Source organism: Triplophysa dalaica, chromosome 14 (assembly GCF_015846415.1).
Source record: "Triplophysa dalaica isolate WHDGS20190420 chromosome 14, ASM1584641v1, whole genome shotgun sequence".
NCBI classification, from domain to species: domain Eukaryota; kingdom Metazoa; phylum Chordata; class Actinopteri; order Cypriniformes; family Nemacheilidae; genus Triplophysa; species Triplophysa dalaica.
The window spans coordinates 16,458,746-16,530,834 of NC_079555.1; the positions used below are offsets into that span (position 1 = coordinate 16,458,746).

Below are 72,089 nucleotides of genomic sequence, written 5' to 3' on the forward strand. Positions count from 1 at the left end.
CATCCCGTTCCAACCAAAATGCTGAGCAACAGCCCCGCAGCATAACATTGAGTAAACACGCATGACATTCATTCAGCAGCTGGGAATATTGCTACCAACAACACGGACCAGAGCAAGAATCATATTTAATGGGCTAAGAAAACACTTGTTCTCATTCTCTGCCAAACTGGATGTGTGCAGTTCAAGAGAAAATAACTGTTCTTTATAGAAATATTCTGATGTGGAGATGCGTGACAAGACATTTCGTAAGACTATTAAAATATCAGCAGACTGAGACAGAAACATTATGATTGCATACAATGAATCAAAAGTATACAACTACATATATCCATAAAAATAAAAAAATGACAGATCAGATCGGTTTAATATCTCAATTATGTCTCTTATATATCAATGGAGAACAAATGAAACTTGCTTTAGTCTCTTGACTACCCAGCCCCCCCTACCCACCCCAACAACACGACCGAGGCCCATTGGGAAAGCCATTGTTTGTTTTACTACTGTTTTATGGAATACCTAGTGACAGGAAGTTCTTAAAACAGCAGCAGTTACTATTTATATAGTGGTCCTTCGGAGTAAATACTCGTTCAGATCACCGCCTCCCTCCAAACCTGAACACAGACCCCCCCAGGACCCCCCGGTGCTGAGGAATGCACCCATTCACTAGCTGGTGGCCATCTTGAAGGCTTGCCCCTCACTTCCTGTTACCATGACGACACCAACCCGCCTCAGATGGGCGTGAATGGAGCCGATAAGCGAGCGTCTGAGCAGTAATCCCTCTCATGCAGCTCATTTTCTAAATCTGTTTGGCCCATTCAGAGTCACAACCACAACAGCATTTAGCCTCGTCTGCCACCTTTATTGCTTTTATTAGTTTGCCGATCGACAGCCCGTTACCGGGTGTCACCTAATTACTTTTCTTTCTGTAGTGCACTTAAAATGCTACACTTCCCCTCAGGTAGAGTTCATACAGAGATCATGAGCAGGTGGAATGTGTTTGTGTTCGGGGGGCATTACAGGGTTCAGAAGTGTCATCATCTGATCGGCGTGCTGGGAAGAAGGCAATACTTCAGTTACGGGGGATTAGAGGTTCAATTAGAAGCAGCGGTGTATAGCGGGGTCTGAAATAGAGAGTATTAGCATATGAGTGCATGTGTGTTTGTCTATGTGATGAGTGGTATTTGTATTCAACGACTTGTTTATTGCAAATGAATGAAGGATTACAGAAGTGCTTTAAAATGACCTTATTAGCATCAGCACCGGTGTAAATTAACGTTTGAGTGTCTGTGAGTGTGTATTTGTGTGTGAGCTACCAATACATTTGGGGATGGGATCGCAAAAAAGGTCCTGCAGAATCTGTGGAATCTAAGAAAAACGTGTTCATGCATAACGTGATTTTATAGGGATTGTTAGTTGATCAAGGGTTCATGGTTCAACAAAAGTTCAGTTTAAATTACAGAAAATAATTTCAACTAATCACTTATAGCCTCTGGTTGTGTCTTAAAGGGATAGTTGACCAAAGAATGAAAAGTCTGTCATGAATTACTTAACCTCAAGTTGAAGCGTAAGACCTTAGTTCATCTTTGAAACACAAAGTAGGTTGCGGTGGGAGAGCTTTCTGACTCCCCCATAGACTGCAACGCGACTTACGCTCAAAGCTGCACACGCATGCGTTGTAAATGCTTGTTGTAGACTGATGCGGAAGGGAGGAAATTATTGTTTTCCGGTATACAAAAAGTATACTCGCCGCTTCATAAAATAAAGGTTGAACTGTATATCATATACTCTTGAAAATAAAGGTGCGTCAAAAGGTTATTTGATCCCATAGAAGAAACTTTCGGTTCCACAAAGAACCTTTAACATCGGAAGAACCTTTCCGTTTCACAAAAGGTTCTTCGTGGCGAAAAAAAATCTTTAAATAACAAACATTTGAAAGAGATGACTGAATGTTTCTTTATGGACACAAAAATGGTTCTTTTATGGCATCGCTGTGAAGAACCTTTGAAGCATCATTATTTTTTAGAGTTTATCAGACATATAGACTATTTTAATGATTTCTTTACTAAGCTTCTGTACTTTGAGTGTACATTGTGATGTTGTCTATAGGATCAGAAAGCCCTTGGACTTTATCAAAACTATCTTAACTTGTGTTCGAAAGATGAATGAATGTTCTGGAAGGTTTTTGGTCTAAATGGTTCCATAAAGAACCTATAACATCCAAAGAAACTCTCTGTTTCACAAACGGTTCTTTATGGCAAGAAAAGTCCCTTCAGGTTGTAAAATAGATAAGAAAGAGATGTTTCTTTAATGCAATTTTGACTGAATGGAACTTTGTGGAACAAAAATGGTTTTTTTATGGCATCGATTTGAAGAACCTTTTATGCACCTCTAATTTTAAGAGTGTAATTCATAGCAGAATTTTCATTCTTTGGAAAACTCTCTTTAACAAGGCCGACTTTTTGTAAAGATATTAATCATGGATAGTCTTTTCCTGGTATCGATCAAGAAGTTACCCGTTTCATGACAGAAGTTAAAACATGAACTTTTTACTGTTTAATAAATTATTTTATGACACCACTGCTGGGATTCAGTGCTCTCGACGCAGTGTGTATTCTAATATTTAATATTTATGCAACACCTCGCCCCACAGACATGTCACAGTCACACTAGCCTTTTTAATTCGTTGACTTCAGTTCATACGCATGCAAATCCAGTAGACCCTGTAAGCTCCTGTGAATTTTTTAACATTTTGTACTTTGCTGTGCTCCAAAGATAAATTTTTGTGAACTCTGACCTGCAAATTCGCATGCTGTGATGATGTGTGACCAAAAGAAGATTCATGACCTTTTCAGTTGAGGGAAATATTAAGAATAATATCACACACTCCAGTATTGTACAAAACAGCGTAATAATAATTAAAAAAAACATGCAAACCAGTGCAAATATGTTGGAATCCTTACTGTGTTAATAAAAAATATGTATTAGTCTTGTATACTGTACACAGGGCTCTATGCATGGAAATTACACGTTATAAAAGTCCAATGTGGCCATTGCACTACACATTTGGCAGACGCTTTGGTCCAAATCGATTTACAGTGCATTCAAGCTATGCATTTCACTGAAAATCATTTCAATTCATGACCATTGCGCTAACACAATACGATGAACTAAAGGCTTTACTGCCATCTTATAAAAAGAAAAAAACATTCAACATTTTCATGGCAACCAACAGCAGTTGCTGTAACTTCTATGAGACCCACAACATTTCTTTCATATAAGATCAACAGTAGAGCTTGTGCAAGAGTGTGTGTACTCTTTCCTGTCCCCCTGGAGTGTGTGTGTGTGCATCCTCGTGTTCTCACAAATATGCAGCCGTGCGATTTAGTTTGCAGCGATGTTCTCAGCCCGTCCTGCTCTATAAATCAGCAGCGCAGCTGAAACTGCAACGGGACTAACGGAGACATTACAGCACCCTGTGACTGATCACTCTCTTTACCTGCTTCCTTCCCTCCTATTCCCTCGCCCCGCATTGGCTAGCTCCATCACAGATGAGCCGCCTGTCATCATTTTCCAGCTTATCTTTAATGATTCCCCGTTTACAGTATCCATGAAATGTCCCCAAGAGAGGAGAGATCCAGAGCTTCCTTATGGCTGCGAGTTACACAGTTGCATTCTGGGAAACAAACTGATAAGGCAGAATACCTCTGTGGTTAAAGTTCAGATGGACTTGCATGCTTTTTTTACAGAGTGGAGCGTCTCTGAAGTTAAAAACAGGATGAGGGAGTAAATAGAGACGGAGAACACTGTGACGGTTCTCAGGGGAAACGTGAGGTTATGCGTCTGTGAATGACTTATGCTGGAGACTGAAAGAATGAACGCAAATGTAAGTGTGTGTGTGTATGTGTGTGGGAGAGAGAGAGAGAGAGAGAGAGAGAGAGAGAGAGAGAGAGAGAGAGAGAGAGAGAGAGAAAGAACAGACTGCATAGAGACAAGTGAATAAGTGAGATGTAACATACTGATGAAATTCCCAGAGAGGCCAGAATGGATAATACAATCTCGGTACAGTGATGCATAAACCAGATGGGTGGGGGATGGAGGGATGCTGGGGGGATAGTGGTGTTCAGCTCACTCTCTCTCACTCACTCTCTCACACACACCTGTCTGTGCTTAAAGATATATGGTCTTAGGGTAGATTGGTTACGTGTGTTGTGCAAGAGTAAATGGAGTTTCTTCATGTAGTATGTACTACAACTTCACCTTCCTGCTTGTATTTAAAATACTAATATAGAAGTCATCATATTGAAATCATGACATTATATGCAGTACTGTATATACTAGCATGAATTCATTATAATGATAAAGAGTAGTGACGTAATAATAACTAAAAGAAAATTGCTTTTTCTTTGGAACACTTAATAAAAGGTATTTTGAGAAATGTCTTAGTGGTTTTGTGTCCATAAACCGGAAATTCAATGGGGATCGATGTTGTTAGGTTACCAACATTTTTTTTAATATCCTCTTTTGTTTTTTTCTAGCAGACGGAAAGTCATAAATGTTTGAAATGTCACAAGGATGATTAAATAATGAAGGAATTGTCATTTTTTTGGTAAACTATTTCTTCAGAACAATGAGGTTTTTCTATACCACTTGGAAACATTTTACTTTACATTAAAGGGATAATTCCCCATAAAAATGAAAATTCTGTCATGGATTACTCATCGTCAAGTTCAAGTATCAATTTCAGTTGCTAACATTCTTCCAAATATCTTTCTTTTTGTTCAACAGAACAAACACATTTACAAAGGTTTGGGACAATTTAACATAATCAAAAAATAAGTTGTAAATGCTCTAACAAGTTGACTTAGAGTGCAACAGCAAACTGAGATAAAAATGTTTACTCTACTTTATTATAAAAGTATATTACAAATAACTACCTTTATATTTAAGTACAAATTCATAAACACAGAATTCCAATCCAGTACAGCAGGACAGGTTGTGTTTGACAGTATTCAATAAGCTAACCTTTTGGCATTTAAACACACATTCCAGTGCGAGGTTAAGGATTCTCCCGGGTTTGATTTAGCTGTGTACTCTGACCTCTGACCCCTGATGGCACTCTTGCTATCTGTAATGACCTTTTGATAGCGGACGAGAGGAGGAGAGAGTCAGCATAACGGCCCCCGCTGAAAAAGTCAACAGTGGCCTGTCTTGCTTTGCAGCTCGTAAACACTCTGTTGACAGTGATCAGGTCCTGATTATATCCCCCCCCCACACACAGCAAACAGTAAACAGGCTTAAGCACCTGACAGGAGGAGGTGTGAGGGCTCTGCTGGGGGATACAGGAGCTAATTTAAGGTGCGTGTGGCTTTAGAAGTGGAATGTGGACGATCTTTTTTAGCATTTTATTTTGGGGTCTGTGTTTTACTGTGGCTGTTTTACTTTAAAAGAATGTGTGTATCTCACAAAAACAGATGTTCATATTCATGATTTAAATAGTTGATGTTCACCATTTTCCCCAAATCAAAAGAAAGAAATTTGAACTTTTACTTGACATAACAAAAAGCATTTATTATATTTCCTATTACTATCATATTTTTGGGGGGTGTTTTTTAATCTCATTCCCAACTATAATTGCGAGGGAAATACTACTTATTATTATGAAACATTTGTCTTGAGAATACCATAACCTAAACATTCTTGACAAACCTGAGCTACAGTTTCTTCAAGCAAATATAACATATGATTTGAACTTTTAGGATGAATTATGACCCAGACATGACCTGGGGATTTCTGAAGATTCACTCAAATGTACTTATACACATATTCATGTTCTTATCTTTTGCACCTTCTCAGGTTAAGAACAATAACAAATAAACAGTTGAAATGATTGCACTCAAAAAAGTTTTTTCATTTTATGGCGAACTGACACGCTGGTATGAGACAAGTAGACTTGAGTCTACAGTTCCCAGCATGCCTCTGGCCTCGAGCTCGCTCTGTGCTGTGCCTGACCCCCTCCAAAGCTCTTTTGTATGAAGACCGCTGCTCCCCACGGACTGCCCGCTTTCTGGCCTTTCACATGCGACTGTGTCAAATCATTCTCCCTCTCTAACCCCAGCCCTTCCCCATCCTCTCCCTCTGAGCCTCACAACACAGTAGCTTTCGTCTTCTCACGTGCACACATTGCCTCCCACCAGCCCAAAATACAAAAACGGTGAGCGATGCAGAGACCATGAACAGGTGGTTGGGGGGTACATTTCTGATTAGGACTGAAAGGTAAAGTTTGTTAGTAACATGCATGATTCGATAGTGGAAAGGTCTACACCTTTTCTCACAGAGTGTGGGTCATGGAAACACATTTGATTTCAAACCAGGACCTGTTGAATCCAATCAGTCCCATATAGAGTCTTTAGAGCCGGTGTAGAGCTCACAGACAGCCTGCTGCTCTATGCTTTTTTCCTCTGACTAAATCCCATTCAATAAGACAAAAAGCTCAGTGTGCTGAGGTATAGCGAGGTGAGAGGAATGGGAACTGTGGGGGCAAAGGCCATTAACATGGGAAATTGGTCCAAATGGGTCCAAAACCACATTGTGTGAGAATCATAAGTAGTACTTTTGTTACAATTTCAGATGAAAATGTAAGTGCTTATCTGATGCTATAGTGTGTTTATTGCTATATGGTTGCTAGGGTTTCTGAGAAGTCTTGGATGTTTTCTGGGGTCTTACTGGTTTACTATAAAAGCCCCCGAAATATTTCAAATTTTATTCTGTCTCCCTCAGTAGTTGCAATTCTATGGTTTCACAATTTCAGTCATTAGTGATGTTCGTAGTACTAACATATTGAAGTTCAATACTTTTATTTCTGTCTGAAACAATAAATTGCAGGTTACTTTAAGTACTTCTTTTTAAGTGATTTGAAGTCAAATTTTGTCAAATGACATATCCTGCAAATTGTCCAAGATAACTCAAATTATGAATAATTAGTCTTTAACGCTTATTTTTTGGATTTGCTTTTCAATTAAATTCATGTTTATTTGTATTGCGCTTTTCACAACTTTTCATTAATGCAAAGCATTTCTATATTAAATGAATGTAGTAGTGACAAAATAAAAAATATAATACTGAAATGTACAAGTTGTACAATGATGAATCTTACTCAACCATTGTCTGTTTGTTTTTAATCAGTATAAACTTATAGTTGGTATAAACATATTTTTGTTCATTTTCAATCTTTTTAAAATGAAAGAGTATAAAATGAGCAATAAGCGAACTTAAAAATCTAAAGGAAATGTTGCCGTGGGGCATGTTGGCACGTCCAGATCCTCTCAAGCAGAAAAGAAAGCAACAGTTGTCAGATAAGAAACATTTCCACTCCAGTGACTCTCTCTCCATCTCTGCTCTCTCTCTCCTCAGACCTTGGAGGAATTGGATCACACCTTCCACTGGAACGGGCTGTCAGATGGCAGGCAGCACCTGCTGTACTTCGGCCCGGGTGGGCCGCCCCATCACAGCCCATTCCAATGACTACAGGCGAAAAGATGATTATGCTATTTACACATGCTGTACGCAGAACAGATGACTGCTTCACAAAGTCAGGGCGTCCAGTGCGCTCGGACCGTTCCACAGGTTGAACACACACGGTCACTCTCACGCACACGTTAAGCAGCCAGCAATTCCCCCACACACCTGAGCTTCCCTACATACACAAACACGCATCTCACAAAGTGCTGAGGAAATATTCCCGGCCAAACAACATAAGCCATGTCCAACCAACAATCCTGAGGCCAAAATTGACCCACGGACTGTAGCTACACAAACAAGGACACAAACACTCATTTAAATCAGTGTTACAAAAGCAAATTGCATGTAACAGTATGTACATATTGTATGCCTTACTTACATTTTTAATCTATTTATGGTATGTTAGAACCTCAGTCTTTTTTTGTGTCTGGCCTTGTCAATGAATGACTGAGGAATGTGCTCTGTGCAAATATACCACATACTTCCTGAAAACTCTTGCATTGCTGGGGATTATGGAGGTGGACACACACGGACGCCACCTGCCAATCACACCAAGGGCTGACAGGTTCTGAATAATGTGAAAATATGAATAATAACCAAAACTGTAATGGAAGAATATTGATATGTGGCAGCGTGATAAAGTACGGTATGTTTCCTGGCTAACTGATAGAAATTATTTGTCTGTTTTTTTCTACATTTTTCCTTATTTTAATGGTTATAATGAGAATTGTATTAGTTTTAATAGAAACTGTAATAGGAATTGGATGAGAACAGCATTATATATTACAGGAACAAGGCCCTAGACACTCTACAGATAGAAAATATAGACTTTCCGACAGATAGATAGAGATACTTTAGAATAGACTTTTAAAAATAAATAAATAGACTTATAAAAACGTATTTAAACATAATATTTAGAAATTATACTTTATCATGATAAAACATTTATATTAATATATAAACAAATAAAATCAAAGACAAATCCAGGCTGATTTGTTCAGGGGGCGGTACATGATGTACATGGTAGAGTGCACACACAGGTTTAGTACTAAATCAGGACATTCGTGGACTTCTATAAATACTTTAAAGTTATAAACACTATAACCTGACACTATCCCTAAAAGAAACTTCATTTTTACAATTTGAAAAGAACTTTATTTACTACAGTTTTTACAACTCAGGACGTCCCAAGCTGGAGTTTCTGCTCAGATTTTTTATGGTTCGCACACTTTACTAACAAATTGGTCCCCAAAATTATAGTAACTGTATAAGCAGAAGGGGTAACCATCTATACTCCAGCAGTGCTGCTGCTGTGGGGCTGGAACATTCCTGTTCTGACGATCTGCTGAGCAATCTGATCCCCCCTCTCTGCCTCTGTGTGTGTGTGTGTGTGTGTGAGAGAGAGAGAGAGAGAGAGAGAGAGAGAGAGAGAGAGAGTAAGTAGGGAAAAGAGAAGACAGAGGGACACAGTTAGACGAGTAGGGTTCACTTACTACAAACTTCTCCGGATCTGAAGTTTGGACTCGCGCGTTCTTTCCTTCAACGCAGTGAAGGGCACGAGATCTTCAGCTCGGGACAGCGCGCGAGCGAGACGCGGTGCGTCGTTACTCTTTCCCCCGGTATCGTGCACTTTGCGCCCGTGTCTAATGGAGGGCCCCGTGCGGATTTGCCATCGGGAGAATGTGTTTTACTTCTAGCGCGTCCGGCTGGTCGCAGCTTTTGCCCTCCTGTACGAGGTAAGAAGAGACTGCGTTGAAAGGATTTCTTCACGCACCGCCATGCATTACGATCCTCTTTACATAAATAAGCGTCAAAGTATTGCGTATTGACACATTTATATCGCAACAAACCCCGGAACGTCCCGTTAGACTCGAGTCTATACGTTGCGCAAATAAGTTAGTCGTCGGGAAACTGTCACAAATCTTTTTTTCGGATGTCTCCTCTTTTTGTTTAGGAATGCGGGAGGATCTCGCGTCCCTGAGAGTAAACAGTGTTTACGCGTTTAAAAGGTTTTTAAAACAAAATCTTCTTTTACGCTACTTTAAACAGTCTATAGCTACGTGAAAGTGTTATGTTGAAGTTAAAAGTGCCAAGTGAAAAAACGATGTTTTGGCATACATAAACACCTATTACTTTCAAGTGAAGAACGTGTAAAAGTATACATTGTTTGAAACATTTAAGTATACAAAGATGAAATGTTGAATTGTTAAAGATTAAAAACACGCTTTTTGTAAATGAGAAACTGTGTGTTAAAACAAAATGTTTTTCTTCATATTTTGAAATGTATGAACACCTCTTAAGTGTGTTAAAACTCTTTCTCAAGTATATAGTGTAAGTGTTAAGCATATAAACTATGTGCATCTCATTAGGGTTGTTTTCTCAGGAAATAATTTTTATTATAACTCTAACTGTATACAAAACATGAGTACTTGTGTTTTTGTGTGTCCCAGAAAGTGATTCGATTGGGAAGTTATCTTACAACACAACATGAAAAACATTTTCGATGTGACAAGTGTTTTGTTTGTATAGATAGTGTGGTAATAGGATTGTGTGCGTCTTAATAGGAAAGGTTGTCTGCTCAACGTGAAGAGCCCGTTTTGTATGTTAATACACTGAACTTGTGCACATCAATTATTTTGTGGTGTTTTGTTTGATTTTCATTAATAACTCTGATATTATGTGATATATTAATGATAATTTGCTAATCGTGCATCTTATTGACATGAAAAGAGGGTTATTCATGCGCAGCAGGGTTCCTTCACCACACCACCAGAGTAGCTTGGTTATATTTCTTGATGAAAATGGACCACAATATGTATTGGTCAGACCCCAAACACACAGCTCTTTGAAATGAGATACCTGTGAGACAAAAACCTACTTTTTGCTCCAGAAAATGAACGGCCTGAGTGATAGACAATGAAATGTGGTTGAACCTTTCAAAGAGTAGGTTGTCATCAAAATGAGTTATTGTACGAAAGCATTTAAGTTATAAAAATAAATACTTGACCTAATGTCCTTTATATATAATACTTTATGGCAGTATTTACTGCTTTAACTAGTACACACGTTATGACAACGTTTTTTTAAGTGAGCAATTATTTGTTTGGTATTAAATGTAAAGATAAATATATATATTTTTAAGAGATTCATTTTTAATTTGCATTAAACTGCATCAAAATTTATTCTAAAATTTAAGCTCTGTAAAGTTTTTAAACTTTTTTATTACAGACCATAAGTAAACAGTTCCAGCTACAGAATAAGTGTGACTTCTACAGTAGATTTTCTTGCGTCTCTATTTGAAATAATTTTTAACTGACGATTTTTCTGTAGATTATTAAAAAATGATGTTTATTTGCCAAGCGATGTTGATTATTCCGAGAGCAGATATTGGGGTGTATCTCTCTATTGTTCCTCCCGTGGGGCGTAATGACTCTTTTGATGTTGTTTTTCTAAAGAGGCGTAAATGGATGCCTACATGTGGCATGTGAGTGTCTTTTGTCTGATCAGAGAGGTTAGGACAACATGACTGCTGGATAACAAAGCCCTCATGCTTTCTGCTCGGGAGCAAAAGAGACCCAGAGATCGTCTCAAGATACCAACACAATAAAAGTTTGAAAAAGCGCCAGTGAGGAAAAGGCAAGTGTAATGAATGGGTGTCTGAATAATGATCTAGCGAAGGAATTTTTGTTACATTTGCATTTACCATCCGGTACAGCTAGCTGAAAACTATGAAGCGGATGGGAGTGTTGGACAGCAGGTCAACATTTATCATCTTTATTTTAGTTCAGGCAGGAATATTTAGCGGTCACGTATAATTCTGCTTGTTTGCTGTCACCTGTTGGATATTTGGTTTGTTCAAATTTATTTTCAGAATAAGATATAGTGAAAAAGACAACTGTACTGATGTGTAAAACATGGTCAACAATTTTTCACACAAACCGCATTGCAGATGGACACTGCAGGATTTGTGTTGATGTAATTATAGACAAAATTGTTGGGGATATTTATGCATCGTTGGCTGTTTTTATAAGTATATTTATTTTGGTTTTCGGTTTTTCCTAGTTTTGGATTGTCACAGTTTAGTTTAAGTTGTCGTTTTTTAATCTAATTCTGAGTTATTGGTTTTGACCTATACTGAAGTAACTTTATACGAGGCAATGCTAAAAACTTTTTCAGCATTTAGTTTCTATCTCATTTGTAGCATAGGAAGTCTGATTTATTCTAGTAGATTCGATCTTTCATATAGATTTTAAGTCTTTTTGCAACACCATTTTTATGGTTGTATACAATTAGATGCATTCTGGTTTGCTAAGGTAGGTGTTTAGTTATTTAGTGTGAATTTAGGTAATTTATGTTTTTGTACCATAAAATAGAGCTTGAATTAAATTCTAACTTAAATCTGTAGTCATGCATTGAATAGGATGTTTCACCCTTAAGTAGCATTGGTGTGTTCGGCCACTTTACAATTTTTTTAATTTCCATTCATGATAATATAAAATACTATCCGTATAATTTAAATCTGTTTAAATTAAGAGGCGCTAAAAGCGACACATCTTGTCTCTGAATCTTTGATCCTTTACTGATTCTGTTTATTAAACTCCCTCATCTCAGATGAGATCCTTATTTATTTTCTTTCTGCTACTGCAGGGATACCCGGATGCCTTTGCTGTTTCAAACGCTCTTTTCTTACATAGGGGCTGCACTTAAAACCTGGACAAAGTAACATTGCACAGTCTTGTACATTTTCACTTAAAAAAATGACTTAGACTCTAAGCCACAGGTGGGCACGCTCAAAGTCTGTGTTTTGACCTCGGGGGAAACTATTTCCTGTTAATTTATGCCCTTAGAATTTAGTCTAAGGATTACCTATAGCTTTTGAGGTCACTCTGTTCATACAGCCTAGTTTCCTCCTTTATTTATTCCTTACCTTTACTTTTTGCCCTTGCGATCAAGCCGTTTTAGTTCACCAATCAATTGGCTTAATGCTATCTTCTGATTTTAAAGTCATGACCCATCCGTGTTCCCTCGCTAATTACCAGCATTTCTAAACCATTAGCAGGGCATCGGTTATCCAGTACAGGCCGGAGCTAAACACTGTAGTGCTATTTAGAGAGCAAGAATAATGTTTGGCCGTTTAGAGAGTTCTGGGTAATGATAAACACATGGGGCTGTTGAAAAGGTATGCTAAGTGGCCAATTCGAATGTAAGCATGTGTAATGATTCGGACCAGTGATGGCCTTTCCAGTCATTCTGGTGGTCTGTCGTTAGTTTGCGAATTAGAAGCTCTGCTTTGATCAATACGTGGGAACATATAAACCTTTCTGTAGTTTAGATATCAGTCTTTACTGTGGCGATTCAGTCGTCCTAGTGGGACAGCAGGTGGGTTTTTAGAGCCCTACACATAGGTTAAAAGTGAATAATAGATAGGTTTGAGGACCAATGTCACATTGTAGGCAAATAAAAAAGTTTGAAAGTCAGAGGGATGGCATAGGTTTAAGGAGTCATCCTTTGCCCCACAAATGTCAGGCGACTTTTTACCCCCACCTGGGTAGGGGACATGAAATGAATTTGTGTGACTATGTGGTTTGAAGGTTTATTTGGGTTAGGGCTGTGGTTTTGCTCTCAGTACCATCACTTCTGGATCAACTTTTGACCGTATAAACAAAGAAATTAAATGGTATTGTGTAAAAAGCTTTTACACTTTGCTATGCATTATATTTTCTATGTGTTGCATATTATATTTTGACAGTATATAATAAATGTGATATTTATGTATTCAATGTAAAATGTCTATGACTATTTTGTTTTAGTTTTTAAGAATCAGTCCATTCAAATAACATGTTTGGCAATTAATGACATTAAAAACTCTTAAGTGGGAGAAATATAGTAGGCCTGGAAAAAACACCTATTGACATAATAATAATGCCGTTTCATTAATATCACATAAAGTACTAATGCAAATAATAATTTCTATTACATTTAAAGAAATGAAAGTGACACTCTCAAGAAAATATTTAGTGAGAACATCAGTCTTTTAATAAGAGTTTTAAACTCACTCTAATAGCAGCTTTATCAGCTTTGCTCATTACAAAAGGATTACAAAGTTTAGGAAACTTCAAGGTATTATTTACCATAAATGTAAGTACTGTCATCATTTAACCATCATGTCTTTCCATTGATTTAAAACTTGCTTTCCATACATTGAGGTGGCTGAGGCTGTCAGTTCTGCCTAACATCTCTTTTGTGTTTTTTCTTTCATGAAACTACATAAGAGGAGTTAATGATTTTCCATATTTTTGGGCGAACGGTCCTTTTGAAGTATATTCACAATATTTTTAGTATCAAAACAAATTCCTTTTGAATATTCAGTATCCCAGCCACCCATAGTACCATGCAGAACAAGCAGGGAGGATGAGCTCATGTATTATGGCAAGCTTACATCACATTACATACTCATTCTGCCTCATGATTACAAAACCACCAAACCACATTTTTAGGTCTTTTATAATGAGTATGGTAAAGTCCTTTTTGTGATTGTACATTACAAGCACATAACTGTTGTGATCGAAAGTTAGTACACCACCCAGAATAAATGCCTGTAACCCCTCTAGTCTAGATCTCATTAGTTCGAGTTAGCTGACAGCCGCTGTCTTTCTGGAGAATCGCAGGAACAGGAGAGGGATTACGGGTTGGGTGCCGGAGCTTTGCTGTGATTTAGGGCCTGGTAGTGTTGATGGACAGTTAAGCACAAGAAGTGAAAAGTAAATTCAACCAAAAATATATATTTCTATTAACGCTACTATATGAAACGCAACAGATTTTGCTCCTCATACTAACAAATTTTGCTCTTAATAGATGATCTGCACACAATGGAATTTGATAGATGCCACGGTATCTCCCAATGCTCTGAGACAACAATAAGAATTTGTTTCTTGTAATTCATAGCCTGCCATCAACCCATGGAGAAAAACAGAAAATGTAGACTCATCCCTTAAAATCTACTCCCTAGTTTTTGGACGTAATTTATTGACATATGAACTATGCAGAAAATCTCTACCCTTGGCTCACCTTCGAGACATTTATCAAAATATTTTTCTCTCTGGCTTTGTCTTCACACCTTTGCGCAATGACAGAGAGAGAATTACAGCCTTAATCAGGAACATAGAAAGAAAGCGAGGGCTCAGATTTATTCACAGTGCATCATTTAGCGCATCAAAGATGAACTTTAAGTAAGTGTGTCTGACACAAACCCTACTTCACATCAATACAAGAAGTTGAACTGTGCTTCCCAGCCCCCCGAGGAACCGTAGTAGCATTAAAATGTAAAACCTAATTGTCAAAACAAACAAACAGCAAGTAGTTGATGTTGATGAAAACAGATGTTGAAAGTGCCTCTAAATAAAAAATCGGGGTAAATCTTTCATCAACCTTTAAATCAATTGCCCGGTTTAATGTGTCTAACACTTTATTTGAGTTGCACCACCCTCTTTGGTGTTATCTCATAGACTTGGGTAGAAGTTGCAATTTGGAATTACGTACATTTATCGTTGTTTTCTATAAAGGTATAATGTAGAACATTTCTGGATTCTCATCACCTTCCTGTCTTCAGACATTCTTTTCCTTCGCTTCCTGAGATTCACCCTCTGTCTTCACCAGATCCTGTTCTTGTAGTCGAGCCCTGAAAGCATTGAGAAGTCCTCCTCACATCCTTTTATTTGACATCTTTAGTACAAACCCACTTACACCACAGCTTTCTATTTCAAAAGCGGCAGTCCATAAGCAACATCTGACATGGGTTTTCCCTGCAACCCGGCGCCCAAGCCGGGCAACGGATCAGCAAGACTATATTAAGGCAAAAGTGGCCACGGCTGCCCCCCCTCCGCTCCTGACAAACAGACAGTTTGTTTGGAACGACTGCGTAACTTGCAGATTGGAGCCTTAGGGATTGTGGGTACTACTACTGTGAGGCCTGTGGTCGCGAGTGCCGTTTTGAGCTCCACGTTGCGGGAAGAGGCAGCCTCTCTGGGGAACCGAGTTAAATGGGCATTTATAGAGTCTATTTCAACTCCTTGAGGAAACAGGAATCAATTACAGGGTTAGACTGAAGAAGGCCGTACATTGTTACTCCTCTGACCTATCTCTTAGACGGCCAGGATTAGTTTGAGATACAGGATGGGAGATTCATAATATTTATGATTTGAGGACGGGTTGGCTTCCCGATCAATGTCTAAAAACCTCATCTATTGCTGTTCTGAATCAGGCTTTTCATAAGATTTCGCCATCTGTTCAGACCAGTTTAGACTGTTCTCCCAGTAGCCTTGTAGGTGTGCAGTATGAAGACTGTATACAAGTGATGTTGTTTTAATTTAGTTTCGTGGAGCTTTTTGGCACCATCTAATACAATACATCGTTATTCAGTGTCAGCTGAATCCAGAACATGACGAAGTGTTTAATGATCTGACGCATAGCCAACGTTAGAAATTCAGACAAGCGCGTTTGTTCAACTCAAACCACAAAATTTGTTTTGTTATTTTGGAGGCGCTGGAAAACATGAACTCTTGGCTTGTTAGAGGACTACGAGACAAGACAGATAAACATTTAGACAACCTAAATAGATTCAGTCAGAGACAGTGTTTGGAGTGGATATTTATTTCAGAGTCCTCAAGCTTGTACATACAAGGCAGAGATCTGGCCTTATGTTTTTTTGGGTGTTTTCAACACACTTTGAGAGAGTCATTCGGTCTTCTTCGCCTCTTACATCTTGTTTGTTTTTGTTCTGTGAGGCTAATATTTCATGCTGGAAGAAAGCGATGAATAAAGCAGCACAGTGCTGAAATTCGTTTCTTTTGCTTAATTACTTATTACTGGGACTCGAAAATTAAAATTGTCTGCTTTTACTCACCCTCAGGTTGATCCAAACCTGCATAAATTTAATTGAAAGAATGTTTGTATCCGAACTGTTGAACATAATTGACTACCATAGAAAAAAATCTAGTCAATTGTGGCCCAGAACTGTTCAGTTTCCCACATTCTTTAAAATATCTTCTTTTGTGTTCAACAAGGTTTGAAACAACTTGACGGTAAGTAAATGACGTGATTTTCATTTTTGGGTGTACTGTCACTTTAACCATTTTATTCATGATGAATTTACCTTCTAAAATTCTCCATAAGTTAGTTTGTGGTACATTGGTAGTAATGCATTGTATGTCTCCCCTCCTTACTACAGATTACTCCATTTTAGCATGGTTTGCTCATTTTCATTAGTTGTGAGCAATGATTCCGAGTCCCTTTGTCAACCTAATTTTGCTTCGCTCAAGTTGAGAATCACAGCTTTTTCAACATGTAACTGCCCTTTAAGAGCTTTTGGTCCGAGGCCAAAGACCTATCGATGGGATACTGAGCAGAACCTGTTGTGTAGCTGTATGTCTGGCTTAGTTGTCATGGTGATGGTGGAGGTGATGGAACCCAGGAGGGCCAGGGAGGACTGCCTCTGGACTGAAGGAGATAGAGTGAGCTTTAGAGCAGAGACTGAAGACATGCATAGATCGGATGGAAAACTTGCTGGCTTCGACTTCTGTTCAGCCTCTGATGTTATTTCCTGTTACAGTCTTCAGTGATACACTATAGTAGAGCAATCTCAGCTGCAGCTTAGTTCAACATTTACCAAGAAAAAGTATTTGAAAAGCAAGAGAGAAATACCGATCGTGATACAGACCGGATTTAAACCTGTCTGGAGTCTAGATCTCTAGGTCCAGATTTCCAATGTGTTGCTCTTAGTAAATGAAAATTTGAGGGCTCAAAATTGACAAGAAATTATTTTTAACCACAACAATACAACTCGCATCCTCCGCAACTTGTCTTATGATTCATACACTCTTGGCACAGCCCGCCTATCAACCTTGTCTCTCAGCACACCCTCTGGGCAGACAGAACCACTGTCTCTCCTGTCTCTAGCATTCCTCCTCTCAATTAAAATTACCCTTCCTGTGTGCAAACGTCCCCTCGAGGGTTTAGAGTAGCTGTGAACTCAACTGGAAGGATATTCTGGTGTACCCGCAATGCTGTGTGTGTCGTTAGTAATGTGCAGTTTTGGCTGCGCTGGTGATACCCAGAGATCCGTTTCCAGTATCCGAGACAAGCCTATTGAGTTTCAGCCCTCTGCTTAATCCCTGTTGTTGAAATCCTTGGGAAACGGCCCCTTTACCTCTGTACCCCTCCTTTCTCTCACCACCTCCCTTTCCACACCACCTCCTCCCACCATTCCCAGGCAAATAAGACACCAAAGAACAAACTCCAATTAAGAGGGTTCTTCTGTACTGTACCGGGGCTAAGGGTCTCGCTCCAACCCACTCTCACCAGGCGATCTGTGTGTGGAGTGTTTGTGACCGAGGCCAACACGCCTAGGGCAGGAATTAGCACTGTCTCCCTCGTCTCCCTGGCCTGGCACTCTTGGGAAATAGGCGGAGGTAGACTGGCTTGCTGCTGAGAAACCTTAAAGAGGGGAGAGGAGGGTGTGTGTTCTTGGTAAACAGTGCTTTGTTAGAGGTGACTGTCTGATCCCAGAGGCCTCTGTTTTCATTTCTTTCTGTCTCCTCCCTTTTTTCTTTCACCGTCAACTGCACTACGTCCGCCCGGGCTGTGCCATGTCACCCTGCTAGCGTCTTACCCCAAGGGCCGCCTGCCCTTCGCAGACGCTGATGTTATTTCCTGTCAACAGAGACAGGCTGTGTTTTATGGCTGGGGAGGCCAGTCTTGGGAAGTAGTATCAAAGTCTTAATGTAATGCATCTTGGTACACATGCGCGCCCACTCCTTTTCATAGCAATAAGAGAGGAGTTGAAGGTTAACCACTGTTTGCCTTCTCTTTGGAACTTTGAATGCAGATAGGCAGTGGCGTGGCGTATAGTTCCACCTCTGTTGTTTCCATTTCCTTTCTTTCACTTGTAATAATGTCTGCCCCCTTCAACTAAAGAAAGACTGCTCAGTTTAATGGACCAGCAAGGTATTTTTATTTCCAGTCAGTGATGCCGCTTGGACCAGAAGTACCCTGTGATAGCCACCCATACTGCCACCCCTTCACACACACCTTCTATTCTCCTTCCTTTTGTTTTATGTTCTTTTTCTCATTCCCTCCCTGGGTCTCGTATTGCACATCAAGTCAATATGTTGTATCATTATTTGACTGAGAGGATTACAAGCAAGGTTCACACAGTATGAGTTTGTCTGTCAGGCATTAGCTGGGGAAATGAGCTGAGGTTTGGCAAGTATTCACCTCCCGATGAATCCCTTCTTTTTTCTCCTCTCTGGCTCTCCCTTTCTCGCTTGTTCCCACCTCCTGTTGTTCCTTCCTGACTTTTTTCATTCTCTCTCACTTTTGAGAGGAGTCATGTACAACTCTGTGTCTTGGTCATATTTTTCTTGATCTTTTATTTTTGTAACCTTTGTACTGCCTTATTTCTTTCTCCTTCACCTCTCCCTCCCTCTCTCTCTCTCTCTCTCTCTCTGTGTGTGGAATTTGTGGAGAGAAGCTCCTCTGTCAGTGTTTGTGGGGGCGAGTGTGGACAGGTTCAGGATACAGAAGTATCAGGCTCAACACATGGGTCAGATCAGACTATTGGGAGAGATATTTATTCATGCTTGCACTTTTCAAGTGCTTTCACACTCTTACTATGTCTACTATTCACTAGTCTTACTTCTGTTTCTCTTCGCGGTGCACCTCATGTTTTCATTCTTGCCTTTTGTGGTTGTTTCCTGTATTTTCTAATGACCATAGCCGTGCCACTTATTTCTATTTAAAGTGGTTTCCTTAGACAAGCTTTTGTATTCAGGCAGCATTGTAGGTGGATTTTGAATGTGCCAGTTAAAAGTTTCTTCTCTTTGTTCCCTGTATGCGGATCTCAGGCCTTCGATTTTGTACCAGTTGTGACCTGTTCTGCCAGAGCGCTGTGGGGGTCTTGTGTCCTGTCTACTGAATATGACCGATCTGAGAGGAGGGCAGATGACACTTCAAGCACTGCCTGCAGTAGTAGTCTCATCTTTTCTCACTTGCACCTTTTTTTATAGCACTGCAGGTGCCACCTCCCGCCCCTTTACACACAGGGGCTTGTCAGAATGTTTATTTTTTTCTGATGTCATTCCTATAGATCCATGCTCCGCTTACATTGCATCCAAGTATTCTCATTACTCCAGAGGCCATGCATTACATACAGGCATGAGGGTATAAGCAACATTTATATCCAGCAATTTGGGCAACATGTGAAATTTTAGCAAGGAATGCTTTGGTTAAACTGCAGAGGATGTATTTTGAAGGTCATATGCTTTCTGACATCCCAAGAGAACGAGTCTGTCCTCCTTCCCTGCATTTTGGCAAGATCTCAGGTATGACCCCTGAGTAACTCCCTCTTTCAGAAAGGAAACAGAAAGGAACAATAACTTCTGCTCTGACAGCTGATAATGTTGTATTTATGATCCTTAAATGCTTGTGGATTTGCTGTTGGATCAAGCTGTCTGGGAGCCTCAGAAAAACACTCAGAATGTGTGTGGTTCCTCTGGCTTTAAAACACAAACTTATAAGTGCAAAAACAGAGCGGAGACACAGAGGAAGCGTACTTGTCCAAAATGTCAGGAGACTGTAATGTAGCACACTGGTTGAAGATTTGTCCTTGGAAGAAAAAAAAATCCTGAAAGGACCAGGACATGTGTTATGGATGCTCCCTTCAAGCTTCTGAACTAGCTTTACCAGAAAAAAATAAGTTCTGTAACTTCGGCTAACATCTGTAGCTTTAGATGAAATTCTTGGGGTCACCAGAAGTGTAGTGCTGTTACCTAAATAGAGGTAATGTGAGTTTTATGTCACAATTCTTTCTCTGATTGTCAGCTACTTGTTTCCCTCTAGACTTTTCCCTCAGTCGTTTCTTTTGATGTGGTCTGCATGATGGAGATCTTCAGCTGGTATAAGGGACTTCCCTTTTTTCTGCTGTTAGACATGTCTCTGCACTACACTACCCGCTCTGTCTCTCTCTCTCGACATCTATCTCTCTTATTGAAGACTCCAGAATGCTTCAATTCCCTACTGTCTCTCTAGCCTGCATCTAGTAGGTTGGTGCCTGTCTCTCCTTCTCTCTGATGGAGGACAGCAGATATCCTGTAAAGTGTCTCTCTGCCCTGAACCTGCCACATACAGGCGGATGTCAAAAGAAAGACAGAGAGATAAAACCCATGAATGATGCTTGAGTTTCCTCGTCATGCCAGATCTGTTGCAGAGATTGTGAGTGGCACAGCGTCATACCTTACACCAGATATCTCTAACCGGGTTATACTCACCCCTCCGTGGGTACTTGCATCACTTTTTCGGAATACACATGGTGCAGTGTTGGCCATCTTTGGCTTTATGTTTTTTCAAGGCTGTTGTTATTGTTGTAATTATATATTATTATTCCCGGAGTGAGAAAGAGATTGTTTCCACTGATGGTATAGGGGCACTGAATAGGGCTTGTTTGGACTTGTGGACAAAGAAACGCTACCCTTACAATCCCAGGACTGACAGACCATGCACATATACATGCACACACACACATACTCAAAGTCATGTCACACAAACACTTCCACATTTCCTTACGATGGTAATCTTTGTAAAGTTTCTTTAAGATTGTTTTTTTTCAACAATAATTTTTATAGGTACATTTGTGCCACACTCTCACTGTCTTGCTGTCATTTGTGCTGTTGAGACACAGTTCCCATTTTCTCATTCTGGTTTTCAGGGTGACCCCAAGGGGTGGGGCCATGTCTGGCAGACACCCGCTGACTCTCTTCTCTCCAGTGACCCTTGACCTCTAGGGTTAGAGGGGGCGTGAGCAGAACGTGGAGAGAGTTTATTATTTCCTGTGTTTCCTACTTCGTCTTCCTCTGAGAGGTCCCGCGGGGGGCGGGGAAGATGTGTATGTATGTGGGTGCGTTTGAAGCTCTTGTAAATTGTTTTGGGCCTTGTTGTGGTTAAAATGTAAGCTTGATTTATTTTATGCAATATTAAACTGGATCTTTACATTTGCTGAAGAAAAGTGAGTCATTCTTGATCATACAAAACACACCACGGCGATGCTAGGGTGTTTTGGGTGGTTGTCATAGAATTTCTTTGCAGTTACTAAGATGCTCTGAATGGTTGCCATAAGGTAGTGGGCACTTCTGTGTTGTTGCTAGGGCATTACTAGGTGTTTGATTATTAGTCTTTATAGCCCCGTCCCTATGCATTGAGTCTGTCCTTCAATGTTAATCAATTGTACTAGTTTTATTCAAAAAGGACTATAATTTGAGGCACATTTATGTTTGATGCACAAGCAGTGCATATTGCTCAGCTCTAGTGGTCCCACCCAGACATCACCCCTTTAATTTGACCCATCCGAGTGGCCTGTCCTTTAGACTGATGTTGGGCCGGGCACAGAGCCCCATGGCACCCACTTCTCGAATATCACAGCTGGACAGCCATTGTCCCTCAGACCCCGGCCCAAACTCTGCTCATGGACTAGGACCCTGTGATCAAAGACCCTCCGGATTAACACAGCCCAGATACAGAGGACAAGCGCTAGGGGAGGAACAGGTTCAAAAGCAAAGAGGAATGCTCCTAATTACGTTCTTTTACTCCTTTTTGTGTCTCACCCTTTGGGAGCTCCCCTTGTCTTTATATTTGAGTGTGTGAACGCCGTGTGGCGGCTCTTCAGGCTACAGTGAGTCTGTTAGAAAGCAGTGCACTGTAACAGGAGAGTGATATTAAGAGTGGACTGAGGCAGACCTTACGACTGCGGTCCATCAGAGATGGGCAGGAGTGAAGGGGCCAGAAAAGAGGGTGGGTGAGTGGGCGTAGAGGCTCAGAAATTCCTGTTTCACTGGTGAGGCTCTCTGTGGGAATCGTAGGATCATAGATCAACAGAAAGAAGTTTCTCATCGGGAATCGGGCTGTGTGAGATCAAAGCATATAGAAATGAGGAATGTCGTATAGGTAATTGTTTAAGATTAATGGTGGAATGTTATGTGTTATAATTCCTACACGCTGAACACCTCGAAATCTGTTGTTAAAATGTCTGTGAAGATGGTAAAGATTGTCGTAATAAAACTACCCAGTGTTGCATTTTCATAAGAGCAAACCTGTGGTACAAATATCAGATTCATCCAGTGGTTTCTAGTGGTTTACGTATTAAAGCTTGGGTATTTTAACTAAGGTGTTGGCAGGGTGTTGGTATGTGTGTACTAAGATTTTTTAAATTGTTGTGTGTCCATTGATATGTAGTTTTTGGTGCTTGGATGGTTGCCAGGGTGTTCTGAATGATTGATTTTTGGTTGCTTACTGGTTAAAAAAGTTCAGGCCAAGAGTCTTATTTCAATATTTAGTTATCATTTTCTTTCTGAATCATTCTTTTTTCATTTTCAATAGCAAAAGTTACCTAAAAAGTATTTAGTCACCTTAGTTACTGCTGTAATTCATGTTATATGAATCATATTGAGCTGTTCATGAATCATGTTTGACTTTTGGAATGATTTAATTTGCAATTCTTTTAACATGTCTTTCGTGTGTGTGTGTTTCAGGTGTGGAGTGTGTGTAAAGGGGGTGTGTCTGAGGCCCCTGGTTAGTGCACCGAGGTGAAATATCGTCATGGAGGACAGCGGCCTGAGATTACTGTCTGCTGTGCTGTGTGTTTGTCATACCCTGCTCTTTAACTGCCCATGTGAGTAACACGCAGACACACACAGGTTTAATGTCCTTCTGGCCCATTAAATGTTCATTAAACATCATGGCCATTGATGAGCCACCAGGGGCTAAAAGAACAACATGGATTGTTGTGTTGGGTCTGTATATTTATGTTTGACTCCTCTCTCTCTTTCTTCTTCAGCTGTTCTGTGTCTCTCTTTTCGCGTGGAGCCTCTATCTGTCGTACAGAAGCAGGGAGGTGCAGTCCAACTGCGCTGCACGGCACGTCCCGCCACCGCCAGACTAAGCTGGCTGTTCCAGGGCCTTCCCTTAGACCCCATCCTCCAAAACAGTGTGGAAATCACTCCAGGCTCCCTCTCGCTGCCCTCCCTCCAACCGGCCCTCACGGGCTCCTACCAGTGCATCGCTCAATCTGAGACGGGCTCTATCGTCAGCCGGCATGCACGGGTCCTTATTGCAGGTAAGCACATATGAACACATGCTACATGCTGATACACACACTCTCACTACAGCTGTTAGACCGCTCCTATAAGACTGTGCTTCAAAGAGACTGCTGGAGAAGAAAGACAGGAAGTATCTCAAGGCGGATTTCTCGAGCCATTAACACTGTGAGAATAGGCGACCGTTGAAAGTGTTGGAAGGGAAGGAAACGGTTCTTGATTTTCAGTCTGGCACTCATCCAGACACCTTCACCAGTATCCTTAATGAGCTCAGGGGCTTCCTGCGCCGTACCGAGGCCTGATGCCGGGAAGGACGCCTTATCGAATCAAACCCCAAGCGGACTGCCCGGGACCTGATCGGGGTTTAAGATAAGGCTGCATTATTCAGCAGAAAGCGCATGTTCACTGCCAGCCACAATCCAATATAAACACCTCTTTGACAGAAGGTCTTTGTGTGAAGTGTTGATGTTATGGATGAATATACTAGTGTATAACACAGCTTTCTGTTTTTTATTGCCTATTCTGTGGCCTATAATGACAACTAAACTGAATAATTTACATTTGTCTCATGTAACCAGTTTAAATTTAATGTTTAAATGGTGGTTAACTCAACTGGCATTTGTGAAATTTGCAACATTATAACAGACACAATTTGTATTTTTTAATAATCATTTTAGTATTTTTCATTTATGTATTTATCCATTTGGTAGGTGCTTTTATCTAAAGCATCAGCATTTGTATTCCAGGGGTTCAAACCCACAACCTTTCCGTTGCTAATAATTTATGTAAAAAAATATATATATATTACTAACTAAAATCTTCACTAAATGTTCATTCCGATTAATAAAAGTTGGTTAATCATGGTCAAATTGGTTCTTGCAGGTATCGAAGAATTCCCAGAGACCCATCGGCGGTTAGTAACGGTCAAGAAAGGAGACACTGCTGTCATTGGATGCACCCTTCCTCACAGCAACCCGCCCGCTCTCCCACGCTACCGGATACGTGGAAAATGGCTTGAACAGTCTTCAGGTACAGACAAGATACACATGCCAAACCTTCAAGTAATACACGAAGATACAATCGAAGGTTCAGAGAGTTAATTTTCATTTGCTTGTTTTCAGATGAGTATTTAATTCTGCCCTCCGGGAACCTTCAAATCAACTCTGTGTCTTTGGAGCATCAGGGCATGTACAAGTGCGGCACTTATAATCCTCTTAGCAGAGAGACTCAAGCAGAGGCCCATGGCACTAAACTTGTAGTCAAAGGTGGGTGGAGCACACCTGAACTTTTATTCTGCTTATCACACTTCCCAAAAATTTCATACAACCTGTGAATTAGTTTTAACGTGAAGCACAGAAAGTGCATTAATTAATTGAATCTTTCCTCCATGTAGATTCTGAAGGCCCTTCCCCTGTAGGGATTGTTTATCCCATCGCATCTCAAAATCTGACGGTGGGACAGTCTGAATCTGTGACTCTGGAGTGTGTCATATCAGGAAGTCCTTCTTCAAAGGTCAAATGGACTAAAGATGGGTCGGAGCTTATGCTGAGCTCCAAGCAAATGTTGTTGCATAACAACCTGGTGTTGAATGACATTCACCTAAGTGATAGAGGTCATTATTGCTGCTCTGTTCTGACTGACAATGGGGATGTGGTTAGTGTCAACTACACTGTGAATGTGCTAGGTATGCAAAGATTTGACACCTAATCTTCTTTTACAGTGTTTTTATGTACACTGCATTTCCGTTTTTTTTTTTCATGTTTTTCAAAAGGTTATCCAGAAATGAGTGTTAGGCTATAATTCAGTGTGATTAATCTTCTTCACAGAGAATGTGAGCATCCTGCGAGGTCTATCCGACCAGGCTGTAACAGAGGGCTCCTCTGTGAGATTTACCTGCACCTCCAGCGGTTACCCCTCCCCTAACATCATATGGCTTCTTAACACCACCCCTCTCACTTCTTCACCACGCCTCCGAATCTCTGGCTCCTCTCTGCGTATATCTTCTGTAACTGCTCAAGATCTGGGAATCTTCCAGTGTCTCCTTGACAATGGGATTAGCTCCGCCCAATCTGCAGGCAGACTCAGTTTACAATTAGGTAAAACAACATTGATATTAAGCAGCAAATGAACAGTTGCCACTTTTTTACACATGCAAACACTTTTTTTTGTAAGATTTGTTGGACATTTTGCCAATATTTTGGTTGACTGTGGTATGTTTAGTAAAAAAATACACTTTAGCAACTGTATATAACACCCCAATAACCACATAACAAACGCCTTTAATAGTTTGGTATAGTCAAGCTAACATTTATTTAAACAAAAAATAAAAAAATCAAATATTCAATATTATAAATTTAAATATTATATTATAAATACGATTTAATAAATAAGTAAATTAAAATATAAATTATTGTTGAAGTAAATCATTAGTATTTATTACAACCACAATAATAATAGTAATTATTATTATTTCCACTAATAGTATTTGGTATATACATATTATTAATTATATGCCACAGGTGGTATTAGTGTTAGGTATTATATTTTGGGGAGCTCTTGATTGGTCAAAAAACTTTACACGCCCCTGGAAACAGTATGAGTCATAGACATAGAGAAAGACTGTCGCTGCGTCCGAAATCGCATACTTTGACGTACCGCATCCGCCGTTTGACCTGTGACCTATTAACATCAACCTGTACCTAGGCGTCGATACAAACATCATTTTAAATGAGAAATTCATTAATCTGTACTTGCATTTAAAAACCGGACACCTGCTTTGAAGTTTTCCCCTATTTTTGCTTTATTCAATTTTGAAATTTGAACTTTGCACAGCTCCCGTTGCATCATGGGATAGAGAAGTGTCCATCCGATGCACACTCACAATTCTTGGTGGAAGCAGTAGACCATCCGGGTATTTCTAGCTTAATGTTTTGTGCATACTGAGGTTTTGGACATACTACTCTACTACTCATACTACTACTATATAGTATGAAATAAGCGATTTCGGTTGCAAGGTTTGAGTTTTAACTCGCAGGGTTAGGACAGCATATCCATCTAGCAGGGCAAAGAGTTTAGAAGTTTGGCTGAAGAAGGGGGTGGCGGGGTGGGGGGGGTGTTCTTGGCTGGCATTGAGAAGGCTGTGAGTGTGAGCTTTGTGCGTGCTGTTGGGGATCAGCTCTTGGACAGCGGAATGTAAGGAGTAGCTACACAAGGTTATGACGAGAACCAGACCACCCAGCTGTCAACATCACACACAACTAGCTCCATATTTATTAATACACATCACACACAGAGACACACAGCCTCCCGCTCTCCTCCGAGGCTATCCCTCAACCCTGCTTCGTGTCTTCCAACATGATTGATAAGCCTAGAGATATGCAAACTTCATAATAGATAAAACATGACGGAGGTCTTTTCCAAATGTTGGCTAGCATCACTTTTTTCCTGGCTCGGTTTCAAGGGTGATTTATTTTACGCTGATAAAATGCAGGTCTGTTTAAAAGCAGTGTTGTTTATGTTTAGCGCTAAGATTCAAGTTAGATATGTGATCTGTTGGCCGTTGAAAAAAGACAACAACATGATGTGATCTGCTCTGGGCCTGAGAAAACACCCCGTGGATTTTATCCTTATGTTTTTGGAGAATTTAGGACATGGGTTGATGTGCACAGTTTTCTTGCCTGTGTTAACCTACTTCCTGTTGAAACAGGAAGTTTGGGGTGGGACATATTGAAAGGCTTCAGTTTACAGCCATTACCTATGATATGTCACTTGCTATTGCTAGTCAACAACATTTTATTGGAAAAATGATTACGTCTGTGTCTGCAACATAAATCATCAGTATTTTAAATATGTGCAGGAGAATTTAAATGCTAAAACAATATCTACTAAATAAATGTAACGGTGCACCAATAAACATGACCTAAAAGCTATCAATTTTTTATTTCATTGTCATCTTTATTTAGATGAGAACTCCAAGCCAAGTATCCTATCCCCTCCTGAGAGTGGCGTCTACACTGAGGGCGACTCAGTAACTCTCACTTGTAATGCTAGTGGACACCCACTTCCTGTTATTCGCTGGTACAACTCTGCCGGTCCCATCGCCACCCATCCTGCTCTTCTGCTACAACCCCCTCAGTCCGCGGGTGACAACCCCACCCACCTCGCCATGTCCCGACCAGGCAGCAGCACCCTGTACATCCAGTCGGTGACCGCGGCCCACGCCGGACGGTACATCTGTGAGGCCTCCAATGAGGCTGGCTCTGTTCAGACTGAGGCGTTCCTTACAGTGGGTGAGTTTAGATGATAAAGAGCTAGACTGTTCCTCTCTTACTCACTCTCTGTGTCTCTACCTCTCCTGTGTAATGTTTATATAATACTCACCGTTCATTAATAGTTAATCGGGCACATGTGAGTCACAAAGGCAAAATTGAGAAAGCTACTGAAGCAAAAATATTGAGTTGTGCTTTCATTAGCTGTGTTTGTAAAGGCAAGCATCACTATAATTATTGCTCATACGGAGGTTTAACAAACTGCAACAAAAACTGCTACAGACATAACTGACACTTTATGGTAATTTTTCAGATTGGGTATTATTACTTATGTGAGCTGTGTAAACTATCAAATGAGTGAAAAACCTGAAAATGATCTAAGAATGACAACAATTTATGTTGAGACCAATGGGCACCTCGGACTTTAGTATGCAACCCTTTGCACTGCGCAACCTTTTGTCCCTAGCACTTTCAAAACATTGTAGGTATTACAACCTAAGCAACCACTCAATCAATGTGCTGAACCACTCAGAACACCCTAGCAACTGGACAGCAACACCTTAGCAACCACATACCCATTGTTACCAAGTTGCTTGGTTTCTAAGTAACCTGTACCACCCTAGAACAATGGTGTGAGATTCACACTGGCATAAATCGAGTGCTACATGTAATTCAGTGTAGGTTCATGGCTTACGCTTACTCATAAGGCTGCTAGAGTTCACACTGAAACTCAAAGAGTAGAGACAGACACACAAAGAGAAGCTGGGGAGGCACAGGACTGTGAGGCTGGTATCTGAGCTGGTGTAGGGCCCTGATTCTCTCTGGTATTTTAATGGCCGATGGGTGGAATGTGTGGTGGCTGGCAGAGGGCCCAGTTTGAGCTCTAGTGTTACTGGCTCTGGGGCTGTTTGTTTTGTAAGGTAAACCATTGCCACATACACAGAAACAGAATCGGAGACCCCAGGAACCAGCAACAAACCTCACCTCTCAAACAACTGACTTTCAGCTGTTTTTTTTGGCTAAAGTCAGTTACTTTACTTTGTTGTGGCTATTGTACAGCACACACAGTTTCTTACACAAATGCACCCACTTGTAAAGACATTTATTGTTGTAATTTGAATCTGAAGTTCTGTCAAACCAATGTCAGATACAATTTTTCTGCTGACTTAAACTGTTATCTAGATCGACCGTTCTGAATGTGCTGTAGCTAAAAGAAATTGATAATACACAAAGCTATAGGCAGTATTGTAAAAATGCTCCACCTTGCATATTACGAGTACTAATCACTGTTTTTACAGTATCCAGGTCATTTTTTTTAAGAAACAGAAAATCTTTTTGTCAATCTACTTTGAATACAATGTACGCTATAATAAATATAAAAAAGACTGTGTACATGTATATAATATGTTAATATTTAAATACATATTTTTACACTTCATCATTCCTTGCAGATAAAAACTCACCGCAGCAGTATTAGGATGTTGTGGGTGGTTTCCAGGGTGTTACGTGGTTGCTAGGTTGCTACTCAAAATTACTTCAGCCCCAATTTTCTGTGAAATACTGCTCCTAATATAAATAAAGTTGGAATAACGGATTTGGCAACATGAGTTGCATCCAAAAGTAAAAAAACAAGTTGCTAGATAGCTGTAATTGTTAAGCAATTATGAATAAGTAGTAAAAGTGGAAGTTTTATTACCAAACCTCTTTTTATTTGATAGCCCCCAAGTCTAGTCCCATGTCAGAAGTAGCCGTGGAGACGCAGCCGTCCATCCACCCTATCCAGAGTGATGAGGGTGATGAACTTTTCCTTAAGGGGCTTGGAGACACAGTAGGATCTCCTTCTGAGAGAATCAGTGACAAACCCACACCTGAAGCACCCATCATCATCAGCCAACCTCAAACACACAAACCCAACATGTATGATCTCGAATGGCGAGCTGGTCGAGACTGGGGGATTCCCATTAATGCCTACTTCGTCAAATACCGCAAGGTAAGAAATCGTAAAAAACATGTATTTTTTGTAAATGCTTAAGTGTACTGATGTCTTCTTAAAATTACAAAAACTCTGCTCAAAAGTGAATGGAGCTTATTATAGTTATGTTTTCAGTTTTATTTATATCCTATTCAGTTAAATTTTCATATTAATTTTTTATACATTTTAACTATTTTTGTTTTTGTTTTATTCTTTTTTTTAATTTAATTTTTATTTTAAAATATTAACATAACTTTTTAAACTAATATTTAGGCCAATATTTTATTTGATTACAACTAACAGAAATTTTTAATTTGATTTTTACAAATACCTTCATTTGGAGTACTCTATATAGTCAGCCTCCACATGATAGTAATAATTTAAATCTTCATTTGCATTAGTAGTGTGCCTATGATGCCTAAACATGCTCCATTTGTAGACTGCTCACTTGGTTTTGCTGTTACTTTGTCAAGTAAAACTCTTGGAGTCTCTTTTTTCCCCCTGGCGCGAGTTATCAGATCAGATTTACAGTTATTAGATTTGAGAATGAGCACATACTCATAACAACACCCAGTGCCGTTTACTGTAAACTCACACAGTTCAGCAGTCTCTGCCAACTGAGAGCATTTCGGTAAGAAGTCGGTCATTTCATTCTTTAAAAGCCCATGTTTTGTTCAGTAATAAGCTCCCTTGGCTTATAAAACCTCTTGGTTCGTTTCAAACTTGCATTTGCAGCGTTTGTCACATTGGCTCAGGAAAAAGTGACACAGCTCGTGCTGTCAGGAATGGTTGAGTAGGTTGATCTTTTGTCATGATTCAAAGTAGGACACAGAAAGAAAGTCACTGTTCTTCGACGGACTGTGCACAAAGTGCGGGTGAAATTTTCCATCCCAGAAGTTGAATATGATTCATGACATTTATGGATACGTTAGATGTCGCCTCAATGTGTCTTAACTTTTTTTTCCCCGTAGGTGGACGACATGGGAAACGTGGTGGGAAGTTGGCACACGGTGCGAGTGCCCGGCAGTGAAAAGTCTCTACCCTTGTCCGATCTGGAGGCGTCCAGCTTGTATGAGGTTCTGATGGTGGCCCGAAGCTCTGCAGGAGAGGGTCAGCCCGCCATGCTCACCTTCCGCACTGGAAAAGGTGAGAATTTTCTCAAATCTCATAAACCTTCTAATAGCGGGTTCACACCAAACGCGAATAAAGCAGTTTGGGCGAGTACATTACATACAATGTCAATGCAAAGACACTAATGCCCAAACTCGGGTTAATCTCATCTTCCGCAAAGGCTTGACATATTTGTCAGATCTCATCACTCACGTGAAAATATTGAACTTTTCCTGCGATCGTTTGCGTTTGGTGTGAACCCAGCATTACTCCCCTATGTCTGTCACTAAAGCACTTTTTTCTTTGCCACATGTTGCGTAAGACATGCACTCATGGTTTGATATCCGTGAACGGCAAGAAACCATCTGATCATAATGTTTTCCATTTCAGTACTTTGGCTTCAGAACGTGAGCCAAAACACAAGTCACGGTGGCTACATAAACTCAACTGTCATCATCATTATCATAACCTCTCTCTCTCTCTCTCTCTCTCGCACACAGAGAGGAGCTCCCCCAACAAGAACCCATCCAACCCTCCATCTGTGTCCCTTCCAGAGAAAGTGCTGGAAACCACTAACACCTATTACGGAGTTGTGATACACGAAAGAGGTATGAGGAGATCGTGCAAGGGCCTGTGTTGTGGTTACTAATAATTTAAGCATTTTGAAAACTTCTCTTGCACTTAAAATTGTGCAGTGTGACTGTAATTGGATTAGAATGACTAAATATAAAAAAAGGTTATTGTTTACTGTATCTGACACGCACAGGTCACAGTTGACATTACATGACATGTTCTGTGATAAGTTCATGGATATCAGCTGTGAGCATGCGTTAAGATTCTAAAGGGCTTGTGCCCGTATTCATATGCCACATCAATTTAGCTCTGTCTCTTTCTGTCTTCCTCTGCTTGCGTCTGTGTATTTATGGCTCAGAGCCCATTCAGTAAGTACTCAATTGACCCTGGCATGCAGTTGGGTTTGTGGGTGTGTGTTTGTTTACATTTTTTATCTTTGCTGGTTTTAAATGTTGAGGTTTAAGTTTGCACTTGACATGAAAGCGGTTGTGTATTTGAGGAAAAAATGAGTTTAATTTTCAGTTGCTTTATTGTACGTCGTGCTATATTTATGCATTTAGCAGACGCTTTTATCCAAAGCGACCTACATTGCATTGTCCTATACACTTATACATAGGTATGTGCAATCCCCTGGGATTGAACCCACAACCTTGTGTTGTAAACACAACGCTCTTACCACTGAGCCACAGGAAAACAGCAATGCCAAAGTCGTTGGTTCGATCCGCAGGCAACTTGCATACTCGTGCGCTATAGTATAAAGCTCAAGTGCACTGTTTGTCACTTTTTGTTTAATAATTTAGTTTTGTATTGTGCAAAATAAAGAAATGCATATGTTTTATCCGTAAGAGTAAATAAACATTTTTAGGGCCTGACAACGATTAGTCGCGACTTATCGTTTGCAGAATAAAAGTTTGTGTTAACATAATATAGTGTGTGTACTGTGTATAATATTTACGTACAGTTTATATTAATACACACACACAAATACTTTTAAGGGAAATATTGATTTAAAAATGAAATATTTATATAATATAAATTGTATATATATATAAAAATTTAAATACTCATGTAAATATTTCTTAAATATATTCATGCAGGTGTGTGTATTTATATATACACAATTATTAAAACACAAACTTTTATTTAGCAAACGATTAGTCGCGACTATTCCCTAGTCATTTTTCATTTTTGGGGGAACTATACCTTTAAGCCATGTAAGTTGGATTTGACAACCTCTGATTTGTTGGCATTCCCCCTAAAAGTTCCTGAGGCCCCGGACCGTCCAACTATCTCAACAGCAACAGACAGCTCAGTCTACGTCACGTGGATCCCGCGAGCAAACGGTGGCTCTCCAATCACAGCCTTCCGCGTGGAGTACAGGAAGCAGGGTCGCAGCGGTGACTGGATTGTGGCGGCTGATAAGATCTCCCCCCTGAAACTGTCAGTGGAAGTGCGAAACCTGGAACCAGGTACCATGAGACACACACTTTTTCCCTTTCAAAATAGTCCTTAATCTTACATCAAAATCTCTTACACTGTCGATCTAATGCCATGTTTAATTTCAGGTTCCACATACCGCTTCCGTGTCATTGCCGTGAATAACTACGGCGAAAGTCCCGCTAGCACCACCTCCAGACCATACCAGGTGTCCCTGTCAAATCCTCCCGTTTTAAACCGCCCGGTCTCCGGCCCTCACATCTCTTCCACCGATGCTATCAGCGACACTCAGATCATGCTCCGCTGGACTGTGAGTACACCTGGGAACTTACTAGGGAATCTAAAGCTACTAAAATACATATTCTAGCACTGTTCCAAAACCTGCAATCCCTGAATGTATTACAATAAGCACAGTTGACCAAGTAATATATTCACTCTCACGTCTTCCAAAATCTTGACTCTTTCATCTGTTGAACACAGAAGTAGATATTTTGAGTAATGTCTCTGTGGTTTTGTGTTCATACAGTGGACCTCAATGGGGTTCAGTGTTGTTAGGTTACCAACATTCTTTAAAATCTTTTGTGTTCCGCAGAAAAATGAAAGTCATACAGGTTTGAAATGACATGAGGGTGAATAAATGATGAAAGAATTTTCCTTTTTAAGTGAACTATCCCTTTAAGATTCTGCCTTAGCAAGCAACTGGCTATAGGCGGCAGTCAGGCCGCTAGGTTTTGGAACCGAGCCTCTCTCAAGCACTCTATAACTCATCACTGGATAAACTGTGAGTTTTTCTATCCTCGCGCGCTTCTGTATGTGTATTATTAGCACATTCGTCTTAAAAAGGCTCTGGCCACTTGTACAAACAAATGTTGTTTCTGGCACGTCGAAGGAATTACACCGAAGCTCACATTAACAGCTCGGGGTCTGTAGAGTATAAACCAGTGTGTGTTAATGTTTTAAACATATGCCTTTTATATCTAATGGCCGATTTAATTATACTCGCATTTCATGCTTAATTCGAAAATGAGAGCAGAACTAACCACAAAACAAGCTCTTGCGACGCGCCTCTTCTGTTCTCCTCTGGCGTGCCCGTTGTGCCAAGGTTTAGTGTTCAGTATTACGCAAAAGAAAATGTGCATATGCAGTTTTTCCAGGCACTGTATAGTGTAAGTGTAATGTGGGAGTGACTCTTATTCCCATCAAACCCTGAGATCCACCTCAGAACGCTCAACCGGACCTCTAACAGGCAGACGTTAAGAGAAGCTAGTGTGTGTTTTCAATGTAGACTAAAGAGGCCTCATGCTGAGTGGAATGAATTGAGTTGAGGTATTTTTAAAGTCACGCATAGGATAAAAACCGGTTTGATGTTTCTTAAAGGGTTAAATCTGTACAAATGTTTTTGTTCTTATGAACACAGAGAAAGATATTTGGAAGAATGATTGTTATAACCAAGCAGATTTTGCCGCCCATTGACTATCATAGTAGGAAAAAATACAAAGGTAGTCAAAACTGCCCCAGAACTGTTTGCTGTCCTACATGCTTCAAACTATGTTCTTTTGAGAACAAACGGAAGAAAAGAAATAAAAAGTCATTTTTCCTACTAGGGTAGTCAATGGTGGCCATGAACCGTTTGATAACAAGCATTCTTCCAAATATCTTTCTTTGTGTTCATCAGAACAAAGAATTGTATACAGATTTGGATCAACTCAAAGGTGAGTAAATGATTTCCATTTTTGGGTGACGTGTCCCTAAGGTAAAGGCAGTTTTGTATCAGTGAGTCTCGAACCATGAGTTATTTTTAAGGGGCTATATAATGGAAAACAATGGAATAGTTCACCCAAAAAAGAAATTTTGTCATCTCTTGTCGTGACTTTTTCCTGCATAACAGAAAAGGAGATATTAAAATATTCAGCCGAATTTGTTTACTTTGAAAGTATATTGGCAGTTTACAAATGTCTTTTTCTTTTTCACAGTACACCCCTTCAAGTAACAACAACACCCCCATCCAGGGCTTCTACATCTACTACCGGCCCACAGACAGCGACAATGACAGCGATTACAAGAGAGATGTGGTGGAAGGTGAGCTCATGATGTCTGTCTTTGTTTTGTTATTGAAAACCTGGCTTTACATCTTGATTGATGTGAAATATTCATCAAAAAAATGATTGTGTGAGAAAAGTGTTGACGAGTGATATGCAATGTATGAAATATGATGCTTGGGACAATAGTTATATAGAAATGCTGTGATTGACCAATTAAACTGGAGAATTCCAAAGAGCCGCGTAATGAGCATGGGGCGGGGTAAGAGAAGCATGATCTGGTGATTGATTTGTCGCGAGTCCTTCGCTCAAAGTAATGAGCCGGTCTAAAATGTGTTTTTAATAAATGGCTGGCGCACTAATGGGCTCAAGCTGAAACTCTACACTGACCGCTCGGAGAGAAACTCAACTTTCTGAGAGGAATGTTAACTGCCGTCCCCTTAACACCGCCTTCCTTCCCTTTTTACCCCCTCTCTTTATGTCTGGCATGACCCTCAAACGTCTCCACAGCCGTACAAACGGCAAGCTGTCAGAAACCAGCCGGGCTAAGATGACCTCATAAGTTTTGAGGTTTACAAGCTATTCATCTCGAAGCAGTGTGTCAGAAATTAAAAAAGACACGGGCCACTTTTGAATGTGTTTAAAGTATCACTTATAATAACAAAAGAATCGTGGATGTGTATCTTTCTTCAGAGGTGTATTAAGACATTACGTTATAAAGTGTTGTGTTTTTATTAACTTAGAATGACCTATTTCTACCTCTATCCATTTACATGGAATTCGGCATGTCGTTTCTAAAGTAGCCCTAAACGGACAAAGTACTCTAAAGAGTTTTTATAAATACGTTATGTCCTTCCGCAAAAGAGCGAAAACGTGATGACAGCTTAGTCCTGTGTCAGCCGCCGCAGTGCTTCGAAAGGGAGGTGTGGAGTTAGCCGTTGGTTGCAATTCACAACTTCACCACTAGATGCTGCTAAATTTCATACACTGAACCCTTTAAGACAATTTTCTCTTATTTGTATCTTAAAATAATATTTTTCTCTTAAAATCATACATTTTTCTTCAGATTTATAGTCTAGCATGTGATGTACATGATACTATTTATCTTAAATGATTTCCGTCTTTGTAGTGCAATGTCCAATGGCAAATGAGGAGAATGTTGAAAAGAACCCTGTTGACTCTAAACTCATTATTTATTAATAACAACAATATTCATTTTTATGAATATTTTTTATTTCCTGGCAACCCCCAGCAGAACAGAAATGACACAGGGTCATTGGCCCAGACTGAAATGACACTCATTTTTAACTACAAAATGTCACTAACATCCTGTGAGCCGCTAGTAAACACAACACAATATGAAGGCTTGTTTATCTGTTGTATTTGTGTTATTTCACATTGCCCATTGATGTCTTTTTAGTACGTCACTATTCATTTAGACTGCAAATTTGCAACACGTTTGAAAGGTGACTTCATTTGCCATGTCACTCTTAAGTAACAATGGTATATTGTGTAAATACAGCACATAGAAATCTGTAATGCATTAGAGATGTTTTAAATCTGTGTTAGCCTGTAAGTGTGTGTGTGTATTCTATTTTTTTTCCCTCATTATGCAGTATAGCAGCTGGTTGTTTAGAGGACGTCATGCCTTCACTGTATAAGAGGAGAAACCAGCTACACAGATCAAATATTGTGCCACAAACTGTAATTACAGAGCTGGCCGGTGTGTGTGTGAGTGTGTGTGTGTGTGTGTGTATGTGTATACAGGGTCGTCAGTGTTTTCAGTGGGAACTCTGGAGCTGGGCCAGAACAAACCTTAAGCTGCCTTATAAGGATCCTGTCTGGAGTAAAGCAACTGTCTGAATCCTTCTGGGACTGTGAGAATGAGAGCGAGAGCATGTGTGCGCGAGCGAGAAAACCGAGATCCAGCAAATGAATTGTGGTCTGGAGAGAACAACACGCGCTTTGAGAAAGACCCATCTCATTCAATAATGTCACTCTCGTTGTCCCCTTTCCCTCCCCCAGGCTTCAGATTCTGGCATATGATTGGTCACCTTCAGCCCGAGACATCCTACGACATCAAGATGCAGTGTTTTAACGATGGCGGCCAGAGCGAGTATAGTAACGTCATGATCTGCGAGACCAGAGGTGAGAGAGCTGGGAACGACAGAGTTAAGGGGTGGACAGGAACCTGTAGAGCATTGCGGTAATGACAGCGTGGTTTTATTACTGGAAAGACAAAGAGACGTTGTGTCGTGTCTCCTTGACATCATTTACTGATAAGTGCTCTTAATGCAACACTGTTGCAATCAAACCAGAACGTCAGTCACTGCCAGAGCAAATAAAAATCATGAAGTGCAAACAGACCGAGTTTATAACCAACAACGGACACATTGTTAGAAGCAAATACGGGCGAAAGCAAGCATCGCTCATACTTTGGGTTCGGGATTTTCGGGGGGTTGGGACCTTTTAATATTTACTGTAAGTTATGCATGTACTGTACATCTTACACGGTTTGTGCTACTGAACCAAATATTGATGTAGATAGAGATATATAGATCTAGAAAACAAATGCTCCCAACACCCTACCAAGACCTGGTGGAGAGGAGATTCATTCTGGCACTTTTCCTCTGAAAATCTAAAAAAGACACAAATGTATGAGTTGTTGCACATTCTTGTGAAGGGCTATTAAATGTTTCATCCTCTCAGACTCATTTTGTTGTCGGCCTTTCTCATCAGCCCGTCAAGCTCCAGGCGTGCCCAGTCAGCGGCCCATCACTCCTCCGGGATTGTACCCTCCAGAAACACCCAGCCAGCCCGGCGGACTGCTCTATCTGATCGTGGGTTGCGTTCTGGGCGTCATGGTGCTCATTCTGCTGGCCTTTATTGTCATGTGCCTGCTGAGGAACCGTCAGCAGAACAGTCTGCATAGTAAGTGGTGGACATTCTGTTAACTTCCTAAAAGTTGACTTGTTGCTTATCTATTTCTATACTACTTGGGACTAAATTGGCTCACATTTTAGTTTTCATGAGTACAATTTTAAGTAAACTTTAGGTGTAACTCTATTTAATAAGTATCCTAATATTCGTCTAGTAGCATACTTGTAAGTGTACTATTTCAATACAGCTTGGGATTAAATTGGCACACTTATTTTTGTTTTTGTTTTAAAGAATACAATTTTAAGTGTACTCTATTCAGTACGTATACTAATATCAGTCTAGTGGTATACTTGTAAGTGTACTATTTTAATACTACTTGGAACTAAACTGACCCAGTTTTAGTATATAAAAGTACACATCTAAGGAAACTTTGGGTGTAACTGGCTCATTTTTAAGTCGCATTGGATAAATGTCTGCTAAATTACTAGATGTATGTATGTTATGTAACAAGTATACTAATCTTGGTCTAGTAATATCCACACAGTCCACTCCATTGTACTTTTTCAATATGCTTGGGACTAAATTGGCCCACACTTTTTAGCATAGACATATATAAAACAAGACGCCGCATTGGCCGCTTTGCTTCGCTGCTGCAAATTCGTCAATAGCGATATTAGTGAGGGCAACAGTGCACTAATAGATTGTTTCTGGGATTTATTTGAATCATCAACAAAACACATTAGGTAATATAGTTTAATGTACCTGTTATATAAAAACGAATGTTTTTCACTGTGGAAATGGGTTTTTCTGTAGTAATTTTAGACGATAAAAGGTAAAAGAGGTTATTTTATTTATCCGGTAAACCTGTTACAGCAGTAGAGGTATGTGATATAGTAAAAAAAAAAACACTGCCGTGCATTGTAAGTTTGAAATAGCAGTATATATAACTGATAACTGGAGCTCCACCATTCACTTGTATGTCTTCGTAGTCGGCTTTTGCCCTCACCAATATGGTGGTGGCGTGGACGTACCATCCAGCGGACAATGCTGCATCTATTTATATATATATGTTTTTTAGCTTATAAAAGTACACTTTCACCTGCGATGGGTTGGCACTTCATCCAGGGTGTATCCTGCCTTGATGCCTGTTGACTCCTGAGATAGGCGCAGGCTCCCCGTGACCCGAGGTAGTTCGGATAAGCGGTAGAAAATGGAATGGAATGGAAAGTACACTTTCAAGTATACTAGACTGATAATAGTATACTTACTTAATAGAGTAAACCTAAGAATCTATTTGAACTTTACCTCAGCATACTTGCTAAAATGAACTTCTCCCCTAGTGTTTTAATGCTTTGTTTATTGAAATGAAAGTCATTTTCTTAATTATAAATATTTAAACAATATTTATATATAATATAATTAATAATTATATTTATAGTATTTTACATTTTATAAATGTAAGTTATTTGGTTATATATAAATAATTGTTGACACATCTATTTATTTTAAATGAACACCATTTGTAAGCATTGGTTTATTATTGCTTCTACTATTATTATTGTATTGTATTATGTAGTAGTAAGAGCGACAGCAGTGTATTGTTTTAGTTTATGTAGCATGTCTGTAAAGGTTAGGAGAGGTTAAGCTAATAAAAGCCGTATGAAATTGAGTTGAAGTCCGGGTCCTGAAGAGGCCAGGCCGTGTTTTCTCTTCTGCTCCACAGTCGGCCCTTTGAAGTTTTCTTTCAATGAGATTGAGTAACAGAGTAAACAGTGCTGGCCACCGGCGGGTGTATAAGTAGTAACACAGACACTCCTTTCCCTGAAATAGGAGCATAAACGGGGCGGCGTGTTAACTTTGATCAGATGTGTTCTGCTTCCCTTTATAGATTCATATTCAGATTTTATGTATTGGTGATGTTTAATTGTAGTATAGCTCTATATCGTTTTAATACTTTGTCAATATTATTTGCTAATATAAGGTTAATGTATTAACACAAAAATATTTTTTGCAGAATACGACCCTCCAAGTTACCTGTACCAGTCTGCTGAGATGAACGGTCATGTTCTGGATTATTCCACCCTGCCTGGCTCCAGTCATGTGAATGGCAGCGTACACACAGGCTGTGGGCACAGCGCACCCATGATGGCCCAGTCCTGCCATCACCTCCATCACAAACTGACCAATGGACTGGCCCTGCTGAACGGATCGGGAGGTCTTTACCCCTCAGGACATCCTCACACGCATGACACCTCTCTACCCCACAACACCATGGAGTATGATCACCCGCACCCTCACCACCATCATAACGTAAGGAGACCTTTGTTTGTTTGAGGTTGGACATAGTTTCTGGTAACTGAGTACTTGCATTAAAAAGTTAGTGAAACTGAAAGCAATGCTTTTGTGATATTAGTGCACTTGTTAGATGCTTTTATCCGAAGTGACTTAAAGTGCATTCAAGCTATTCATTTTATTAGTAGATGTGGTCCTTGGGAATCTTTGGGCTGCTAACGGCAACAAAAATTTCAAGTCATTTTAACTAATTTGAATTCAACCTTTGTGTGGTGTTTAAATATCCAGCCATATTAAAAATTTTGTGCGATTGTTTTTCAACTGGAGACATGTACAATCATTATAATGATTATTACAAGATAAACATGTTTAATTCACCTTTATTACACGGTTCGTGGGAATGCTTGATTCTGATTGGCCAGTCGCAACATTTGCAGGTTCGTTGTTCCCAGATAACAACCTCTCAAAACTAATAACACACGGTAACTCGGATTTTAACATGTTTATGAGATATGTTATTAAATTAAATATTTATATTTAATTTATGACATTATATTTACAAATGATTTAACCAAATTGCCTGTTTGTGACATTTGAACGTAATTTCTTACCTTAAAACTGAAAGTAAACAGATTTTCCTCGCTGAAGGTCTGCATTCAGTAAAAATTAGCTAATAAAATATAACAAATTCACATTTCATGTCCAATATTTTCTCATGCGACAAGCAGCCGTATGTTCGAAATGTACAAAACTTAAACGCCTTCCAGGGGTTAACTCACAATATGATATTTTATTAATATGTAAACATAGTGTGGTATAGTGATTATCAATATAGTTGTTTTGCACACACTGTATAAAGGCATACGTGTAGTATTACGCATCATGTGGGATGTGTGAATCTTAAATGTTGTGTGTCATTTGGGCAGGGAGGAGGGATGTACACAGCTCTGCCTCAGAACGACTCGCCCGACTGTATGAGCTGTCAAAACTTCTGCAACAACAACAGGTGAGACACTGAGAAATCCAACACTGCAAGCCCAGTAGCTTTGTTAATGTTTGGTGTTTACATGCCTGCAGAATTATGTTTTGCTCAGCACGCCTCCAATCAGCAAACCAATCGGCCGCTCCATCTGGCTCTCATTTCACCCCTGACCTGAGCTTATTCTGTTCTCTTCTAAACACACACACACACACACAGTGCAGTTCTGCTCCGTGAGGCTTGTTTGTGTACTCTAGCGTGTCCGGCAGTAACAGTTTACACTGAACGCACTCTCTCTACAGTCTTAATGAGCGCTGTGTTTATTTAGTTTCGGCCAGCGGGAGAGTGGAGAGAAAAGCAGGCCGATGGAGCGGATATCAGAGTTTTCTAGCTACTGTGTGTGTATCTGTGTACACTTTATATCCTTCATTAGTTCCTGTATGTATGTAACGTTATCTGGGTGTGTATTTGTTCTCAAAGGTTTTGTTTATTTGCGTGTTTATGCGTGTGTGTCGGAACCTGTGTGTCTTATCGGCGTGTACAAACACACAGAGACACAGGCTGTTGAGTCTGGTCAGGCATCATAGAGGCTCGCGGAAATAAATCTGCAATTTCAGATGCAATCAGACTTTGAACATTGCAGAGATGCTCGGTCTTGTTTTAGCCGGTTCACAGGCTCCGTCTGAAGATTTAAAGGAAAACCTCAGAAATCACAATTCTGTCTTTTTTATATTTACCTTCATGTCACGCTAAATCTGTGTAATATTTTTCTTTGTGGAACACAAATGGAGAACTTTTAAAATATGTATTTTTTTGCATATAACAACAGCTTATTTGTGTGATGCTCTCAATATGACAGAATAACCTGTGATACTTTACAATGAGGTTGTGTTTGTTAATCGTATATAATGTGTATACGCCAACATGAAATAACAATGCGCATTATTGTATAAATAATTTATTTGTTTTTCTTTATGTTAGTCAATTGCTTTTTGTTTTAATAATATTTTGAATTAGCTTGTAATGTTGATTTCTTTTAATATTTAGTGTTATGTTTATATTTTTTTATAATATATATACATTTATTGCTATATTATTTTACTTGTATTAATTTGGTTTAGTTTTTATTTCCAGTTTATATTTTTTGTATAATAACTGATATTTTTAATAACTTGTTTATTAACATTCGTTAATTCTTCATATAATTTAATATTTTAGATAATATTCAGGCCTATATTTGATTTGATTCTAATAAACAGAATTTTCGTTTTTTGTTTTATATGTTAGGTATTACTAAACAAATGTTGATTGATATTTAACTAAAGTTAATATACGGCTTGATGTTAAATGTATTTGTAAATATTTGAATCATAAAAATATTCTACACAACACTTGTCTTTTGAAACCATTCAATAGACTTGTGTGGAAAGGACTGAAATTGAAGTTAAATAAAAGTCTTAAAATAGGGTTCTTTACACAAAGGTATTGGATCTATTTCAGTGTAACTATTCATTCACAGCAGGGCAATGTTGGCTTGCTCACCTGGAGACTGCATTTATTTATATAATTATTAATTCGATATTATTTTTTAGAATGGTCTTGCTTGTCCTATAAATACCATGTACTGTGCTGTGTTTTACCTTTCTGTGTTTTTCTTATTTTCTCCTCTAAAGCTGCTTTGGAACAATGCACATTGTGAAAATTGCTATATGAATAGATTGAATCTGTGCTCGAGTGAAAAAAAACCCATTAATGTAGCCTAAATGTTAAGAGGAGGACATGAGTTTATACCCGTCAACAATATATAACACACATGAGAATATTTGGACATCACTGAGAATGTTTGTTTAAGATCACCTATGGTTAGATTCGGGAATGTCTTGGGCTTAAGCCGATTACTGAGAAAACTGCATGTTGAAGTTCTGTCTCCATCTCTAAGCTGTTCGTCTGTTTTTCACGACCAGGTGTTACACGAAAACCAACGGCACTTTTTCGGGCGGCACTCTCCCTCTAATGCACCGCGTGGCAGCGTGCCAACCCGACGACCTCGAAATGATGCCGCTCAACCCCGTCCTGTCTCGCTGCCAGGGACGTGACAGTCCACAGCTCAGCGGCACCCAGCAGAGAGATACAGTCCAAGAGGTGGAGGGCAAGACTCCACCCCTTTCCCAGAATTCCCCTTGTCAGCCTGTGGAAACAAAGTCCAGCGTAGAGTTGCAGAGAGGTAAGAGAAGTTGAGCATAAAGGGCTCTCTGATTCACTCTGAATGAAGAGAGTCAGTTCAGGAAATTACTACACTGGCCTGCCATAAATTACCCGTCATGCAATATTATTTTACCTGACTAGACTGCCGAATGCTTGTACCGGTGCATTAATTCTTTCTATCTGTTTGTGTGCGTAACAGGAAGTCAACGTGAAGACCCCGAGGGTCCCGTGGTGTGTTGGCAACAGCTGGGACTGTCCGACCTGGACTGTAAAGATAAAACAGCCTGGATCTCTACTGGAAACCTGACTGGAGATTTCATCCAGCCTACAGTGCAGGAGATCTGAACGCACGTCTATTATCACACAGAGAGCATATGGAAGAGAGCGAGAGATTGTGGAAACGAGAACACAGATGAGTTTTTATTAAGAAATGGCCAGTGATGGGATGGTCTGGGACATTGTGTGACGTGAAATGGGCTGAACACTTAACCGACTGCCTATGGAGCTGGAAAAGACAGATGAGGGAAAAAAGGATGGAACAAACATAAAGAATGAAGGGACTTTTAAAAAGCAGGATTGAGGTTGAAATGGACTCATTTGTGGACGGACTCAGAAAAGCAAAAACTCTTTAGATGACTTATTTATTTTTTGTAGTAGTAAAATATTATTTCATATGAATGTATCTGTTGTAAGAAAAAAGTTTGTCTTTTATATTATTTATGCCTTTTTTTGTTGATGAGATACTTTTTATTTTTTTGTCGCTTATATTTTTTGTTTCCGTTCCACAAAGTGTGGAGTTTAGCCATTGTATGTGTAGAGTTTTGTAATAATATAAAGAGAAGATAAAGTATTAAGCCTTTCTTTTCTTCATCTGAAGTCATTCTGCTACAATAATATGTAAAAATTAGGGCTGCCAAACGATTCATCTTAATTGAGCACATCCAGAATAAAAGTTTGTGTTTACGTAATATACGTATGTACTGTGTACTGTGCATAGTCATTTTGTATTTTTTAAAACATAATATACATTCGTATATTTAAGAAAAATATAAAAATGAATAAACGCTTCTATATACTTGAAATCATTGGTAAATGTAAATCAATAGATCTCAATATTTCATATATATATATACATACACACACACACACACACACGTATGTTTTTCTAATGTTTATAAATACAAAATTAATATGCCCAGTACACAGACATATATTATGAAAAATCTAACTTTTATTCTGAATGTGATTAATCCTGATTAATCTTAGACAGCCCTAGTAAAAATGTCACTTTTTAAAGCTGATCGAAAGTGAATCTTGCTTACATTTATCCTTTTTTAACATTATGGTGGTTTAATACTTTTGATATAAATAACATAAGATGGACTGAAAGAGCATTATTTACAAGCTTATAGGTTCTTATTTTAACATCAAAGGAAATCTAGCATCTTTATGCTATCCTAAACTGTCCCTGCAATGTTATAAATGAATATATCACAAATATCAATAACACATTCACACAAAAGATTTTTTATAGAGAAGCATTAGACGAACAAAAAATATTTAGAGTGGCTGGTGAAGCTTTAAAAGACGGCCTCGTGACCTGTGCACATCAAGGATGATGTCTATCATTTGGCATATGCTTTCAACATTGCATTATAACACACAGTTGTTTCTATTCAAGCCCTGGGATCGAACCCATGACCTTGGCATTGTTAACACCCTGCTCTTATCCACTGAGCCACAAGAATTACTCTTTATGAGCATCCACACAGCAATATATAAATGTCAGAACGTTAATCCTAAACTTTTAAATGTGTGAGCCCGACAAATTCAATTGGAGTTATCATTCATTAGCTGAAAAAAGATTGTTCTTGTAGCGATTTCAACGATGTTGTTCCTCTATATTGTTTTTGTAATAGTGAGGTGTGGATGCTTCTATTCTTCTTCATTTTGAACAATTATAGTTATATTATATTTATCATTTTTGTTGCACACAGGCCTTTAGAATCCATGTCAGTGTATCTGGTATCAGGTCTTTGAAGTTGACCCACTGGTGGCTGAGGGTCCCTCATAAACCTCTTTATCTTCCAGCCATGCCTCCTCACATCTCTGCACTTCTCTATGTTAACCATAAACAAACATGAGAGTGCTTAGATGACCTTCGACCCTCCTGCTCTGTGTTAAAACGAGCTTGTTGTGTTGACATCACATGAAGTGTTTATGTTTGGTTGCTTAGTGGAGCTCATAACTGTGGTCTCTTCAGATGTGGTTTGTACTCGGGTCGACTGTCTATACAAGCAGTCGGGCACGGGGTGGATGGTGCATCGTCGTGTTTGTGGTCTTTTAGCAGATGATTTCAGGCAGGCACTGTTTTGTGGATGTGTAGAGACCCTAACAGAAAACATGTTTCTTGGTCAATTAAGAAGAAATCCTGGTTAATTATTTATAAATTAAACTCAGATGGGACGTTGAACGCAAAGTTTGTATGAGAATATTGGGTCATGGTTTCTCAATAAGTGACATGAGAGGAGTGCTGTCATTTATAGATTTTTATGAACATGTCAGATTACATTTATGAAGACGAAGTATGAGGAAAGTTGTTTTATTAAGATTGAATTATTGCACATTCTGAGCATGTTGATACATGTACCTCAAATTTAGAATTGGTTGTTTGTTTGAGATGAGTAAAGAATACCGTTACATGAATTAACACTATGAAAATGATAAATTTAGTAATTAAATGAATTACAGAGTTGCCATATCTGTGTAGGGAAAACAGCCCAACGTCCAGTAAAAACTAGATCAAAACTAGTCCAGCAACCCTATTTAGAATACTAAAACTCACAAAATACCTAAATAAATGAAACTACTTTCATAATTGGAAGAATCCTACCTTAAAAGGATAAACAAAATAATTCTGCCTTTAAAAATTTAATTACTGTGGCAACAGTTTAAAAGTAGACCAGGTTTGTAGGAAAACCTAAAACATGGCAACACTGATAATCAGTTTCAATTCTTTTTTTAAAGGAAGTGAATTCTTAAATAGTTTACCCATTATTCGTCAGGTTTGTACATATAAAATATGCGTAGAATAAAGCTTTGAAATTGTATTCTTATGGAAAATTGTTGTGGTTGGATTATTTAAGATAACCTAATTTATATTCATGAGCTAAACCTTCCCAGGTCTGCGTATTTTGGCCTGCATTTTTAAGTGGAAAAAAGTGTTTGGTTGCTAACAAAGCTGGCAGGTTTGCAATGAGTTTATAGATGAGATTATCTTCTCATTATAAGCTTACACTGGCACACTCTGGTCTGTGGGATGTTCACTGTAAACCCTTCAGCATTATGATAGTGACTTTCATCTGTCATTCTTGATTGGAGAGATAATGAAGTAGCAGGCTGGACTTTTCTTTCGATAGACTGTGGCAAAGTGTTTTGCTTATGATCTAGGCCACTCGTTCAAGGTGATTTCTTAAATTCTGGCTGGGTTTAACAAGTCTGAAATTTCCCTTCTGCTCCACTGAGCATCATCGGCCGATTTATCAGCTAAAATCCATATAACAGACACTGCTTCATTCAAGAGCATTGCAAATTATCATTCTGGAATGGCGAATTTGAGAGCTTCTAGTTATTTATTGTACTGCTGACAACATTCGGTGTTATTTGACAGTTAACATTATAAAAATGTAAAAAAAAAAATCTTTAGATTAAATGTTTTGTTGGGGTCTGTTTTCTGCACAAACGATATTGTGTCAAGTTAAGAGTAGTTGTCAAAAGACTTTGGTATCTTGTTCATTTGTGATCCATCTAATAAGCAACTCAGGGTGATGTGAACCCAATAATAGCAAATAGACCTGTATAGACCGATGAGCTGTAAAGTTTGTCACATCCCTAAGGGAACGTTCACCCCCAAAGTAATCTATTTATTCACCCTCATGTCAAATGTGTATGATATCATCTGCGTTAGACAACATATATTTTAAAGAATGTTGGTAACCAAATAACATTGACTTACATTGTTTGAACACAAAATCGCAGAGACATTTCTCAAAATATCTGTCACATACCGGTATGGAACCACATCAGAGTTAATGACAGATTTTGTTTTTTTATTGAGTGAGCTATCCCTTTAACTCCGATATTCAACTGAGTCAAGAAACAAAGGAGAAGAGTACGCTGACAGCAAGTGAGAGAATATAAAAGCCGAAGGGGATGTTGAAGGAGATCTTCGATCATGAGATGAAGATAAGCTTGAGAATGTTCAGATTCAGATCTGCCTCTGTCAGAAGTCATTCTCTCCTTACCCTCCCTCAACACTGCCCTGTTGCCTCCTACACGTCACTCAGAGCTCTTATTAAGGGCGCCATGGGAACAAATGTGTTCATTGTCCATCCCAAAATTCTTCCCCCAATCTCAGGGTCGACCTGTTAGCGCCCTCTCCCACCTCCTCCTCCTCCACCCACCATTCTTCGGCCTTCTCTTTGGCACATGTGAATTAGCTTGCATTTCTTTCTCCTTTTCTCTTCACTTGTTCTGAGAGTGGCACGATTTGACTCGGCTTTAGATTCGTTTATCAGTCTGAGATACAAAGATCAAGGGGGACGGTCCTTCCTCATACTGCTATTATTTTAAGCACATTTTCAGTACAAATAAACAGTTTTCCTCAACGGTGAAATCCACAACTGACAGGAAATGAATGAACGGTCTGCCAGATCCGAGGGATGTTTGGATACATTTTTATAGCTTGGCTTGTTGTTCCATACACGGTTTGATTTATGAACAGTTTGGCCTTCACTATATTTCTATTGTGTGGTGCTCTCGCAGGACTAACTCAGGGTCTCCTGAAATTTACGGGACAAGGTTCCCATCTTTTGTGAGAACCATTATTCTTTTCCATTTGGAGGGGCTACCATTTTTAAGACAGATGATAAGTCAGTTAGACAAGCGTTACCTCAGTCAACCAATCTTGACTTTTGATTTGTATGCAATGTTTTGTAATGAAACCATTTAAGTCAGTTCTGGCTTTTTAAAGTTGATCTGGAACATTACTATTAACCAATCTTATTAAAGGCGTAACATGGGGTTGGGAATTTACTTTATAATTTGCAGATTTTTTACTAAACCGCCTTCAAATTGAGAAATCAACATGAAAAACGAATTTTGAAATCAAACACTTAGTATGCAATCGGTGCGAATGTTCCAGTCATGGTTTGATTCCAAAACAAATTGCAACCCAAAGTTAACGTTCTTAGAATGTTGCATGGAAGTTGTTTTGATTTTTTTGTCTGAAATTGTTTTGGCAAACATAATTTTTCAGAACATGGCAGGATGATTTTTATTTAAAAAAATCTAAATGAGCCTGCACAGAACATTCCTTGATGGTCAGTTAGAAACCATTTCATGCATTATTTTACATTGCAGTTTCACAGACAACATGGATAAACAGAATAATCTTAACTTTGCAGGTTTTGAAGAGATCAAGGTAACTGATTACACTTCATTGAGCATGCACACACCTCAGTTGCTATTGTAGATGGGGATCCAGGTACATAGACGAATATCAACAGGCTGTTCCACAAGAGAACATTTGAAGAGATCTGCAAAGACTCGAGACAACGACTAGGACCAATGACGGTACAGTTAGCAGCCATTCATTCCATCAGCCTCAATAACCCATACGACACTAAACAACAAGTGTGATTGACTTTTGTTCTTATATAGTGGAGTTGATAGCTGTGTTGATTGTAAACAGGTGTGAGTAATAAGATTCTTATTGTAAGGGCGACCAAAAGGCGACACGTTTCCTGAAAACGGTGTGCAACATGAGATACGTTTTCTCTTGTTTGGTGGGTGTGTCAAGAATTTCAGCCCAATCAGTAGAAACGTAATAGAACCCCCACATAGTATTAAGGAGACACCACGCAAAATGGGTCCAACTAAAGTCGTTTATAAAATATGTCCGCTTCAGCTCCGTATATACACAACAATTGAAGATATTACAAGAAATGTATTTTTTAGTATTCAACACGTATTCATACCGATTTTATCAGGCTCCGAAAATTCTTAAAAAAAAACACAAAGAATGGTCCTTGCAGCTGCCATAGTTCAATACTTGTGTTATCTAACCGTTTTTGTTTAAAAAAATGTTTTGAAGCGTTTTATCGGGGCTGAACGCAGCCCTGGTGTCTGTGACACACAGATGATTGTCTGTCATATCTGAAGGCGCAAATAGGAGTGTTAACTATGATTAATGTATAATTTGAGACGTATTCTGATTTGAGACATTGTTGTTATGCAATCACATGGTCATAGTTTAAAATCCGGTCTGATCACCCGTTGTAATATTAAAACGTTTGTTACCAATATTTGTTAAGATATGTCATTACTTCTGCTTTTTTCTATCTATTGAAGCTTTATTGGCCTTGACACAGTTTATCCTGTTTATTTCACATCTGTTTATTTCCCAAACTAAGAGGAAACTGTGTTTCAGTGTTAAGCTCCATAGATTTGGTGAACAGCATGACTGGTACTAGTGCTTTGGAGGAAAACATGGAAACTTGGCTGTGTTGAGTCAGTTGGACATGGGGCAAAGCCATCAAAATTAGATTAGATGAAAAACGTTTTTGGTTTTTCAAAATGTCAAAGAAATTACAGTGTACGATTCATGTGCATTTCCTAAAGGAAATACCAGTGCGTGCAGCTTCTCAGGGCAGCAAAAGAACAGAGTTGGAGTTTTATGTAAGCTTCAGTTGAAGCATTTTTTACTTTGATGTTTGTTTTCCATTGTGTATCAAGACATCATGACATCATGTCGTATTTCTGACATCTTTACAGCGATGCCATCGAAGAACCATTTTGGTTCCACAAAGAACCGTTCAGCCATAGGTTCTTTAAATAACCATCTCTTTCTTTACTTTTTATAATCTGAAGAACCTTCTGTCATGATTCCACTATCATGTCATGGTTATTCTTGTCTTGCAGTGGAGTCATGGCATAGGTTCTTGGGTTTTGTGTGAGATGGACATGTCTTTGCTTACATATTGGCTAACATGCGCCTTCTCATGTCTTGTCTCCGTTTTCCCTACCCTCCTGTTTCCTAGTTTGTGTTGATCACCTTCCCATTAGTGTTTCATTACCCACACCTGTCCCTTGCCAATTATCCTATGTTCGTTTCCCTTTAAAACACCCTCTTGTCTATTGTCTTGTGCTCTTGGATTGTTTGATGTACCTGTACGTGTACGTTGTACCTTGCTGTAGCTCTTGTTAATGTTTAGCTGTGTGCGCTTATGCCTTGTTCCTGTTTCCTGTCTTCCCCTGTCAAGTAAGTCTAGTTTAGTTAGTGTGTTTATGTTCAAGTGTTTGTTTGGTAGTTTAGTCAGTCAGTGTTGCTTTTGTTCATAGTAACTCCAGTCCTGTTTTCCCCCTCGTGGGTTTTTGTTTTGTCCTTTTGTCTTGTTATATATTTAAATAAACCCCAACCTTCATCCCGTGTTGCCTGCACTTGGGTTCTCCGCTTTGAAAATCATAACACCTTCTTCCCGACAAAGAACCTTTTGTCAAACAGAAAGGTTCTTCAGATGTTAAAGGTTCTTTATGGAACCAAAGGGTTCTACTTTGGCATCGAATAACCTTTTAAGCACCTTTTTGAGAGTGTAGGGGCAGGAAAGAAAGACTGATCACAATTTTTAGACATTCTATTGAAGTCAATTGAGATTTTCAAACTTTAATCTAAAATGTACAAATCCAAACATTCATACAACACACAAATATTATAAAGTACAACATAAATCAATTTATCAATCTCCAGGAGTTTGTTTGTGATTGTATATTGTTTAATGTTCATTTGACTTCTATACATTTTTTGTACTTCACACCAATTTGACTGTATCCCACAGACCCACAAATGATCAAATCACAAAATACTGACCCAGCTATTACAGACCACACTCAACTGTGTCTATATGTGATCAGCTACATTCTGTTGTTCTTGCTCTGTAACTGTCTCTTGATCAGTGTCGGTGGGGTGAGACCCTGACCCCCTGACTCTCTCCTCATCGTCCTGCACATTCAGCTGGTTGTAGTAAAACGTAACCCTGGGGGTGTCATCCATGTTGTGAAGGGCCTGGCATGTATAGACCCCCTCAGCCTCATTCGAGACCCCCTCGATGACCAGGGTGGAAGTGTTGGAGAGCAGGGAAACCTCTCCCATGGTGTTGGCCAGGGGCAGGAGTTTGGAGCCGTGCCCGTAGTTGTAGGCCAGAGGCTCATTTTTCTCTGTGCCGGGTTTGGAGAAGACCCAGATGAAGAGCGTCGGCATGTCGGATCCACAGTGAAGGTACGCCGTGCCGTTTACTGTTGCCTCCACCTCCTGTCTGATGTACTCGATTTCATCTGGGTCAGGAATATCTAGACCTAAACATACATGAGAGGAAAGGTCTTAAAATACCTGTACAATGAAGTATGAAGTATGCATAATGTGTATTATTTCAGTACTTGGAGCTAAATGGGCTCACTTTTTAGTTTATAGAAACATACTTTGAAGTATTAATGTACTTTAAGTGTAAGAGTAAACTAAGTACACAACTGGTTTACAGATATGTTTTCTTTTACTTGCACTTTTCTTTAGTTTACAAGAGTAGTCTCAGTAAACTACTAGTTTAGTAGTTTTATATTGTATAGAACAATGTATAGGCTAAATATACTTATTTATCTGCGCATGTCCACAAGTGTACACTGTAAAAACAACTATGTATAGAATTTACTTATGTTTTGTCTAAATTTTGGCACGCAGTTGCATGCAGCTTTTTTTACAAAATTTTCAAGTGACGTTGACTTAATTTTGTGTGTCAAGTTTTGGCACATCGTTTTTTAATGTAAAAATTTCTTTAAAAAAACTGTGTGCGAAATCTTATTGGGTGTTATTTTGAGTATACCGTATGTCTAAAAAGTACATTTAAACACGTAATATATATTTATGTGAAGTACACTTCATGTAAAAAGTACAATAATAGCACACTTGAACTTTTTTCCCTATGTAGGGGTGTCCACACAAACATTAAGCAAGGTGCACTAAGGAATTCTTTCCTGTAAAAAAACATGTTTAGACCGACCTAAAGTAGTTTTGGAAAATGTTTCGTTTCACATGATATCACATTTTATCTAAACCAATTCAAAATTTTTTAAAAAAATCTGAATAATCGAAATATTTTGTTATTCATGTTCACAATGGCATAATATGTTTGAATCAAACATTGATTCAGTATCGCAACGAAGTTCTCGACTTTTGTTTAAATACTTGAACAGATCATCTTCTGCATATGTCTTAAGATCGGTATCCTTTTTAACTTCATATCGCAAATGTTCTTGACACACTTTTGTTCAGAACCCATAATCGGACACCGTCCTCCATCATCACTCTTTCTTACCTTGTACAAAAACCAAAAGGAAGCATAAGAGCAGGGGGGAGAAGCGTGTAATCCCCATAGTGCCACAAACGTTGCTGAAAATGCTGAAAGCAGACCTTCAGACAACAGGCATTCGGACAGTTTCACTCCTGTCCCATCTAAACCAGAACCCTCTATTGAAAGACTACCGGGACTCGATAACTGGTAGAGAACTTTGTCTCAGTTACTTTAAATTATTTATTATTGACTTACATTGTCCTGGTGTGCCTCATTGGGTTTCTCATGTTCTCTGAGAGAGCTATAGTGTGTCTGAATGGAGTCACTGCATTGCTTATAGATGAGGGGGCTGAACGGGCAGGACCTTCGGAAATTCTGCTTTCATGTGATTATTATAGATGAAAGAATTCTCATGGTTGGTTTAGTGGCGAGGCACGTATGCTGACACATCAAACTGTGGTGCACATGTGGGAGAACTAAGTTCAAGTTCGGTTCACAATAGCAATCTTGCGTTCATCATCCACTCCCTTGTTTACTGCGGTTTTACCAAGTAGGACATATTTGTAATCCAGATGCATACAACAATGCTTTGTCAACCAATCAGAGTATATTGAAGAGTATATTGAATATTGGTACAGGACTAAGTTGTTGATCTTGGAATACGTCCCACTTGACAAAATGGTATCTTCCTCTCTCTCTCAGTCATTTCCCTACCCTTGCTGTCAGAAATAAGGCTGCTCTGTCCCTCCTCCAATGAATCGTCCGTCTACCAAAGGTCCCTCATTCACTTCATAAAGCTCCTTGTTTAGTATAAATATTTTCTTGGCCTGTGGGAAGCTCTTCTCCATCGCTCTTCTAAAACTCTGAGCTGGAGGCCTTCGGTCAGACCAACGCTCTAATTAACAGGGCTTGGTGCGGCACTTCTTCAGGAGGAGGCGGTTATATTTGGAAAAGCTGTGGGTCGCAAACACACACATGCAAAAACAACAGACTTTAAGGCCAGAGTTTAAGTGAAGCGGGTCAACAGAGCTGTAAATAACAGATCTGTAGATTGTCTTGATGGCGATGCTTCATGTGGGATAAATGAGCAAATGCAAATTTGTTGAGCGTTTAAGGCATTTTCTTTATCTGTTGTGTTGCTTCTTTCTGTTTATTCCACAGTGCCTAGTGCCGTTTTTTTCAGATAATGCTGGTGTCAGGTACTGGTTGGATCGTCATACATCTAATCCGTGAGATGTTTACAGCATTTTTGCTGAGAGAAGGTACATTTCAACATCAAGCAGACACGCACATATTGAACTGAACGTTCTTTGGCAGGAACGTCAAAGTTCACGTCCAAAAGACAAAGATGCTGCATCAGATGATGACGCTGATGAAAAGCAGATAAAAGACGAGGATTCCAGCGAGCACTTGATTTGTGATGAGCTTCAGTTGGGGCGGCCGGCTGACCAAATTCCTTACCGGTGAAATACATCCCTTATTAAAGCAGTCTGAGACTGCGGAGGCCAGACACATCTGCTCCGGCAAACCTACAGGCCTGGGAGGGATAGAGGGAGGACTGGAAAATGTGAGCAGTAGAAAAACAAAATGTTTTGGGGGTGGCTTTTTTTCAGGAGGGGGTAACTGCGGCAGGAAGAGATAGGATTGGAGAGAGCAGGAGGGGAAGGTATTACAAGTCTTAGAATCTTATCTGAGGCCTGTGCGCTGGGTAAAAGCTTTCAGGTGTGGTGCCCTTTCAACACAGATCTGGCTGGGCCTGGCAGGGGGGTTGGCAGCACATTAGAGAGAGGCCCTTGATCCCTCGGAGGAGAACACATCTACCAGACCTGATTCCTGGATGACTGGGTCGGAGAGTAACTAACTTCAGTTTACACTGCTAATATGTTTTCAGTAGAACGAGAGAATTTGGTGTCGCAGTAACATATGACTTTGATGTTTAGTCTTTGAAAAAATATTACAAGCTTACAAAACTAGGACTGTCACAATATGAGGTTTTCATTTCACGGATATCGTTGGCTAAATAGCCGTCTGTGGCATTATCACGGTATCTGTAATGCCACTAGCACTCAAATTGATCTTTGATTTAATGTATTTTGTGTTTTTGTATTTTTTTACCTTACACACCACACTTAATGTGTAAGGATGAGAGGAGCTTGTAACCATTGTGGCTCTTAAGGCAATACTTGAAACGCGCGCTGAAATATTTACGATGTTATCATGAATGTAGACTCAACACGTTATACAGAACACATGGTTCACGGTTATTGACAATATTGGCACCCCTATACAAGACTATACCGCATTTATTAGATATATTTTACTAGAATGATCTTACACATCATGCAATGTGCTGTGTTTTACCTTTTCTGTGTTTTTCACTTTTTCTCCTGTAATGCTGCTTTGGAACAACGCACATTGTGAAAAGCGCTGTATAAATAGAATTGAATTGAAAAATTTAATTGAAAATTACAAAAAGATACAGATAAAGATACAGTAGCCTACCAGCCAAAACTGAAGTATTCACACTTTTTTCAAACATATTATTAAAGATTTATTCAACTTTTTATATGTATTTTGAGTAGTTGTGCTTGGAGTGTAAACTGAACCACAGCTTTGACAGGAGGTTTGGAAAAAATGACTTAAATACATGAGGAAAAGCTTATTGAGTCCAGACATACAGTATGTAGTCTAAAATGAGACAGAATATAGAATACATTAATAGCAGATACTGTTACACTGTAGTAAATATATTTCTTATGCTCTTTTTGTTTTTCTATATTAAAAAATACTCTTTATTCATTTGTAAGCTTTAGAATAATTTTTTGCCGTTTTTCCATACACCTCATATTGTGATGCTGTAGGATCATTAAAAGTTAACGTTTTGCAAAAATCCCATCTAGAAATCACTTTTGGTCATTACTGTATTATCAGTTGAAATAGTAGCAGTTTATATATGGAAATTTTCCATTCTTCGACAGTAAAAATGAAGTGAAATTAAGTGGGCCAACCCATCTGTCGCATGACGCTTTTACATATTAAAATATCACTTAGTATTATAGTTAATGGCAAGGAATGTTTAGAAATCTTTTTATTTTTTATATTTTTTTATTGACACTCCAAAAGTGAAATCAAAAAACATCTTGAAAATGTTTGTTTTGGTGAAGCATCTATTTCATGACTTATGCACAGTGCTGTATTTTGTATATTCATTTAAAGAATACCATGCTACGCATACAAAAAACAACCTAATACCATGTGAACAAAATTGTCATTTGTAACAGCTGAAAATAGCAACAGGAGAGATTATCCCAATTGATTTCCTTCTCAATGATCACATGGCCCTTTAATGATTCCTGCATCTGTCTGCTGAATGAAAGACAACGATTACATCATAGTCTGGTCACTATCTTCTGTTCCACTCCCTCAGGAATGTCATATCCAGATCAGATGGTGTTTTATAGTAACTGTTGAGTTTGTGCAGAGATACCATGTGTGCTTACCATGTGATCTGAATAGTGTGTCACCGTAAGCTCTTTGTATAGTTAATGTGCAGTACTGTACAACATCTCTGTGTTCTTCAGTATTAAGCATGGCGTTTCCTCTCATAACCATATGCGTGTTTGTGTTTTCTGCTTTGGTGCATCCCACGGTACTTAGAGTAGGTAATGCAGAAAGAACACACACACATGCACACATAGCTGACACTTTTTCTTTAAGCTAACAGTTGTGCTAGAGATGGAAGAGGTGAGGTCTATGTTTTCTATCATCATTCATATGGCACATGCTGGGAGGCTCTGCCGTGCCCCAAACTTCCTCTCCTCTCGTTCCATCTCATCTCACGCTCCATAAGAGAATAGTAGTTTGAGCTCTCCACTGGATCTTGCCGTTGTGTTTTGTGGTTTTGAGATGCATGACTGTAAAAAGTGGACGCGGCAAAAAAGAGCGACCTAATGGTGGGGTAAAAAATAGCACAAAACGTTCATAACTGTCAGCCAGAGAGGGATTAGAGTGGAGCCTGATGGGACATTCCAGCTGTATCAGACTTATCCGGACAAGCTTGAGGGCCAGCGGCGAACAGAGCCGGCGTATTCATTCTAATTCTGTCATTCCTCGAACTGCTGACAGTTTTGTGTTTCGCTCCTACTGTACACACAAACCACATTTTCCCAGGCTCCATCATTTTTGCAATTCTCAGAGTTACTGTATATTGCCTTCCATCCATAAACGTTGGCCATCACACTGAGGGCTCCACTGTAATGGCTTCACACAGGCCCACTCTCGCTTCTAATGATGGACAGGGCCTTGTGTCCTGTCAACAGAGTGTGTCAGGTTCTGAATGGATGAGCTTAACTGCTTCTTAAAGTGCCGTGGATGTATTTGTGGCTCTGCCAAGAAGCGGCCACACTAGAATGAGTTTTACAACTCAGCTGACCTGTCGGCGAGAGCCCGGGAGACCAGTGACATAGCGAGACCGGCCTGCATACAAGTGCGAACCGCAAAACCCGGGAGAGGTTTGCTTGCGTTTCGCTAGAGCGGCTTTGAAGCAGAATGTAGGTTCACTTCAGGGAACCTCACGCGTGGGTGTGTGAAAGAGGGAACGCGGTGAGCGAGATGACCTGGTAAGAGCCAGATGGGGAAAAGTCCTTTTAAGCACCACAGAGGCCTTCTGCAAACAACATGTGGAAAGGCTTTGGCCTCTAATGTAGCGTGGAGCGTTTATGTACTGCATGCAGACTCCCCTACTGTCCATCAGAATGAAGAAGCCCCGTCGCCGCGTCCACGTCCTCTCGCAGCCCTGTGACGCCCGGTTCACTCACAAACGTGCTACCTCATCTTTCCGTTTCCTCTTAATCTCACCCAACCCCTGTCCGAGAAAATGACTCCCTGAGGGCCGTTCTCGCCCCAGTTTTGCTTCAGCTGTTTGGTGTGCGGAAGTGCTTACCCACAATCCTCCCTGAGCAGGTGGCCCCAAACAGGCCCCTTTGTTTTCCTGTGTCTTGCCAAGAAGCCGAAGCAGAGGAAGCTTGTGAAAATTAATTCTTTTTTTTGTTTCACATCTTGGCACTGTGTTCTTGGCACCTAACAGCCAATACGTACATGAGGTCCAAAACTGGATTTCCTGCACTTGTATGATGTCATATTCCTCAGGGTCCAAGGAAAAATGAGAATCTCAATTTGGGCACTGCGGCACAACCCAAAACTGCGTGATCTTACGGGAATTCGTAACTATTGTACGAGGTGGGTAATTTGTGAATAAAAACATACGATCTGAGTTAGATTAATAGAAAGAGCAAATCCCTCCACTTGGGAAAACACAAAGAAAACTGATCTATGGGAATTCGTAACTACTTTACAAGATGGATCATTCGTAAAAAAAAAACGTATAATGTGAATTGTACAAAAATTTCAGATTATTAGAAAAACACAAAACTGAACCCCCTCCCTTAGGAAAAATATTTTACGAGGTGGGTAATTCATTGTAAAACTTACATCGTACATCGTACAAATCATGCGATTCTTAGAAAAAAGCAATACTGAAGCCCCGCCCATAAACCCAACCCCTAAAACTAGCGTAATTGTCGCGAAAGCAAATCGTTCTAAAACTCACAAATAATATTGTACAAATTCATACAAATTCATAAAATGGAAACAAATGTTTGTGAGTTTGTGTTGGGAAAGCGTCGACATCTTTAAAATTTATGACACAGTTTTCTTTGAATTGTTCTTTTTGTAGTTTGTATCCATGAGATTCCTCTTTCGTTCCATAGGAAAAGATAGGATATCTTGATGCGAATGACTTCCTAAATGCTCTCTGATGTCTATCTCCTATCTCCTAAACTCAGTGCAACCAGGCTTGTTTTTCTCTGCGTGTTTTGGTCTCAGGGCTAGCGAGCAATTATGTACAATTAGCCGTTACAATCCAGCACTGCTTATGATGATCTCATGGATAAACGGCATGGGGATAAAAAGAGCGCATTACGCTTCGCCCTGAAGTTTGAAGGACATCTGGACAGAGGGACCTTCAAAGAGATCAGGTTGGTCCTGTCCTATCAACACCCGGCCTGAAATACTGATGAAGGACACCATAAGGAGACCTCAAGGACGCCTCTGAAGCAACTGGCACAGGACTGCATCAGCTAGCCTTGAACCACCGGCCAACGCGCATTCTTCTGAAGACACAAACAAAATTCCTTAAAGGAATATTTCAACTTAAGCTCTTATGACAGCATCTATGGCTTGCTGCCGATTATCACACACTTTTGACGTCAGTTTGAAAAAAGAAAAAGAGTAATGCACTAGTAATGGAAGTCTATAGGGCAAGACATTCTGGAGGGTTATAATGAAGTTTTTTGAAATTTCTTTGTTTTAAATGTTTGATATTTGACATGTTAAATTGTCTGACCTGTTCTTCCAAAATGGGATTATTTTTCTTAGTGGATGAATGTAATTCCTATGGATGTTATATAGGTTATGCACTCAACTCTGATGACTATCATGGTTACATTTACACGATGTGCAAAAATTACAGAGAAAAAAAGTGATATCCATTTACATAGAGCCAACTGGGAATTATGTCAGTATGTCACGTACGAAATTAGTCCTACCTAAAAATGGATCATTTAGAGATAACTTTACAGCTCAGATATCACACATTTCTATTCAAGAATTCATGTAAATGTTTAATCCCAGGGATTTTAAACTTTTAGATGGGACAGACCCCCAAGTATCATCCTTGTGTGAGGGATCCCAACCCAAAAATGTTAAAAGGCATCTTTTATAAACACTCGATTTATACATGAAAAAAAATCTAAATTGGTTACTATTAAATTGCATTATTGTATATTTTTGCCTGATTGTAATGTAAATTAAGTTTAACTTCACTTAATCTAATTTAACTTTTATTAAAATCATTTTTATTTTATTTTATTGACTTTAAATGTAATCTATTTAATATATGAATAACTCACTTTTTTGTTATTTTCATCACAAAATAAGATGTTTGTTATTTTTGTTATTTTAGGCATATTTTTTATTATTTTTAGCAGTTCTCTAGTCTTCAACACTCCTACACTAAAGGACGTTAAAAGGCGATGCCATAGAAGAATAATTTTCGGCTCCACAAAGAACTATTCAGTCAAAGGTTCTTTAAAGAACCATATCTTTCTTACCTTGCAATAATCTGATGAATTTTTTTTTCGCCACAGAGAACCTTTTGTGAAACAGAAAGTTTCTTCAAACGTTAATGATTCTTATTGGAACCACCAGACCAAAAAAGGTTGTTCTATGGCATTGCAAAGCACCTTTATTTTTAAGACACATGGATCCCGAGTTCATCCCTTGCGGCCACTTGAAAACTTGAAAACCGCTGGCTTGAACCCACAGGTAAATGTAGTAATTTAGAGTTAAATTGTAAGCACACAGTTTCTTCTTTAACTAGGGGATTATTTGAACCGCATGTATTTAATTCAATATTATTTATAGCGCTTTTTACAATGCTACATTGTTTCAAAGCAGCATTACAGGAAGAAAAACTAATCTTACAGTTTACAGAATCTTAAAATAATCTTAAATGCTTAAATCACACTTCAAATATTAATGTAATTGAATACAGTATATTCTCTACTTCAAATCTGTTTGAATTTCTATTCGATTTTGCATCGTAAAGCTGAAAGGGAATTCATGTTATTGCTATTCAAGACCACAATGTGACAGAGATTCAAATTTTTTCATTTCTTCATTTGAATTAGACTTTTGGAATAGTTTCTTGAGCTGGATATTCATTTTGCCTGGCCACTAAACACTCAATGGTTAACCGTTTTCACCATTTACAGTGAGATTTTCACATCGACGTCACGGCCCTAATACATTTAATCATACACTTACTGCACATCAGCACCAGCTTGAAAATCCACCATCATAGAGTTTTCTCTCTCAATGAAAACCAGACCACAGCGCAAACCATGGCAGTGTTTAAAATATAAAAGGATAATGTGCTTTCTTAACACTTAGGAGTGCAAACAAACATTGGTCTATATACAAACAGACGCGTAAACAAATTATACTCTGGAATCCGCTAAAAAAGGAGCCACGAACGAGGAGATGACTCACATTTTTTCCATGTATCTTAGCTTGGCTCGAGGCTCTACGTAGTTTACAGGCCTGTAGCTTTTTTGAGGGGGGAGTCAAAAGACATTATAGCATTACATTTCTCAAAAACAAACTTGAACCCTGTTGTGCCTGCTCCATCTGGAAACGGTAGAGGGCTTGTCTGAAAGATAAAAACGATATGAATCGCTCCTGGCAACGCGAAACAGACAATCTGGGATCAATTACAGGGACAGCGTTTTGAAAGCAAAAAGAGGAGAAAGAACTAAGAACAGACTTAGTGCCTCAATCCGGTCCAGACGTGCACACGAAAACGTTAACTGGTACGGCTATCTGTGACCTGTAGCTGAAATAGTGTTTTCTGCAGAGTTTGGTTGTTCTGCAGGTGATCGAGGTCCGTCTCAGTAAATGAGGTTCTTCTGGGAGTTCTGGTAATGAGGCACCTCTGGATGTTTAAGCTCGGGGAGAAACATCACAGGCCAGCTGCATTAGTGCGTTCAGATAAAATCAAAACATCTTGAGTCATTTACCATGTCTCCTTCTGCGTCCCTCGTCATTCACTTTTCACATACTTCCAGTCAACAAATGTGTCCACGGCTGCAGAAGTCGACATGTGCCATTGAAAATCATTAATACTTCATTCAAGAGGCCTTGAGTCTAGGCAAACGTATTCTCAACTAAACACACAGATCTGGAGCCCCAGACTGTGAAACATCTGCAAGGCAGCCCAGAAGCAGTGCATTGTGGGAGCGGTGGGTTTAATGAAAGGAATATGAAAAGCGCAGAGTAAAAGGAGGAAAGGAAGAGAGAGAAGAATCTAATCCAGTCCAGATTGTTGGAACTGTCGTCGGTCCAAATGAGGCATACTGCGACGATTGTGTTTGTAAGCATGTTGTGAAACCTGGAAATTTAGAGACAATGTTAGTCTGTGGCCCAGTGCTCCTAAATTGATCATAACAAAGATGCTATTGACATTTTACAAGCACATTCGCACCTTGAAGAAGCAGTGGTTCTCATTTTAAAAATAAAACTCTTTTTGTCTATTTCTGTCTCTATTTTTGTGTAGTAGTGGAGAATACCATGGAAGTCAATGCTCCCCAAAAATCGCAGTTGCTAACATTTCTAAATATCTTTCTTTGTGTTTAACCGAATAACATTTATAACTGAATAAAATTTATACAGGTTACAAAAAACTTGAGGTTGAATAATTTTTGGGTGAACTATCCCTTTAATATAGTAGTTAAAATATAGTCTTTTGTAATCATGGTGTCTTAAATTTCTCTTAAAAAGCACTAAAGACTCATTTTTATATATTAGGTACAAAAATAAATGAAAGTGAAAATACATTTAAAATACAAAACATATTAAGATTAACAATAAATACTATTATATTTATATTATACGTATTTTAGTGAACCTTTTCACCTGTAGCAAACCTAGTTTATTCTCTTAAAACAGAAATTAATTTCTGAGATTAAAACAGTAAAAGGATATTTGATAATCTGTAGTTAAATTCATCATCAATGTTTATAGTAACAATCAGTTCAGAAAGCATACAGTGTTCGTAAGAAGCTTAATTTTTGCTGAAGAAGTTTGGCTTTATGTCTTTTTAAAAAGGCTTTTAGCGCCATCTAGTGGCAGTTTGTCATTGAGTTGTCCAGTGACCACTTGTCTGAATTGGGATGGTTGTGTCTAATTCTCTATGGTGGTTATGCATTAACCTAAAATGTTTTATAAAGATGTAAAAGAGGTTTAATTGAGTAATTCAATTTATATAAAGTGATGTACCACCTCTGTTTGGTTGCAAACAGCTTTGCATAGAATTTCGCAGTGGTAACTGTTGTAAAGAAATATAAATAAAAGAAATAGATAAAAGAATTACACAATATTTCGCAGTGATTCTCAATGTGTGGCCCTCGAGCTGTAAAATATTTTGTTTGGTAGAAATTTAGAGTTTTTGTGAATGGGGCCTTGAGTGTTGTTGAATGGGGATCCATAAAGAATGGCTGAAATATGCTAATACAATACATGGCAACATAACTTTTTTTCAACACGATGTAAATTATTTCATTTAATGTGGGAAATTGAAATAAATACTGTGGTGGATTGTCAACCAAAAGCCATCGATTGTTTAAAATCAGAAAGAACAAATAAACGGATAAACAAATGAACAAAGATCAACAATGATAAATAAAATCAAAAACTTTACTGTGAAATGCTTTAAAATGTGTAGAATACTCTCAGTTATTTCACACTAGAGCATGTGCAGGTAGCTGAACATATCTGTCTCTGATAACACAGGCTTCTGTAACATTCATTAATTATTTAGGAGCTCATTACGCCTGTGAAACCTTACATTAGTTCCATTATCACTGCAGTGCATGAGAGTTAACTTTTCTAATCAACAAGTCATTTTGCAAAGAGCCAGGAGTGAAAAGAACACGCCACCCATGTGTTTTTCTACATCCTGCTAATGCACGTGTGTGTACATTCTGATGCAGGGAGAAGCGCAGGTGTCTGAAAATGGCCTTTGTCTTACTTGTCAACATATATGAGCAATAGTGGGCCGACTCTTCAGCGAGCGCTTTCAGAGAGGGTCATTCACAGTGAGGAGCAGGGTAAGATAACTTACAGACACAATGGCAGGGGTATTGTTGTCACCACGGAAACCATTAGTTGCCAGGCAACTGACCTATCAAGGCAAGACTCTGAGCGTGTCAACTAATGATGGGATTCCAGCAGCTCAGAGTGCTAAAATACATCTGCGTGATATTTGTGTGTGTGCGAAAGAGAAAGAGAGAAAGAGAAAGAAAGACTGAACGTGGGTGGCAGGCTTTGGGAAGAGTAAAGTGTCGCTTTGAAATTTTAAGAGATCAGAGATTGAAGGTATTGAAAACCGAAGGAGTACGAAAAGAGAGCTTTCGGGTATCGAAGAGAAAGAATTTTGTGGGAAGTGACTCACTTTGCCTTTAGCGAGCGTGTTGTGACTAAATGTCCATTAACAAGGGTCTTTGTATGAAGTGTGCTCGGCCTTGAAAGTGTTCCAGCCTTGAACGAACCCCTTTATCATATCTGACATGTCCTTCACTGTTTGAGGACAAACATGTACTGAACAAAAGCAGAACTGATAAATAGCTTCATGCCATAAATGGATCTACACAAAGTCTACTGTATATGAAATAAACATCCTTAAAGCAATGAAAGTGAATGAAATTCTGTCATCATTTAATGATCTTCATGTTTTCCAAAACTGTTTGATTTTATTCGGATATCCAGTCGGGTGGACTCCATACAATGGCAGAACATTACTCAGTTACACACTAAATAAAGGAAACAAGAATGTTAACAAGAAAAGATGTGACACATAATAATCATTCATTTGATTTTGACTGATAATACTACAAATAATGTAGATGAATTCATATTCACATAGTGTTTCAGAGAATTTTATCTGCTCTGTTATAGAGAATATTTTGTGTTTTTATTATCGTTTATCTTGGATTTATTCTGTAGACGCATCTATTTTGTCTAAATAAAGATGTTTTAAATCTCATTTTCCACGTGCATGTGAAGCAGTTCTTTTACCCGATATTCAGTTTCTCAGTAAAATTGAGGAGGTCGCCGTGACACCAATTATGTTGTTTACGGAAGATCCAAAGCACACTGGCCTTCACAACAGAGCACTTTCATGCCAGAAGTTACTGTGAAATTGGAATGCAAAATGCTTCACGTCTAACAAATACATTTTATTTTAGTTGACTTTGATGAAGTATGTGTAAAGAAAATGTGAAGAATGGCATGCAGTTGTAAATGGCATGTGACAAATTATTCTGGAACTGCTTGATGTGACATCATGACATTCTGGCAAAAAAGATTGCTTGGCTGATGCCATCACAAGAGCACGCACAATCCTTGATCCAAGTCACATGGAGCACACTTAAAATAAAGTCAAAATATCTATCTGTTATGATAAAGTTATAAAAATGGCATGACAAAATAAATTGCAAGAATTCAAAGTTCTTGATGGCAAGACATTTCGCCATTAATAGACTAAAGATGCTTTTTACCTTAAAGGTGTCATAAACTGGCCCTTATCAGGACATATCAAGCGATCTCTAACAAAGCAATAGTGACGCAAAATACAAATATGTTTTACTCACATAAGATTGCTGCGCCATTCCTGTCAGATCCAATATTGACGGCACTGCTTTTCTAAATCCAGCATCAATTCCTTCACAAAGGAATCCGCGATGAAATGTAGTGTACAAATGTTCAAAGTTTAACCCACGTGAGCTAGAACGGGTAACACTTTATTATAACTGCCCGCTATGAATCAATAGTTAAGCATCAGTACATAGTTAATTAATCATTTATAGAACATTGGCCCCACATTAATAGACATTAGTAAGCAGTTTATAAATACAGCTATAAATGCTTTGTTCTTGATTTATAAGCTTGTATATTATATGCTTAATAATAAAATTTTCATACTTTATTGAAGATGAATTCATCATTTCTAAATGAAGGATTACATTACTTACAAACCAGTTAGTTAGGAGTTGTCAGTGGTTCATGAGATCATTTAGAAAGTGTAAGTAAATGATTAATAAACTCTTTGAATGCACATTTATACATCTTATTATTCTGACATATAGTGACAGTTACTTAATTTGTTAATACATGCTTTTTTAACACACATTCCTGCTGTAATTCATGATTAATTAAGGTAGTTATAAAACATTTACTAGTTGTCAGTTAACTATTTTTGTGAGCTCATCTAAAGTGAGGACTATGTATGCCTTTTAAAGCATTTACAAATGAGAGTTAAAGGCTCAGTTATCTTCTAAACAGAAATAGGAAAAACACAACACAGAGGGATACAGAACATAGAAATATTTATTTCAAGATGCAAAAGAAATTAAACTGTACAACTGTACATATTAATGAATATAAAACGATTTAATATAAAATATAAAATAAACCTCTGCAAAATTAAAATTGTACAACCGAACATATAAATTAACATTAAATGAATTGATATAAAATGAAAAATAAACTTCTGAAAAAAAAATAATTTCTGCACACCTCCAGAAATAATATAACTGTGAAGTGATATGCAAAAATAGTTCTCTAAAAACTAGTAAATGTTTTATAACTACCTTAAGTAATCATGAATTACAGCAGGAATGTGTGTTAAAAAAGCATGTATTAACAAATTAAGTAACTGTTACTATATGTCAGAATAATAAGATGTATAAATGTGCATTGAAAGAGTTTATTAATCATTTACTTACACTTTCTGAATGATCTCATGAACCACTGACAACTCCTAACTAACTGGTTTGCAAGTAATGTAATCCTTAATTTAGAAATGATGAATTCATCCTTAATAAAGTATGAAAATTTGATTATTAAGCATATTATATACATGCTTATAAATCAAGAACAAAGCATTTGTAGCTGTATTTATAAACTGCTTACTAATGTCTATTAATGTGGGGCCAATGCTTCATAAATGATTAATTAACTATGTACTGATGCTTAACTAATGATTCATAGCGGGCAGTTATAATAAAGTGTTACCCTAGAACGTCTTTAAAAAAATTCTAATGTTGGAATCTGAAGGACGGTTATGCTGTGTTCTTCCACAACCAGGCACCCAACAATATTTTGCAATCTTTAACGGCATGTTTATTGCTTGCTCGCTTTATCTGGTACCTCGCCACATACTTCAGTACAGTCATGCACAAACCAGTTGGCGGGGCTAGAGAAGTAGTCGTTTATATCTTTCTGTGGAGGCGGTGTTCGACCTATCAATGACGTCATAGATATGTGCATTCCAGGACCTGCCGTTCGCTGGGCCTGGTGTCAATAAAAGTTGTCATTTCAGTAACAAGGGGGTTTTCAGTTCTGACACTTACAGGATGTTTGCTTGAATACAATTTCCTCTTATATATCAAAGAGCTCTAAAATTGATGTCTTAATTCATGAAACCTTTAAACAATGTAGTTATCTACCAGTAGGGAAAATTGGCCAATGCGAACCTGACAAATCTTAACAATCTAGATATCAGAAATGTCTCTTATTTTATCATCTCTTGTAATTTATTAATCAAAGCAAAGCAAAATTAAAGAGGAGGTCTAAGTCATACACTTCTTCAAATTTGGTTAGTGAGCAGTTTGAGCATAAACAACATCTGCCAAGTCGAAATGCTCACAGTTCACAGAAAAGGAAGATATGTTCTTTACCAGAAATGACTTATTAAAGACTAAAGTGAACGGCTCGTTGGGACTACACAAACTTTTTCCTGTTAGTGACATCAAGAATCCCAAAATTTACATTGGCACTGCTCCCTGGAACACATATAGGGTAATGAGTGGGACATCTTAACATACACTCTAAGCGGTAGACCAATCATTGAAGGCTGGCTCAGCTTGACCAATCAGAGCATTTCAGAAGGAGGGACTTTCTAGAACCAGGAACTCAACAGCCTGTTCTCTGAGAATAAGGATGACAGTGTAAAACACTGTGAAATATTCAATATAAAAAAAACATTTTTTGAAAATCGGAACATGAACAAAGATCGTTGAGCATCGTAAACATAATAAAGACTTTGACTAACTAGGCAAAATAGGACCCCTTTAAGTCATTCTTCTCTTTGTTTTGGATATACATTGTATAACAGGCTATGTAAAGGCATTTCATGTTAACTTAACTTTTAAAAAAACTTTAGTTATTGGCTGTATTCAGACTAAAATGCTTTACAATTCACTGAATACTGCGCAGTAAACCCCTGTTATAACCTGACCTCAAATAAAAACAGTTTGGGATGTGACAAGACCTTGACAAGTGGTGCATATTGTACTCTGGATGCATTTTTTGCAAAAGGTCATTTGACTACTCCATGTAAAATATTTGCATGCTGGGCACAGTTTATACTGTAAATCTAGCACTTACAACTGTATATTCTGTAGAAATAAGGTTATACTGTATAATAATATTCACAAATGTATTAAGTATTATCATCCACTAACTGTTACTTGAAGTAACATAAATTAGCAATGCACATAAGACACACCCTGACTTTTTAGTCTACTATCAGATTATCTCTGTTTTATATCTTCACTTTTCCATTGAGACTCAACCTGCTGTCTCTCTCTTTTTGCCTGTGGCTGTCTGCGATGAAGTTATTTCATTTTTCTATAAACCACTGATGTGGAGGAAGCTCAAAGTCTCTGGAGAACTCCCCACTACTAACAAGCTAAATTAAACTTGTGAGAGACAAACAAGGCAACAAAGAAACACGCACACACATCTCTTTAACATCGCACCTTAGTTCCTCCCAAGGCTTATTAAAAGCACTCGTAATTACTTAAGTCACTGATTTCACCGCCTAATTAGATGCTCTTTCCTCCAATTGCCCATCACTCCAGCCATTCTTTTAAAGTTGCCGTTCTTTGGCTGTTTTCAAAGCTTTGATTACGTTTTTGGGCTGTGTAATAATGGATGTTCATGTTTCTAGTTTCAAAAACCTTTCATATTTCAGATATTTCAAGTCCATTGTTCACCACTGTCCCTCTTCCGGTTTCTATAAAGTCCCTCCTTCCGAAACGCTCTGATTGGTAAAGCTGACACAGTCTGTCGTGATTGGTTCCCCGCTTTGAGCGTGTGTGAAGATGTCCCTCCCATACAATATCAGCGAGCTTCCACTTCTTAGGCTGTTGTGATTGGTGGGTCCCCCTCTCAGTGCACGTGTATTCATAAACATTGGCATTTAGCAATAAACATTAACAATGGCGTCAACTTTTCTTGATCAGTTAAACACATGTGGATCGATCGAAGTGTAACAGAGGTCTGCTAGTATATTTGCTAGCAAACTAGCATCAATCTTTGCTAGCGATCACACTTTTTTGCTACTATGGTGAGGGAAATGACACTAACGGGACGTGTTATATTAATTAACACTAATAACAGAAGCCTTAGTTTTGCCTTGTTATCCTGGACCAAGTTGGATAATATAAAACAAGCAGACTGACCAGGAGACATTTGCAAGCTGGACTTCAAAGACGTTTCATAGAAGTGTTTTAGTGGTATGCCCACATACACACAATATCAGTGTATTACACAGAACAGCTTTCAGAGCCGATATTAAAGTCATGGAAGCTGTTTGACCATCTCTGGTTATCTCAGAATGTGTAGCTGAATTCTTATTACCAGCTGACTGTGATGAAAGTGAAAGTAGTTTAGCGAGCAGCTCAGTCAAATGTTTACAATCTCTCAAAACTGAACACTTCTCCTGTGCCTCTTCCACTTCTCTAAGGAAGGCCTCGCCACTTTTTTGGCCTATTCCTTTGGGCGGAGGTTTAGCAAAAACTTGGAATAGTAACATGATGTACCCGGGAAGTAGAGGGCTGTAGTCCGATTCCAGCCGATCTCTGTAATACTTGAAAAGCGAAATCTGTAAAAGACAATATCTCACTTTATCCTCAACTTTATCATTTTCCAGATTTTTTTATGCTCCAACAGCAACATTACACACTAACAAACGTTTGAAAGTTGGCATCATTTCTTAGGTGTGAGGTATTTTCAGCTAATGCTGCACTATTGACAGGGTTGGGAAGGTTTCTTGAAAAATGTATTCCGGTAAAGTTACAAATTACATAATAAAAAATGTAATCAGTCACATACGCAATATAAAAGTAATCTAGTCTGATTGTTTTTGGATTACTTTAGGGTCACATAAAAGGTTTTTTAAATGTCTTTTCATTTACACAGAAGCAAGGCAGCATTAGAATTGTCTTGAGGTGGCTTAAAGCAGAAAATCGGATGAAACAGATGTAAAATACAGGAATTTATTAAAGAGGGCTGCAAGATTAAAATGAAATCATTATAGTTGATTATTGACTGTGATGTCGAAATCATGATTATTGATGTCAATTAACACAAAAAACTTTAAACTTCACATTTTTATGGGTACATAAAATAATATGAGAAGCATTAATGAATGTACATGAAATTGTATTTAGAAATTAGTTGTACAGCACAAAAATACATAAGACGTCAACCTTTATAAAACAATTGCTCTAGTTTTGAAACAATTGTTATCCTAATAGTAATTTTTTTTACTAATTGTAATTGTAATCTGATTATTTCGTTTTTTTCATGTAACTGTAACGGATTGCAGTTAACAATTTTTTGTTATCCTGATCAAAGATCCCGAGCAACCCTGACTATGGAACTCTTTAACACCGTTGCTTACGTTACACAAATATGATTGAATGTGATCAATATGTGATTTTGAAACCATTTCAGGTTATCGCAAGAATTTCCTTTCCACCTCAATCGCTCACCCCTGGCTCTTTTACACTCCTCTTGTTATCCAATTCCATCACACTCGGAGGGTAAACCAATTTACATTCTTGTTTTGGTCTTTAGATCTCTGCCAGTTTCCATGACAACACTGCTGTCTCCCCCCTTTCTCCCGCTCAGGATCTTTCATTCCCCACTGTTTCGCTCTCTTGCTTCACTCTTGACCTTCCTTTTTCTTTCTCATTTTCTTTCTCTTTATATTCTGTTTGCCTCTTCTGTCTAACTCTCATTTCTTTGCCTAATTGATGCGCTCGTTGTTTTGGCACGCAACGACTGAATGTTTGAAAGGTGGAGCATAGAGACAGGAGATGCGGAGAGCCACATCCCTGAACACCTGTGTTAACATACATGATGCTCTTTGCGTGTTAAATGAAAAGTATTGAGAGCATCTCCTAGAAGGCTGTGTCTGGCCTCTTTATTATTGGTTGTCTGCCGAATGAGTATAATTTTTTGCCTGATATTAATTTTGTAAACAACATTAACTTCAATAATATTCACATTCTTTTGGCGCTGTGTGTGAACAGAATAAAAATGAAGTTAACCTTTATGTTCAAATGAGATAAACTTCACTGCTTTTATGTTTCGGTCTCAGAGACCCTGTGAAATACGCAAAAAAGGAATTTTTAATTATTTTATTTCTTCCATTTCGTTTTTGCGTCTGAAATTTCAGCATGTTAAAAAATAAATACGACAACATGTTGTGTCAATCACATTCACACACTGTCTCAAAAATGTTTGTCCATCATGAAGAATTCGGACGAGTTTAGATTTTCTGCGTTTTTGCATCCATAGAAAGCATTTTGAGAGATATTTTGATCTTAAAACTGAAACCTGAAGTCCTTCTGAACCAGTGTTTACATCTTGCGAAGTGGTCTATAATAAAGCATTTATTATTATTATCAGGGCCGGGTCTGGGGGGGCACTAGGGGGCAATGCCCCTCCAGATTTTTCTTTTGGGTCAGTTTCATCACAGAAAAATGTAAAAATGATGCATGCAATGAACTTTGACTTTATATCTGCCCCACAAGAATATATGCCCCCGCAGTCAAGCTAGTCTATTCCAGAGTCTAAATATTATTGTTTGACAGTAACCCAGTGTTAAAACTATTTTCCGAGAACAAGACCTACAGTAGCAACAGCAAGGCTGACACATGACACATTTCAACTTTGCATAAGTCTTTTTTTATCTTTCCACAGTTTGCAAAAAATGTTGTACCCTAACAGATTAACTACGGACTCCATTAAATCTCTTAATGTCTCTCTCTCTCTCTCTCTCTCTCTCTCTCTCTCTCTTACTTCCTCCAGTATCTTGGCAATTGAAAGAGTAACTCAACACCAGATGTTAGACAAAGAAAAGAACCCTTTTTTAGGAATATACACTACCAATGCAGGTCCACACAATAGTACTTAATATCTCGTCCCAGCAGAACGATTGTAGTTTTGACTTCTAAGTTTTACACAGCTCTGCACAAATTTACGAGCATACATTTCTCCAGGTTTCATCATGTACATCGAATTATATCACACACTTCCTCGGGTGAAAGTGATAAACACATCCAGCTCATAAAGGAGCTATTTGTATGTGCACAATTAGATTAGCTTGTATTGTGGTTTGGAGTGGAGCTGATTTCCTGGTGGTGCAACTTTTGGTACATTTAGTGCAAGTCTGTGGGATATGAAACTACAGTTAATTCACTTTGGGACATGTGATTTACATAATCATACACGTTGTGTTTTAGAACGTGGTTTTGCCTGCTTCGTCAACCCGACAGTAAGAGTAAATTCATCAAAGGCTTCACCA

At 38.7% G+C, this 72,089-nt stretch overlaps 1 protein-coding gene across 2 annotated transcripts; it reads left to right on the forward strand.

Annotated features, from left to right (window-relative positions):
- The first annotated feature begins 8,961 nt into the window (after positions 1 to 8,961).
- cdon (cell adhesion associated, oncogene regulated) lies at positions 8,962 to 44,380 on the forward strand. 2 transcript variants are annotated; one of them, XM_056765979.1, is made up of 20 exons: positions 8,962 to 9,254; positions 23,094 to 23,233; positions 23,399 to 23,677; positions 24,540 to 24,686; positions 24,779 to 24,922; positions 25,051 to 25,341; positions 25,484 to 25,753; positions 27,620 to 27,946; positions 29,644 to 29,915; positions 30,869 to 31,043; positions 31,508 to 31,615; positions 32,843 to 33,049; positions 33,146 to 33,327; positions 34,991 to 35,096; positions 37,082 to 37,204; positions 37,796 to 37,987; positions 39,951 to 40,246; positions 41,155 to 41,234; positions 43,172 to 43,431; positions 43,612 to 44,380. In XM_056765979.1, the coding sequence occupies exons 2-20, from the start codon at positions 23,161 to 23,163 to the stop codon at positions 43,755 to 43,757; spliced, it is 3,678 nt and encodes a 1,225-aa protein (XP_056621957.1). In that variant the 5' UTR covers positions 8,962 to 9,254; positions 23,094 to 23,160; the 3' UTR covers positions 43,758 to 44,380. The 2 variants fall into 2 exon arrangements, with proteins under 2 accessions (XP_056621957.1, XP_056621958.1); XM_056765980.1 differs by lacking the exon at positions 8,962 to 9,254 and adding an exon at positions 11,015 to 11,154.
- Positions 44,381 to 72,089: the final 27,709 nt, after the last annotated feature.

Excerpts from the sequence above, each read along its gene's own strand:
- cdon (XM_056765979.1), top strand. The coding sequence starts at position 23,161 with ATGGAGGACAGCGGCCTGAGATTACTGTCTGCTGTGCTGTGTGTTTGT. Across the intron at positions 33,050-33,145 it reads AGTGCGAAACCTGGAACCAG|GTTCCACATACCGCTTCCGT; the intron begins GTACCATGAGAC and ends GTTTAATTTCAG. Across the intron at positions 33,328-34,990 it reads AGATCATGCTCCGCTGGACT|TACACCCCTTCAAGTAACAA; the intron begins GTGAGTACACCT and ends TCTTTTTCACAG.